The sequence below is a fragment of the Pelophylax lessonae genome, assembly GCF_965119305.1.
Source record: "Pelophylax lessonae genome assembly, chromosome: 2".
Lineage (NCBI taxonomy): Eukaryota > Metazoa > Chordata > Amphibia > Anura > Ranidae > Pelophylax > Pelophylax lessonae.
In genome coordinates this window covers 525,877,497-525,949,585 of record NC_138769.1, presented here as the reverse complement: position 1 = coordinate 525,949,585, position 72,089 = coordinate 525,877,497, and positions in this window count along the sequence as shown.

Below are 72,089 nucleotides of genomic sequence, written 5' to 3'. Positions count from 1 at the left end.
CTCCCTCCTGGGCTCTCAGGCCTTTTAACCTTCCCCATGGAGGCTGCGTGCTGCCAACCCACTCGCTCACCATGTGCAGATATTTTCCTGCACCTCGACCTCGCCACTGTTTGCTGCCGCGCCCCCGCCGCTATCAAACCTGCACACTTTATAGACTCTCTTGCGTGCCCACAGAGATGGCTCTGCATGCCAGCTGTGGTACGCGTGCCATGGGTTCGCCATCACTGCCCTAGAGGGACTGCTACAGTTTAAAAAACAGCCAACACAAGGCAAATAGCAAATCTTATACAAACAATAGTGTGCTGTCCCTCTCATTGGTTAATAAACATGTGTAAATAATCAAATTTTTTAGGCATATCACATGAACGAAAAATTGTACAAATCTAGTGCAAATGACACAGAAAAATTATATAAAATATTTAAACATAACATAAGTACTTTATAAAGTAAGTTGTACAATAATAATCCTAATAGATAAAAATGGTGAAACAAGGTGCTCGATGTGCAATCACTTTCCAAAAGTGCAGAGTGCTCAAAGGTGCTCTTTAAAGACAATTTGGCCACTTACCCCACAGAGTGGATCCCGATTACAGGAATCACATAAGCCTATATTCCATCCAGCACTGCGTATCACCAATATCAGTGGGTATCCACAATATTAAACTTCATGTTGATCCAATGGCTTTCGATCTCCTCTCAAATGCTCACCAACGATAGCCATACAAAGCAAGCATCTCATGGTGTAATACAGCAAACCTTTATTAAAAAACAATCTTGTTCACTTACTGCACATCAAAGTTAATGCAGGCGAGCTTCAAATTATTTGAAGATCGCCTGCATTCACTTTGATGTAAGTGAACAAGATTGTCTGCAGCAGTCATTATTGCACTTTATAAACTACTCATGTTATGTTTAAATTGTTTATATATATTTTTATATGTTTTTTTTTTCCTCTGACTAGTTCCACCTAAATGTAAGGAGGTTCCAGGTCAAGGGGGATAGCACACATGGTCAGTGATCAAATTGTAAATTCAAGATCAAACGAGGGGAGATTGTTAAGCAAATTGTAAATTCTGTATAAAATTGTATTCTATTTTGTATGTTAACCTATGTTTTGCATGTTGCACTCACTGTGCACATGGCACTAATAATGTTTTCATTACGTGTTGCATTCTTTCAAGTCCTAATTAGCATTTGGCCTGCTTATGAAATGCCCATTGTTAACATAAAAGTACAATTGTAATATTGATGCGTTATCTACGTAATCATGTGTATAAAAAAACTTTAATTACGCCGAATAAAAGGAACAGTTCTTTGGAATGATGCCGAGTGTATCTTTTGTGTCTGTTCGCTACTGCAATAGTTAGTAATTTGGAACCACTAATAAATACGATGATAGGGGTTGCCTATCTATAAAATTTGCAGAACACAGGAGAAGAATATTTATTATATCAATACACATAGATTATACATTTGTTTTTTAGGTCCATATATATATATGGAAAATTCACCTGAATATTCTATATAAAATTTCAAAAGGAATGGTCAATGTATGTAGGAACAGCAAGGAACCTTAAATTATAAATAACACTGTTTCTGGTGACCCTTTTGTAATATATCACTATAATCAACAGCCAAAAATACACAAATTGCAAATTTTAATGTGCATCACATTGAAATCAATTGGAGGTTAATCAATTTTCTTCAATTTTAATATTAATAGATACGGGATTGTCAAATAAAGAGCATGCTTTAGGGATGCCTTAAACCAGCACCTGATCTAATGAACCTGTACAATGTACTAAAACAAAAGTGACATTTGGAAAAAATAAATAAACTGAACTGCTTGGCACCTGGCCACAGTACATTTACTGTGGCAGGACGGCACAGGTAGGCTGGATCGCGTACATGTAAAGGATTCAGCCAATGGGTGGACACAAGCTCTCGGTACCTGCCCACTTTATGCAGCCAGGGGATCATGTGATTGCTGTGCTATCACATGATCACAATGTCAACAAAGTTGTTATGAATGGATTTTCATAAGAGTTGTGATTCCAATAGTGATACTGTGACTGGCTTACAACTATCATATGGTACCTGGAGCAATCACGGCACCCTGTACCATGTGATAGCTGTGGGCCAATCACAGTACACAATAGTAGTCACAGCTGTTATGAATGTAACCCATTAATGACAGTTCAAAATATTGCTGTTATGATGATCATCACTGTAACAGCAATCAAAGTGGAAAAAAAAAAAAAACAATCTCTGATAAACCCCACACCAGTTGACCTGAGAGTAGTATAGTTGACACTGGCCAGTGGTGAGTATAGTGACACTGAACTAATCTTATTAAAAATTGTAAAAAAAATACAAAAAGAAACAAAATGTTAAAAAAAGAAAAACAATGCTTGAAATATTTTTAAAAAATTTTCTTTTTTTTTAACATACTATCATCAGTCAGTATCCTTGATTACCCCCATACCAGTTATATGATGATGCTGTACTGCACTAGTGACAGTATGTAAAAAAAAAAAAAGTGCAAAAAAACAAATTTTATTCAATTTCTTCATTTTACAAAAAAGTTTGAGAAATAAATACGACTTAAAAAAACTCACCATGCTTTTTACTAAATACCTCAGCCTGTCTACTTTTCAAAAAGGGTTCATTTGGAGGTATTTGTACTGTTTAAGGACCTAAAAAAATTTGATGGGTCGTCAGTACATCAGGATTGATACATTTTGAAATATATACAGTATTAGTTTGTAGACGCTATAGTTTACACAAACCAATTAATATACATAGGACACACAAGCAATGCTCGCATCAGGAGCTGGAATTTTTCAGGTGCCAATAACCCACTTTCATAGATATTAAAACTCATACATATTATTGTATTAATTTTAAAAAGTATAAACATAACAAACTATACATATATGAAGACAACAAAAAAATCTGAAAATTACTTGATCAAGTCATTTTGGATGTTGACAAATATGCTCGATAGTTGAATTTATTGGCGAAACATGTCAGGATTATCTCCTTATAGTTACTATAAGGAGATAATCCTGACATGTTTCGCCAATAAATTCGGCTTCCTCAGGGGATATTTAATATCACACCTAAGTAAATGAATACTGTAAGTTAAAATATCGTCATCATTGTATACAAAAGGTATATGTTCATTTCAAATGATCTCAGATATACAAAGTGAAACATGTAAACATTCCAACAAAGTACACAAAATGAGTACAACTTATACATTGCAGCAATACATATAAAGATTGATGAAAGGCATCTTTCCACTCTACACCATTGATGCGTGTAATCCTCCAAAGTGGTCGGGAGATGTGAGATCCACGTATAGATGTTCAGCAAACAAACATAAAGAGACACACCAAAAGGCTGTGGGATAAGGCACTCATGTTCTGGCTGCAGGAGGGGGAAATCAAATCCTTGGCCACTATAAACAATATACCTTATGTTTACATTATGGAATAAGGAGATACATCAATCCCCATCCTAACCCAACAAAAAGGGAGTATAATTAATGGCGGTGAAACTAATGTAAGCTCATTATAAAGCGGAGTTCCACCCTGGGAATACTTTTTTTAATAAAAATACCCCCGGGACAGTCAGGGCTAGTACATTCCACAATGGCTAGCCTCTGATCTGTCCCGGGTTGCACTTACCTTTTAGGACAAATACTTACCTTGAAAAAGTATTGTCCAGCGCTGCCATCTCAGGTGTGGGGAGCTTGAAGCCAGCGCGATCCTCTTCTGCGCCCTCTTCCGTCTTCTTCGGTCCCACGATGCACTGCACCGGCCCCGCCGTCACTTCCAGTGCACGCGCGTCATCCCTCCACAGCTTCTTGGCATGCCCAGAAGCTGTTTAGAAGGGAATGACGTGCGCGCCCCGGAACTGACGTCGGGGCCGGTGCAGGCGCAATGATTCCTGGGAGCGATGACGTTCAGCTCCCAGGAATCATTGCAAAGCCAGGAAGTGACGACGGGCCGTGGCCGCCGAGGGGAGAAAGAAGGAAGTAAGGTAAGTATATTTTCTTTTATACGAGGTAAGTAAAAAAAAAAAATGTGATTATCCATTTGTTTTTCAGGTGACCCGGAGCGAGAAGATGGAGGTAAGTATAAATTTAGGGTGGAACTCCACTTTAAGTACTGGGTACCTGTGCAGCTATGGGGTGATGCAGGCACATTGGTGTGCATTGATTAGATTTAATTAGCAGAAAAATACCTGCTGAATAGTTGTTAACTCCCAACGGAGGGATCTTCAATCCCCAATCCACCCAAAGGGCTAGGGGAGAACAATTCCTCCAAGGGTCTAATGGGTAAATTAGAAGACATATGGATTACTTAGATTCAGTGAAGAAGAGGACAAACTGCTCGCAAGCAGTCTTCCATCATTAATGTCTCACCTTGCCTTGTTGTCAACCACCACGTATGTGTGTCCCAGCTTCCCTGTTGATCAATTGAACTGATGAGGGTGGCTCCTGATAAACCCCTCCTGCCACTCCAAGCATATTCACACTGTGGAGTGATGGGGACGCCAAGAAACCCGCCCAATTTAGCCCTGTGGACGTGGCGTCAGAGTCCAGTGTGGCAGGCGCATGCACACCACACATGGAGTCTGGTCCAGAACTTGTTAAATAAAGATATCAAAATTTTCACTAAAATAATAGCACACAGATTAAAGTCTTTATTGTCAAGATGGATCCATAATGATCAGGTAGGTTTTATGACTGGTCGGGAGGGGAGGAACAACTGCCCTAAGTCACTACTCTTGATCCACAAAGTGAAAAAGAAGGGGGCCCCTGTCGTATTACTGTCGATAGATGCCAAAAAAACCTTTGACAAGGTGGATTGGGGCTTTATGGTAGAAACTTTGAGACATCTAGGTATTGGTGATAGGATGGTGTGATGGCTCTCTGTCTTTTATTATCACCCAACGGTAAGGAATAAGAATGAATGGCAGTTTGTCCCTCTTAAACTATTCAACGGGACCAGGCTTTCCCCAATGTTGTTCGTTTTAGCCCTCTGTTTGCAGCAATATGCAAAATACAGATATTAGAGGGGTGAGAGTAGGGAACAGGGAGTACAAGGTAGCTGCATATGCGAATGATGTGCTATTTTCTCTAACCCTAGGCTAACATTACCGATAGTGTTGGAGGAACTGGGGAGATATGGAAAGTTGTCAAACTTTAAAATTAGTATAGCTAAATCGGAAATCTTGAATATTACAACACCAAAGAGAGAACAGCAGGCAATACAGCCTAAATTCCCCTTTGTATGGTGTAGAGAGGAATTGAGATACTTGGGAAAAAAATTAACTACATCTCTTGTGACTTTGTACAAGGCCAATTATGTTCCAATGCTTAAAAGAGTTAAGGAACAGTTGAATTCCCTGACACATGAACCCCTCTCATGTCTGGGTAGAATAAACGCGTTCAAAATGAATATTCTTCCCAAGCTTATATACAAAGTATATATATATATAGACATATATATAGAAATATATATATATATTACAAATGATTCAGATTACCCTTCCCCAGGTCTATTTCAGGAAATGGAGAGCTATGGTATTTTAATATATATGGGTACATAAATGTCCCAGAATTTCTTATGCAGTATTGGCAAAGGGAAAAAGAGTAGGGGGTTTGCTGTGCCTGATTTTAAAAAATACTATCAGGCAAAATATTTTTCCATTCAATAACTTTTATTGAGTGTTGTAGAAATCAGAAAGTAGGGAACAGCCTTTACGTCTGTATATACAAAGTACAAAAGAATGACCCTCAAAATAACTCAACACACGGCTATTAATGTCTAAACTACTGGCAACAAAAGTGAGTACACCCCTAAGTGCAAATTTCCAAATTGGGCCCAATTAGCCATTTTCCCTCCCCGGTGTCATGCGACTCAGTGTTACAAGGTCTCAGGTGTGAATGGGGAGCAGGTGTATTAAATTTGGTGTTATCGTTCTCACATTCTCATACTGGTCACTGGAAGTTCAACATGGCACCTCATGGCAAAGAACTCTCTTAAGATCTGAAAAAAAGATAAGTGTTTCTCTTCATAAAGATGGCCTAGGTTAGAAGAAGTTTGCCAAGACCCTGAAACTGAGCTGTAGCACAGTAGCCAAGACCATACAGTGGTTTACAGGACAGGTTCTACTCAGAACAGGCCTTGCCATGGTCGACCAAAGCAGTTGAGTGCACGTGCTCAGCATCATATCCAGAGGTTGTCTTTGGTGAATAGACATATGAGTGCTGCCAGCATTGCTGCAGAGGTTGAAGGGACTGGGAGTCATCCTGTCAGTGCTCAGACCATACGTTGCACACTGGATCAAATTGGTCTGCACTGCTGTCATCCCAGAAGGAAGCCTCTTCTAAAGATGATGTACAAGAACGCCCGCAAAACAGTTTGCTGAAGACAAGCAGACTAAGAACATGGATTACTTGAACCATGTCCTGTGGTCTTATGGGACCAAGATAAACGTATTTGATTCAGATGGTGTCAAGCGTGTGTGGCCGCAACCAGGTGAGGAGTACAAAGACAAGTGTGTCTTGCCTACAGTCATGCATGGTGGTGGGAGTTTCATAGTCTGGGGCTGCATGAGTACTTTCGGCACTGAGGAGCTACAGTTCATTGAGGGAACCATGAATGCCAACATGTACCGTGGCATACTGAAGAAGAGCATGATCCCCTCCCTTCAGAGACTGAGCCGCAGGGCAGTACCCCAACATGATAACAACCCCAAACTCACCTCCAAGATGACCAATGCCTTGCTAAAGAAGCTGAGGGTAAATGTGATGGACTGCCAAGCATGTCTCCAGACCTAAACCCTATTGAGCATCTGTGGGGCATCCTCAAATGGATGGTGGAGGAGCGCAAGGTCTCTAACATCCACCAGCTTCATGATGTCATCATGGAGGAGTGGAAGAGGAGTCCGGTGGAAGCTCTAGGAAAATCCATGCTCAAGATGGTTAAGGCAGTGCTGGAAAATAATGGTGGCCACAAAAAATATTGACACTTTTGGCCCAATTTGGGCATTTTCACTTAGGGATGTACTCACTTTTGTTGCCAGTGGTTTAAACTTTAATGGCTATGTGTTGAGTTATTTTGAGGGGACAGCAAATTTTCACTGTTATATAAGCTGTACACTCTCTACTTTACATTGTAGCAAAGTGTCATTTCTTCAGTGTTGTCACATGAAAAGATATAATAAAATATTTGCAAAAATGTGAGGGGTGTACTCACTTTTGTGAGATACTGTATATGTATGTATGTATATATATGTATATATATATTTATATACATCGTATATTATCAGTAAGATGCACCAATGGAATTATAGAAAAAAATGCACTATTTATAAAGGCCTCAAAATTTGCTATTTTTTGTACATGTCATGGTAATTTTGTTTGTTTTTTTTTTTGACTATCTATACTGATAACTAACGCACATTACTTTCATTTTGATGTTATAGCCTCTTTAATTGATCTTTGTTTGTGTTTTACTAAGATATTACTTTTAAATAAGTAAATGCATTTTATGAAAAGTTTGTAATTGACTGAATAAAACACATAGCTAAATGGCTTTATGTTATCCTTCTAGTGCCATATATCACTTACATTAATCAGAGCAGCAACCAATGTTCTTTTCTTTTTAATCATCTCTTATATCAGGTGTTGTGTCCTTGCCACTATGCAGTAAAGTTAGAAAAGGATGAGTACTATGACCTTAAACTGGCAAACAGCACTCACTTAGGATACTAGATATATGTCAGCAAATTTTTTTTGCAGAGATGGATTATGAAAAATGGCATAATAAGAAGCTGAAATTGCATATACTTTCTGCTAAAATGTGTTTTTACTTATTTTAAAATTTTTGAGCAAAATTTTTAGAGTCAAAATAACCAAGAATATGGCAAAAGATAAACTGCCATCATGATAAAAAAAAACACTAAAACACTTACATAAAGTTTAGTTCTTTTCTTTAATGTGTATTTCAGAAGATGTGCATAATAAAGGTTACCAATGAAAATATAATTATAGAACAGTATTTTTTGTCCAAGGGGGTGTATCCAAAAATAAATGTAAAAATAAATGCCAGGCACAACAAAATAGCTATGTATTTTGTGTATTTATGACTGATGCTTGCATTTTACCTTCAGTCTAATATAAAAAAAAAAAAAGTAAGAACAGTAATGAATTTATTGTCAGCCCGTGAAAACATGTGAAAAAATAAACAATTTTTTCACACCCTAAGCATATACAAAATATCAAATTTGCAATATCACCATTACTCATGCCAGTCCATTTACTATGGCGAACACCTAAATGCATTATTCTTTAAATAGAGGTAAATGTATGTACTGACTATCATTTACTTGTGCCACTGTCCATAAATATTGTAAAATAGGAAAACTGTATTTTTTTTCGGATTTAAAGTACTCCTGGAAACCAGGCACATACACAATTTAAATGCAATTTCAATGAAAACCTTCTTATTTGCAAAAACATTTGGTGTTCTATACAGCCACTTCTTCGATTCATGCAACTCTTCCAGACAAATCAGCCAGGAAGGTTAGATCGCTTTCTCTGATAGAGTTAAAGTGTATCTAAAAAAAATAATTATGTTACAGCTTATCAGCCCTTAGATGTGGGTCTTGCATTCATTTTTTTTCTTGAATTTCCTTTCATAATTTTTACCTACTAATCCCTTCAGTAGCACACCGAGCTGTCACCCTAGGACAAGACAACACAACCCCCTTTCTCTTCCCCATAAAATAAGGGGAGCGTTTTCTGTAGTTCACTGTGGTCCACAGAGGTAACCTAGCCAGAAAGAAAGACAGCTTTGAATTCATCAGGATCAACAGGCATGCACCCTTTTAAAAGATACTGTATAAGATGACAATTTCAATGGGATATTTAACACATCCAAAGAGTTTATACCTTATCAGCAAACCGATAAGCCAACATAGGAGGGCAAAGTTTTTAGGTCTGGAAACCCCCAATAAATACTGTATTATGGCTAACTATTATGGTAGCTGCATTAGATTTCAGTTTTCAAACTTGTTTTTAATGGTCTATTTCAGTGGTCCTCAACTCCGGTCCTAAGGGCCCACTAATGGCACTTTTCCACTGCAAGTACCAGCTAGTACCGGCTCGGCTCTACTCGGCCCTGCTTGGCCCGGTTTGCTTTTCCACTGCTGGTACCGCATGGTATAGGGTCGGAACGGTTTGGTACGGTACGGTATAGGTTTGCTTTTCCACTAAAGTAGTACTAAGTTTAAGTGGGTGGGATAACAATGGGGTGGGTGGGATTCTCTGACCAATCAGTGGCTAGTAGTGACTGCATGCAAAGGATTGTGGGATATGGCACCAGTTTGGTACCTGTTGGAACCACAATCGAGTAGGTACTGTTTTTTCAGAGCCGTACCGTACCGTACCGTTCGGTTCCATGCAGTGGAAAAGCAAACCTGTACCGTACCGTACCGAACCGTTCCGACCCTATAGCATGCGGTACCAGCAGTGGAAAAGCACAAAAGGGTGCCAAACCGGTACGGTTCCATGCAGTGGAAAAGCGCCTTAACAGGCAAGGTTTGCCAGATAACTAAATTACATCACAGGTGATCTCATTTGCTGCTCAGTGATTGCAGTATTCTAGTCTGCATCTCCCCAGGGTAATACTTAAAATCTGGCCTGTTAATGGGCCCCGAGGACCAGAGTTGAGGACCACTGGTCTATTTAACCAAAAGGGATAAAATAAGAGAAATTTCTTGCTAGGGTTTACACAGCTTTTACGAAATAGGCACATTATTTTCAAGAGCAATGAGGTGCACAACTTGTTTGCAAGAGTTTTTTAAAGAGGCAATCTACATCAAACTGGGACAACCATTGGAACAGGACTTATGACATAGTCTGTCACCCATATATTATGTTGTTTTAACATCTCATCCCCCTGCAATCTGACAGCAATTCTTACCTTTACTTATGAACAGTTAACACACCCAGACTTCACAGGCAACATGGTGAATAGACTATGTCATTAGAACAGGATGTTTTTATCAACTTTTTCATCAGGCATCATATTTTATAGTAAAATAAGCATTTAGCTTCATACATTCTATAGAGTGTGGATTAAGGTAATTGAGTTACCCATGTGGCTAAAAATCTTGCAATATGTTCCTGACATGGATAACTGATGATGCTACTTTGAAGAGCAGCAAAAGATTCCAACATTACAGAATCTAGTCGAATGTGACTAACTACTATAGCTATAACAAAAATAACTACATCTAGAAAAGTATACCCCGGTGGGCAGATCAGAATAAATACACTGAATCTTTTAGCTAATTCTATTAACAAATTTTTAACATTGTAATTTTTTACTTGATCTTAGCAAACCTACTGTGTTTTTTGGACATGAACGAATTGAAGAAAGCTGTTACACTGTGAGATATTTGTGTCTTTCATATTTATTAAATACTCAGCATGAACTATAAAGAATCTATAGAAATAGACTGCATTTTACATTTTCCTGTTAGAAATACTGTAAACTTCAGTAAAGGTCTTATGGCCTGATCATAACATCACTTGCTATGGTCTATTTATCTTTAAGCTAGTTAGGATAAACTGCTATTTCTATCTCTGCAAAAACAAGATTTTGTTTCAGGGGTATTATTGTTTCACTTTTTTGCCTTGTTTTGTTTATATTTTATGTTGATAGAGTTTTTTTTTTTTTTTTTTTAAATTCTGAGGTGCTTAAGTTACTTGTTACTGTCCTTCTGGTCTTTAACCACTTAAGCCCCGGAGGATTTGGCTGCTAAACGACCAGGGGTTATTTTGCGATTCGGCACTGCGTGATTTTAACGGACAATTGCGCGGTCGTGCGACGCTGTACCTAAACAAATTTGGTGTCCTTTTTTTCCCCACAAACAGAGCTTTCTTTTGGCGGTATTTGATCACCTGTGCGATTTTTTGATCACGCGCTATAAACAAAAAAAGAGCGTCAATTTTGCAAAAATAGCAATATTTTCCCCTTTTTTTTTTATGAAATTCCCCCCAAAAAAAATGTAAAAATCAAAATTTTTTAACATTTTCGGCCAATTTGTTTTATGCTACCTATGTTTGGTAAAAAAAATCACAAAAAGCGTATTTTGATTGGTTTGCGCAAAAGTTATTGCGTTTACTGACTAAGGGAAAGATTTTTGTCATTTTTGTTGTTTTTTTTTTAACGCGTAATGGCGGCCATCTGCGATTTTTTTTGCGGTACTGCGACATTGCGGCGGACAGATCGGACCCTTGACTGACATTTTTGACACTTTTGGGGTTACCAGTGACATTTCTACAGTAATCAGTGCTATATATATGCACTGTTACTGTAAAAATACACTGGTAGTGAAGGGGTTAAATTTATTTGAGAGGGAGGGGCTGTGTGTGTCCCTAGGGGCGTGATTCTAACTGTGATTGGCTGTGGCTTCAGCTGTATGCAGAGTGATCAATGGATCTACATAGTAGATCCATATGATCAGCTCTCATACAGAGGGGAGAATGACAGGCAGCTTGTTTACACAAGCTGCCTGACTTTCTCCCTCTCCCCCGCCGATCGCAGAGTGGCCGGCGGACATCGGGTCCGCCGGTCACACGCGCGGGGGGGTCTGTGACCACGCGGGAGCGCGCCTCCGGCGGCGCGCGCTCGCTCCCTAGACCCTCACAAGCTAGTGACGTAGCCCTACGTCACTTTGCCTGTGAGGGGCTGACCGCCGACGTAGATCGGCGTGCGGCGGTCGGCAAGTGGTTAAGCTATCTTTCGCTTTCAGCACACCATGATTTTCTTCAAAAAGGAAAACAAAAAACAAGTGCAAGAACAGTGTGCACCCAAATCACCTCACTTAAATCACTCCTATTTAACGCACCATTCTTCCCACATCAATAAAATAAAAGGTGGACATACACACGTTAAGCTTATTATAACTATTCTGCTGCTGGCCAATTCTACCTGCTGTATCTTTTGCAGTATCGTAATTCTTTTAGTAAAGCCCAGGCTGTGATCTTTGTCTCTAGTAAATTTGGGCCTAGCATTGCTATTTAAATCTGTCATTCTGTTGGCCAATTTTACACTACTATTTCATCAGTGTTCTCTTAATCCTTTACATAAAACATCTGCCTGTACTCTTTTTCTCTTGTACATTTTGTCCAATTCTCACTCAATGCAAATGTCATGCTGATGATTTATTTCACACTGACGTCATATACTGTATATTTTCAGGCAGTGTTAATTTTGGCAGCAAATTTTGATTTAGTTTTAGTCTTAAGCTGGATACACACTATCCAACTTTTGTTGGTAGATTTCCTTCAGATTTATCTTTTCTATGTAGTGCAAGGGCCTGCCAGATTGCATACAAATTGAAAGTGTTTAGGTTTGACCTTATATTAACTGGTTTTGGTAATGCTAAAGGAAAAAGTATTCAGAAAATCTTATAGTGTGTATGGCCCATTAGTCTTTTGACTAACATGCGATTTTAGTTTTAGTCCCATTTTAGTCATTTGCAATTGTTTTATTTTTAGTAGCATTTAGTCGACTAAATCTGCAGTACATTTTAGTCAACTAAAAATCATTTTAGTCGACTAAAATCAAAAGGGTTTAGTTGAATTGTAATGCATTATTTGACCATTTCTCTAGAATTTCTAAGCAAATTTTTTACGAGTGATACGATATGAGTAAAAATCTCTTATATGTTAATATTTTATGGTATTAAGGTTTGAACAAACTCACATATACAGATTTAGCCAGTCTGGATGGTGTAAGGAATAATGCACAGTGCTGTGATCTGGCTGCAGTGGCGGTGCACTCGCAGTTTTCCTGCATGTCACTCCTGGTTATAGCCACAGTCCCATAGGCTACTATTAGGTTGCATGTTTTTGTAGGACTTTCTGAAAGCGCACCAAAGATGCAGCATGCAGGACTTTTGGTGCTCTTTCAGAAAATGTGGCAAAAATGTGCAGCCTAATAGTAATCTATGGGACTGTGGCTATAACCAGGAGTAGCATGCAGGAAAAACTGTGAGTACACCACCACTGCAGCCAAACCACAGCATACCAGTGTGAACCCAAAGGGTTGTTCACACTTGCAGCAGGCACTTTCACTCCACTGAACCATCATGGTCCATGCTCAGGTCACTTTTCAGAGGCAATTCACAGGCAGTGAGGAGGTGATATCACATTTGCTCACTGCTTGTTTTAACCTCTTAAATGCCAATTCTTCAAGGTATTTGCATGTGAGCCCACTTAAATGCACATAGATTCAAGTACTATTATAGCCTGAAGAAAGAAAGCCCTATGCTTGTTTAGCACTGTCCCCTAGGGCTTGCTGTATGATGACTTCTTAGGCCTCCTCTGAATACCAGCACACAGTCACTTAGGGTACAGTTCACACATCCATCCTTACTCCCGATGGCTCGTCACTCAATAAACAATCCAGGAGTATTGGTTTTTAGTGTTTATTTTGGCACTTGGATGGGACAAGGGAATAGTGGGATGCTCCAACTGTGACTATACACAATGGATAAGTACTACCCTTACTTGGCTTCACCAGGTTGCTTGTGGAAGCAGCTGCACTGCTTAATCTTTACTTCCACGTGTATGGAAAGGGTTGAGTCTCCTTGCTATTTCTCTCCAGCAATAGACTTGGTTAACTACATTCTCTTTGGGACACTAGCATCCCCTTCACTGACACCTGTCCACTGACTCTTCTAGCTGCAGGGGTGGCCCCCCCCCCCTCAGGTCAAGCCCCTTGACACACATCTGTACTCACTGTACTGCAGAATCAGATCCTCCAGTTTCTCCCCTCTCAGTCAGCTTCACAGGATATTTGGGTTCAGTTCTTCACTAGCACTCTTCAGGCCCTCAGGCAGCCGAACCCTCCCTCAGGACTCCGCTATCCAGCCTAAGGACCCCAAGTACATGTGCTCCTGGCATTTATACAGCATCCCAGTATGCAACAAGGCACTTTCCTCTGCCAAATCACCAGGGCTGTATCAAACACCTGTGCACTAATTTGTCAGGTTTTCCCCCACTGTCCAACATGCCTCACTAATGGACCAGTGTGAAACACTCTGCAGACAGAATGAGTTGCACCTGAGCACATTGAGCAGACTTTACTAACAGATCCTGCTCTCTGGTAGGCAGAGAACCATATAGATGTACCTGGAATCCCTCTGGTAAACAGACAGGATTCAAAACTATAATTTCTTTCTCTAGCACCTACCTAGGAGGGTGCTACATCCACCCCCCACCAAACTGAGCCATGTTATCCCTGGCTCTGGGCATCCACCCTTACAAAAATACTTGTACAAAAACTTGGAAAGGGAAATAACATATGTACAAGGCCATGGGGCATACCCTATATGTGGCCAGTGAATACAAAAAGTTACGTGAAAAAATATATATATCTGCTGTTCAATATTTACACATAGAAATGTACTGTGTGCATTTGGACCAATGCATCCCCCGCCAAACAAAAATCTGTGACCTCCCAACTCCCTTCCTCCACTCGGATTGGCGGCCTACAGATGGCGACTACGCTCACAGCCCCAGACTAGCTGACTCTCTGGCAGTGGCTCGTCCTGCAAGGCAGATCTCTTGAGCGAGCGCTTTCCTGCACAGTGCAGTAACCCCTTCACCGCAGCCAAAACTCTGCCCAGCCTGCATGATTGGTACTGCAATGCGGATTGTGTTCCTTGCCACAGAGACACATACATCTGCTTCTTCTGTCTGTACTTGAGTTTCAGTTGCACTTCTCCATTCACAAGCCAACCAAACTCCCTCACTGCTGTTAGAAATGGTCCCGCTGTAACCGGCTGCACGGCAGACATTTTCTTTCACAGTAAAGGTACAGACACAACCCCTGATGCACCGATCCCCGCATCCTGGGTCACTGCTTTCTTGACCATAACTTGAAAGGACACTTGCACTGATTACCGGAAAGCAGGCAAAATGTCTTCTACAATACAGCACATTGTTTCTCCATCGACACTCCAGCACTTTACTTGAGAAGACATAATGTTTCTTTGGTAAATGTCCGGTCATTGCCGATAGCAACCACTGCCGTGACCATGACTTGGAAGCACACTTTCACAGGTCACTGTAGAGCAGACAACACTTCCTCCGCTAACACTCCAGTACTTTTCTTGAGAAGACATAGCGTTACTTGGGCAAATACTGCTGTAACTCAGAGGAAATCCTGGACGACGCCCCCAAATGCAGCACTGTCCCTGTAGGGCTTACTGTATGATGACTTCTTAGGCCTCCTCTGCTTACCAGCACACAGTCACTTAGGGTACAATTCACACATCCCTCCTTACTCCCGATGACTCGTCACTCAATAAACAATCCAGAAGTATTGGTTTTAGTGTTTGTTTTGGAACTTGGATGGGAGAAGGGAATAGTGGGATACTGCAACTGTAACTATTCACAATGGATAAGGACAACTCTCACTTGGCTTCACCAGGTTGCTTGTGGAAGCAGCTGCACTGCTTAATCCATAATGCCACACGTATGGAAAAGGTTAAGTATCCTTGCTCTTTCTCCCCAGCAATTGACTTGGAGAACTATATTCTCTTCGGGACACTCACTGGCATCCCCTTTACTGACACCCGTCCACCGACTCTTCTAGCTGCAGGGGTAGCCCCCTTCAGGTCAAGCCACTTGACACAGATCTGTACTCACTGTACTGCAGAATTAGATCCTCCAGTGTCTCCCCACCTCAGTCAGCTTCAAAAGGACATCTTGGTTCAGTTCCTCACTAGCACTTTCTAGGCCCTCCGGTCGACTACCCAAGGCCGCATGGCACCTCTACAGAGGAGGAGGCAGCCGCTCCCTCCCTCCGGGACTCCGATATCCAGCCAAAAGACTCCGAGCACATGTGCTTCTACATCCTAGCATGCAACAAGGCACTTTCCTCTGCCAAATCACAAGGGCTGTATCAAACACCTGTGCACTCATTTGTCAGATTTCCTCCCACTAACCAACATGCCTCCCTATTGGACCAGTGTGAAACACTCTGCAGTCAGAATGAGTTGCACCTGAGCACATTGAGCAGACCTCACTAACAGATCCTGCTCTCTGGTAGGCAGAGAACAATTTAGATTTACCTGCAATCCCTCTGGTAAGCAGACAGTATTCAAAACTATACTTTCTCTCTCTAGCACCTACCTAGGAGGGTGCTACATCTGCAGTTAAGGAAAGGTCCTGCTGGACATATACAGTATGTCCATATAGGTTTTTTTTACACATGCATAAAACCTCTACTTACAAAAAAAGCCAGTCACAATTTTTTTATTTTTCCCTTTTATATAACAAACATATAAAAATAAACAAAGCTACATTCACACCTGAGTGTAGCGCAGCGACAGCTGCTGCACTGCTTTTTTTAGCTATTCTGTGTTTTTTAGTGGAACGTTTTTAGAGTGGCACCATTCATTTGAATGGGCCTCCCTCCTCTCCAACAATGCTCCAAAGAAGCTCATGTATCAAATCTTGGCCAGTAGCTAGTAGCATTTGGCATTGCGATTTCTGACGCAATTGTAACATTTTTTGTCGCTCGACAAATGTGGCAAAATTGCACCACATCTGGGGTGCACGATTCCACCCTCAATTCCAGTACACTCAGGTGTGAATGGAGCCAAAGGGACCTTTCACACATGCTTTTAGCCCAGTGGACTCACTTTTGCTCAACGGGGGTCGATCCGCAGATCCCCGGTGAGCAGGCGGATGACAGCTCCGTCTCCGTTCTCTGTAAAGAGACAGACCTGTCAGATTCCCATTCTCCTGTATGGGCGATAGGATAAAAATGGACCGCCTGTGCGTTTTCATCCGATCCTATCCGATCCGATCCTCCAGACGAATGGAAAAATAGAGTTTCCAAACATCTGGATTTCATGGACAGGATCAGATTGGATAGCAGCGGGTTTCAGCGGACATGTCACCGCTGCAATCCGCTGCCCATTAGAGGACCATGGAGCATCCAATCAGGTCCACCTGACAAAACTGATGGGCGGACCTGAACGGAAAGCCCATGTGAAAGGGGCCTTACTGTTCAGTTAAGCTGATAAAACTTTAACAACAACACATTTATTTTATTACAGGGCAACCGATACACTGTGTATAAAGTTAAAAAAAAAACAGGCCAACCTGCTCTTCAAACATTACCTCTCTTTATTATGCATTCAGGCTGGAGCATGGAGCATCTATCCATTTTATCCATATTTTTTCGAATTTCAAGGAAGCATTTTATTGAGCATTGGTGTGTTTTTCAAACATAACATGTTTATCCATTTCCCGGATCCAGTCCCCCAGGGTAGGAGGGTTAGGCGGGACCCAATGAGAGGCTAGGAACTTACGGGCCATAAAAAGTGATCTTATGATGACCTCCACCTGATCATGTTGCAGATTGATGAGATTTAAATACCCTGATAGGCATAGAACGGGATCTGAAATTAGCGCAGTGTTATAAACAGAGTTTTTATTACATCCTGGCAATATAAGTGTCATTTTGGACATCTAGCCACAATGTTAAAATCAAAATGGTTCCTGCTCGAAAGAAACCAACCCCCAAATGAACGAGTGTAGGCCACAAGGCATTTTGCCAAAATAATATGTGGATTACACATGTGAGAATATATCATGCACTAGGATTAATCTCTTCATTTTTCAATTCCAGGCCCCCACCCCCCTCTATTGGCCAAATTTTAGATAAGTTAAAAAGATTATTATCATTTTTTATAACATTATGGATTTACATCATCGTATGTTAGGGGAATGCAGCCTATGCTCCATCATCAGGGGTTAACATCTGCGCAGCAGGAACCATTTCATTTTTAATATTGTGACTGGCTGTTTTTTGTAAGTAGAGATTGTATGCATGTGCAAATGGACCTGTATGGCCATACATCAACATATGCATGTGGAAAGGTAATCATGTAATAAACAGGCAGTCCGCTGATTACCAACAAGGTTCTGTAGGTTTGTTCTTAAGTTGAATTTGTACGTAAGTTGGAACTGGTACATTTTGTAAGTGTAACTCCAGCCATTTTTTAAATGTAACATTTTAAGTTGTTTTGGATAGTATAGGGAAAGATTAATACTCCTGTAACGTTTGTTTTGCTGTCTATGCTTCTGTTCAAAAATATTTTACCTCACTTTCTGTCCCTGTGTCAATTGCATTGTATTTGGAAAATTTTGGGTTGTGGAAACAAGGATTGGTGATAAAGTTTCAGTGGAGACACCTTTTTCCCATAGTAACTCTTACAGGAGTGAATTTACCTTCCTAGTGGTAGATTTCCTTCCACTTCCTATTGTCTCCCTCCATTTGTGAGTATGAGCAGGACCGGTGCTACCTATAGGCAAGGTAGGCGCCAGCCTAGAGTGCACATCAGTAGGGGGCACTGGAGGTGCCCCTGACTGGTGCCCACCCAGCTGTGCAAGTTAGGGATAGTCAAAAGGAAAGGGAAATTCCTGTCGGACCATACAGCACAGTGCACCGGCTTAAGTGGCTGCTGGAGGAAAGATTTTGCTCCCCCCTTTCTCCAGCTGCAGCACTCTGAGTACTGTGTCAGCTCTTGTTGTGTGGCCTGGATGAGGATGGGGCCAGCTTTGGAGGCCCCATCCACCTGAACACCCTGCCGCCTGCTTGCCGGCCCTCCTGTCTGCCTGCTCACCCATCTGGCCACCTGTCTGTCTGTCCAGCCGGCCCCCGCTGGCAATTGGAGGGAGTGGCCAACCAGGAGCAAGTGTGTGAGGTAAGTTCAGCTGTACCTAATTGCCAGAGCACCAGGGGAATGGTATTGCAGTAGACTGGAAGTGAGTAAGGGGCTAACATTGCTGTGTTTACCGATGCAGGTTGGGGATAGGGGGAGTCAGTGGCAGTGAAAGCTACTCTCCCCCTCATCCCCCACCTTGCATTGTCCTCAAAACAGTGATATTTAAACCCACCTTCCGCCTTCGGCATTTGTGGGGATGTCAGTATTATTAACCCCTCCCCCCACATTGGTGGTCATGGAAGGGGTTACATTTCAATGCCGCCACCAATGTGGGGGAGGGGGTAATAATACTGACACCTTTGCTGGGGGTTATTAATGCAGCCTCTGACACCAATGCTGGGGGTTTTAACGCATCCACTGACGTCAATGCTGGGGGTTATGAATGCGTCCACTAACACCAATGCTGGGGTTTTAATGCATCCACTGACACCAATGCTGGGGGTTTTATTGCATCCACTGACATCAATGCTGGGGTTTTAATGTGTCCACTGACATCAATGCTGGGGGTTATTAATGTGTCCATTGACACTAATGATGGGGGCTAATAATGCGTCCACTGACATCAATGCTGGGGGTCTTTAATGCGTCCACTGACATCAATGCTGGGGGTCTTTAATGTGTCCACTGACACCTATGTTGGAGATACAACAACTTTAAGCTTAGTCTATTGCAGTTCATAAATAGGACAGTAGATGTCGCTAATGCTAAGTGATATGCTATGCATTTTCTATGATGTGCATTTCCTGTACACTGTACTGAACTTGTTGGTTATCTCTTCCTGTCTGTGTCCTTCTCACCATGAGAAAGTGACATCTTTTGTTATCTGTGTTATGTTCCAATAAAGAAGCCAGTTCCTGTTTACTCCACAATGTCTGATCTGAATGGACTCCGCTACACCCAATAATCGCACTCTGCAACAGGTTATGGGCCCAGGATCCGGATAAAGATCGCCATAAGGAAGCTTTCCAGAGACATCTCCAAAGACAAGTAAGACTGTTTATATATAAAGGAGGGAAAAATGTCTGGAAACTCAGAACTTAAACTCTCAGTGGCAAAGCTGAACAATGACAATTATCAGCTATGGAAGTTTAAAGTGGAAATGCTATTATCTAGAGATGACTTGTGGGAGGTTACCACTACAGAGAGGCCACAGGACAGTAATCAGGACTGGGACAAGAAAAACAGACAGGCACGGGCCACCATAAGCTTACTAGTGGAGGATGATCAGTTCATTCATATACGCCATGAGGACACAGCGAAAGGCATGTGGGAAGTGCTAAAAAGAATGCATGAAAGATCCAGTTTAAACAGCAAGCTGTTTCTACTGCGGGAACTTTACAAAATGAGACTTAGCAGAGAACAGGACATGCAGGCGCATATAAATGCAATGTTGGAAGTGATTGCGCAACTCAGATCAATCGGGGAGAATATAACAGACAGCCACGCAGCAGCCATGTTGTTATGCAGTTTGCCCGATACATATACTGCACTGATCAATGCACTGGAGATACGACCTGAGACAGATCTGATGCTAGCATTTGTAAAAACCAGGCTCATAGATGATTATCAGAGAAGAAAGGAATTAGTGCATGACTCCACAGAAACCGACACCAGAACCGCTCTTAAAGCTACAGACGCAAGGTTACACAGGAAAGAGACCAGAGTGTGTTTCAGGGGGGAGTGGCTTGGAGAGGGCGTGAGATGAGGATGTCTGAGTGAAGCTCCCCGTTTACCACGCTCCCGGACCGGCCCGACAAGGTATCGTCAATGCGGCATGCAAGCAAGTAAACTGGCCAAGTCTCGCCTGGTGACCCGCTCAATCAGCGAACGCTCACGAGTGGAGAGGCGCCACTCGCAGAGGAGATCTGGAGATATACAGCAGTATTTCTATCATCAACTGCCTGATACCTCTGAAATTAAAATGGCGGCGCCACGTGCAGGCACACAAACAAAGCTAAGCATACAAGGAATTCAGCATACAGAGAGAGGGGAAAAGCTGCCGGAAGAGACTATAGGCTCGGGGGTGAACATAGTGAAGGAAGCGGGACTAGACCTCACTAAACAACAAGACCTGGCGGGCCCTGATATCAAGGATTTATTAAAAGCACTTCCCACAAAAGCTGAAATCGAGGCGCCGATCATGCGGATCGAAGAAACACATCGGGCAGACATGCAAGAACTTCGCAAGGACATGCTACATCTAGCAAACAGAGCCGCCGCAAATGAAGCGAAGACCACTGAAGTTAAAGAACAAGTGGATGATCTAGGTAAAACCACAAAAGCGCTATATGAAACCTCCATTAATATGCAATTGCAGATGGAAGATTTAGAAGACCGGAGCCGGAGGGGGAATTTGAAACTGAGAGGTGTCCCTGAGGAGGAAGGGGAAAACCTACATGAGAAGGTGAGAGACATTCTTCAGAAACTTTTAGCCCCCACCGTCCATCCAATGTCCCCCATGGAAATAGACAGGGCCCACAGAACTTCGGGGTATAGAAGTAAAGACCCCAACAGGCCCCGGGATATTGTGTGTAAATTACACTATTATACACAGAAGGAGGAAATCCTCCGCAAAGCATGAGACATGGGTTCTGTTGAATTTGCAGGGGCCAAAATAAAGATACTCCCGGATCTTTCTAAAGCCACTTTGTACCGCAGAGCCCTACTACGGCCAGTGTTGGAAAGAGCAAAACAGCTAGGTTTCGGGTATAGATGGGGGTACCCTTTTGCAGTGACCTTCTTTAAGGAACGTAATTTTTTTGTTCTACGCACCCCAGAAGAACTACGTAATTTATTTGATTTTCTTGGTACGGAACCGGTGGAGGTACAGGACTGGCTTGTAACCCCTCTAAGAACAAGGAGGTACCCAAGTGGGGGGCCTTGGGAAAGGGGGAGAAATGGAAATAAAGTGGCCCACGCCTAAGGTACCTGGATAAAATAATGAAAAGGATGGACTTTTTTTTGGGTCTTTTTCTTTTTCTTTTTTTTTTTTCTCTCCCTTTTTGAGGGGGCCCCTAAATCCCTTTTTCAGAAGGGGAAGAGGGTAGTTGAACAAATATATACATATACAAATAGACTGATGCTTGGCCCTTCTGGTAACCCTTTTCTCTTTTTTTTTGCTGTGTTGTTTTGAGAAAATTCCTTCATCCCCTCCCCCCCCCCTTTCCTTTCTTCCTTTTTTTTAAGGAGAGGATAGTATGAGGAGGTCTGTCCCCTAATTTTTGAAGACAGATACACACCACCTCCACCCCCACCTTGCTTTTTCCTATTTTTTTTTTTTTAAGGAAAAGAGGAGAAGAAAAGTGAGGAATTTTCGAGTCCCTCGGATAGACGGCGGACATTTATGTGATTATATAAGCCGAAAGAGGGTTGCCTTTTTTTTTTTTTTTTTTAGGCCTTGAATTAGGATGTTTAATTTGACTGTCTTTTTTTGTGTTGTTTGGTTTGGTTTTATTTCTGTAGTGTGGTTTGTGGTTTTTTTTTTTTTGTTTTTTTTTTTTTTTTTGAGTTTTATTGAAGGGTTTTTTTTTTTCTTTCACGGGGTAATGAATAAATGTGTGGATATCTGCCTAGTAAATGGCGGGTAAATGGGCAGATAAGAAAGGGGAATGGGATATTCACAATTCACAAACAACAATATAATATAAAATTTAATGCGTATCTTAATTTACTGATATTATTTTAATTTTTTTTACGTAAAGACACAAAATTATTTAGATTAAACACTTAACGGTTTAATAGGACCGCATTAAGAGGTTCTAAAGAGGGTGTTAGAACACAGGAATAGAAGGGGGTTTGTAGGGGTTTTTTTTTTTTTTCCAAAACTAAAACACTAAATTATTTAATAGGACCGAAGTAAGAGGTCCCTTAAGAGGGTGAGAGAACACGGTGACAAGGGAGGTCTTTCCCTTTTTTTTTTTTTGGGAGGTGTAGGGGTTGGAGGAAGAATTGATTAATAAACGATAGATCAAGGTATCAATAAGGGAGGGGGGAAATAGTAGAAGAGGTTCTGGATATGCCCTGCTCCATCTCTTTCCTTTACTTTTTCTTTTTTTTTTTTCCCTCTATTTTTTGCCGTATGGTTTGAGATGGGGGACATGAGGGGGAGGGAGAGGGATCAGTGGAGGAAGCGGAGGCGTATGAAGAAATGCCATTAGACTTTGGAAAATACCTGGGTCGGGACCCGGGAGTGTGAGGGGAGAGTTCCTCTTGTAGATATTTGTGTTTTTATCTCTCTTTCTGGATATTCTCTAGCCTGATCCATCTATAACCCCATTTAGGAAATTGCTCAAAGAGCCAATAGAAACTGGAAGAGCAACTCAGCGTAAAGCTACATTAGCGACCCCTTATAATTAAGGGGCCAAGCAGGTACCTTCCCCCCCCTTCCCCTAAGCCCCCGGGGGGTGGGTTTTTTTTTTTTTTTTTTTCTTTTTCTCTTCTCTTCTCTCTTTTTAAAATGGAAAATATACAAATTTTATCTATTAATGCAAAAGGTCTTAATGTGCCGGAAAAAAGGAAAATTCTGATAGACGACCTGAAAAGATCAAAGGTCGACATTGCTATGATACAGGAGACACATTTTAGAGAGGATAAATGCCCAAGGCTAGGTAATAATTCTTTCCCTATAGTTTACCATGCAACTAACTTAGAGGCAAAATCAAAAGGGGTGTCCATCCTGATATCAAGGAATCTACCTTGGAAATGTAAGCAAATATTGAATGACCCAAATGGCCGTTACTTATTTATAAAAGGGACGATACGGGAGACCGTAGTTACATTAGCTAATTTGTATGTACCAAATATAAAACAAGATGGATTCCTTGGTAGAGTGATGAACATATTAAATGAGTTTAGAGAAGGACAACTTATAATAGGAGGAGATTTGAATATTCCCCTGATCCCAGCAGAGGATACATCACGGGGAATATCTTCAATCCCCGTAAGGGTACAAAAAAAGTTCTCCAAAATATTACAAGAAGGTCAATTAATAGACGCATGGCGTCTTAAACACCCAGGAGAAAGAGATTACTCATTTTATTCCCCCTTACATAAACAATATTCCCGTTTAGATTATTTTTTAATCCCCCATAGTCAATTACATGCTATAAAAGATATAAAGATGGGGGTAGTGACTTGGTCCGACCACGCCCCAATTACAATAACTTATGAGCTACCAAATAAAAGAGAAAGGAGAGAAACAACCTGGAGACTGAACGAAAGTCTTCTACAGGACCAAGAGACTATGGCAGAGGTTGAATCAGAGATTGAATTTTTTTTCCGGACTAACATTACAGAAGATTCAGACCCAGGTATAATATGGGAAACCCATAAAGCAGTCATACGAGGGATATTAATCAAACACGGGTCCAGGATCAAAAAACAACGAAATAAACAATTAAATTATCTACTCCAATCCCTATATATAGCAGAAGCAAAACATAAGCACGCGCCGACAACAGAGGGCAAGGAGGAACTCCTAAGAATAAGAAAGGAAATTAATGAACTTTTAACCTATAAGGCTAAAGCAACAATTCAGAAAACTAAAAAGAATATCTATGAATCAGGTGATAAATGCGGAAGGTTATTGGCAAGATCACTTAGAGATCAAAAATCATCGTCATATATACCACATATAGTAAATGACGCAGGACAGAAATTTAGTTACCCCAAACAGATAACCCAAGAATTTAAAAAATATTACGAAACATTATATAATTTAAAAACCCCGAAAGTCTCACAGACGCAGATGGAGGACTATGTACAATCCTCACAAATACCACAATTGTCAGAAGAGGAGAGTAAGATCCTAGATTCTCCAATCACAGTAGTAGAGATAATGGAAATTATAAAAAATATTAAAACAGGGAAAGCACCCGGCCCCGATGGATTTACTATACATTACTACAAGAAATTAATACCATATCTGAAAGAATTTATGAGAGACATGTTCAATACATGGGGTGCAGGGAATAGTATTCCCAAAGAAACCATATATGCACATATAACGGTGATCCCCAAAGAAGGGAAAGACCCTTCCTCCTGTAAAAGTTACAGACCAATTTCGCTACTGAACACCGATTTTAAAATTTTTACAAAGATTATAGCAGTAAGATTACAGAAATACCTAACAAAATTGATCCATCTAGATCAGGTTGGTTTTGTTCCAACCCGAGAGGCAAGGGACAACACGACTAAGTTACTAAATTTAATACACATAACACACCAGAATAAGATACCAACGATCCTACTCAATACCGACGCAGAGAAAGCGTTCGACAGGGTTAGGTGGGAATATATGTTTGCTGTCCTGCGCCATATAGGACTAGGAGAGAAAATGCAAAAGTGGATAAGACAGAGTTATTCAACCCCATCGGCTAGAGTGAAGGTAAATGGAGTCCTCTCTTCAGAATTCTCAATTGTAAATGGAACAAGACAGGGATGCCCCCTGTCACCACTTTTGTTTGTATTGTCATTGGAACCCTTTCTCTGCAAGATACGCAGAAATTCTGACATATCAGGGATCAAAGTGGGGAAGGCCCAATATAAAATATCCGCGTTTGCGGATGATGTCCTATTCACGATTACAAACCCAAAAATATCACTTCCCAATTTGCTACGTGAATTGGAGAATTATAGTATACAATCAAACATGAAGATAAACTTCACTAAGTCCGAAACAATGGGATTAGAATTATCAGAAGCACTTCAACAACAATTATGTGTAAATTTTAAGTTGAATTGGACAAAGAAGGCCCTAAAATATCTAGGGATACGGATTACACCAAAAATATCACAATTATTTAGCGCAAATTTTAAACCCCTATTACAATCAATAAATATACTACTGCAAAAATGGAAAGGGGGAATGCAATCATGGATAGGTAGGTGTAATATAATCAAAATGAGTATCCTACCAAAATTTCTATACATGGCCCAGGCACTCCCTATCCATATCCCACCTCGTTTTCTATCTCAGATCGAAACTAAGATAATGAATTATATCTGGAAATCAAAACGTCCAAGAATAGGAAAAAAATACCTTTTTAAATTTAAGAGAGAGGGGGGACTGGCAGTTCCGAACTTGAGAAAATATTACCAAGCTATTCAACTAGGAAGAGTGATAGACTGGTGCCGCCATGGGGAACATAAGATTTGGCCAAACTTAGAGCAGGCACAATGCGAGATTTTACTGAAAAGAGCCCCATGGTGCTATAAGAATTTACCAGCAGTAATTAAGAACCACCCAACCATAGGAAATACGTTAAAAACTTGTGTGAAAATATTCCAACAAGAAAAACTTATACGAGAAAATTCTATTCTGTATCCAGTATTAGGGAACCCCCACTTTGAAATAGGATGTCAGGACAAGAAATTCAAGATATTAGCAGAGAAAGGAATATTCCAGATATCAGATTTTGTCTCAGAGACAGGATGGGTAACTATGGAGGAATTAACAGATGCCTCTGGCGATTTTTGTTTAGATTTTTGGAGATCAATTCAATTACGTCACTTTTTAGGGACATTGCAGGTACCATCTCAGGAGGATAAAACTGTTTCACCATTTGAAAAATTATGTATCCAGAAGGGGATTCTGGAACATACAATATCTAAATTATACTCCTTGATAATGTTACCAGTAGAAAGGCGCAAATTACCGTTTCTGAAGGAATGGGAGAGGGAAATGGGCATCACATTCTCAACAGAACAAGAAAATCAAATAATACGGTCAGTATTTTCAACCTCAATGTGCGTTAAAATTCAAGAACTAAATTACAAGATCTTTACCAGATGGTATTATACCCCAGTTAAATTAAACAAAATTTCTGTATCAAATACTGACCGCTGTTGGAGATGTGGGACAGAGAAAGGGACAATGTTTCACATATTCTGGACATGTTCGAAACTAGAGGGGTTTTGGGAACAGATTTGGAGGATAACACAGAAGATTATGAAAGATAACTTCCCCAAAGAACCGTCCCTCTTCCTGCTACACGCCCCTAGTAAACCGGTGCAAAACTATAGGAACTCGATTATGCCCCATCTAGTAAATGCAGCAAAGTTATGTATATCCCTCAGATGGAGAGATATCGAGCCTCCTAACATAAACATGTGGGCGAGGAAAGTGGATGAGATAAGCAATTTGGAGAAATTAGTATTATACTCGCGTCAACAAAATGATAAATATGAGGAGAAATGGAAACAATGGAAAAATTATACCAAATCAGAGGAAGGTCAACCGGAACTTATAGAACAAGAAACAGTTCAGTAGTCTGTAGAAAATAGATAAACAAAAACAATAGAAGGAGAGGGGAGGGGAGGAGGAGAGGGGAAGAAGAGAAAAAATTTTTACTTTTTTATTATTATCAATATTATTAATTTTTTTTTTTTTTTTTTTTTTCTTTTTCGGTGTATTGTTTGTACCCCGGGGGACTGGGGAAGGGGAGAAGGAGGGAAAAGATAATGAAAATGGGAGATTTGGGTTTGGTTACAGAATAATAGGAAGAAATTAGTCCCGTATATGGGAAACAGTTGTCGTGTATATTATGATTTTGGTTATTAAGATGTAAAAAGGTATTGATCATATATTCTTGTAACTGAATTTAAAGAAATAAAGATATAATTGGAAAAAAAAAAAGAGTGTGTTTCAGATGCCATAAACAGGGACGCATAAAGAAAGACTGTACTATATGGAAAGCAGAGCAAATAAGACCATGTCCCTCTTATGCTAAACAAAAGGTCAAAGCCATAATCAATGATCCATGGGAAGGAAACTGGAATGCCACATTTTAAGCGACAGGCAACAATAAATGTCAAGGCTGGTGCATCGATTCGGGGGCAACCAGTCACATGACGAGTGATAGAAGTTTTTTCACAGAACTTGATCTGAACAACAAAGAAACTATTTATCTTGCAGATGGAAGCAAAATACATGCATTAGGATATAGGCATGGAACCCTTGTATGCCCTGATGATGCAGGACACAATCTAGCCATACCAGTGAAAGATGTGCTTTATGTTCCTAATCTAGAAGGAGGACTCTTATCTGTGAAGCGTCTAACAGCCAGAGGACTCACTGTAAAATTCCAAGGTGACAAGTGTTCAATCCTAAACGGCAACCAGACAGTAGCAAGTGCCAAGCTGGATGATCATCTATATCACCTCGACACAGTGAAGGAAAAGGTGAGACTATGTACACACAAGCACAATGACTGTATACATATATGGCACAGACGTCTAGGTCACAGACACCCATAATGCATACAGGAACTACAGAGGAGAAATCTGACAACGGATCTAACAATATCCCCTTGTCCAGTTACTGTTAAGTGTGAATGTTGCATTAAATCCAAAGCTACAAGAGCAACACTTCCCAAAGTCAGTCAGAAGAGAGCTTCAAGACCACTTGACTTAGTTCACAGTGACGTGTGTGGTCCCCTAAACCCACCTACACCTGGAGGCAAAAGGTACATAGTGACTTTCATAGACGACTATTCAAGATACACAATCACCTACCTAATGCAACACAAGAGTGAAGTTTTTGACAAATTACAAGACTACATAATAAAGACCAGTAACAAGTTTCAGAGGAAGCCTCTCATACTTCGGAGTGACAATGGAGGTGAATTCACAGGATATAAGATACAAGAGTACTTAAAACAGAATGGAATAGAACATCAAAAGACAGTCCCATTTACACCAGAACAAAATGGAGTAGCTGAAAGAAAGAACAGAACTCTGAGTGAAATGATCAGATGTATGCTGACAGACTCTGGACTACCACAAAAATACTGGGGGGAAGCAGCTATGACAGCTACATATTTGCAGAACAGACTTCTTTCCAGAACAATAGAGAAAACTCCATATGAACTTTGGCACAATGAGAAGCCAAATGTAAAACACCTAAGAGTATTTGGATGCAAAGCATTCATCTACATACCTGAAGAAAAACGCACCAAACTCCAAAACAGAGCATTTGAAGGTATCTTCGTTGGATACAGTGACAATGTCAAAGGTTACAGAATCCTTAATCCCAAAACAGACAAGGTTACCATTAGCAACAGCATAACTTTTGTTGAAGATTTCAGAGACAATGTAATGACAACAGTAGAAGCAAGAATAGAAGAGAAAACTGACATTGACCAGCCCATTTCTGTAACTTCTGAACAAACAGTTGAAGTGAGTGCAGACTCCACCAGTACTGAAGAGCAGACACAAGAAGGCTCAGACACAAAACCGAGACGTTCAACAAGAGAAAACAAAGGTAAACCACCTGTACGTCTCTCATACAAAGCAAGTACTGCCAGTATCAACGAACCTGCAACCTGGGAAGAAATATCTCCGCTTTCAGAACAAGAAGCAAGTAAATGGATAAAGGCTGCTGATGAAGAGATAAAATCCATGCATGACACTAAAACATGGACACTAACAGAACTACCACCCGGAAGGAAAGCCATAGGCTGTAAATGGACTTTTAAAGTGAAATACAATGCAGATGGCACAATTGAACAATACAAAGCAAGGCTAGTAGCCAAGGGCTATTCTCAAAAATACGGAGAGGACTGTGACGAGACATTTACACCAGTAGTCAAGCACACTACAATAAGGACTTTACTGACAGTAGCCGTCACAAGGAAAATGCAAGAGAAACATTTTGATGTGAAAACCGCGTTTCTACATGGCGAGCTAACAGAAGAGATTTACATGGAACAGCCACCAGGGTTCAAAGATGAACAAAGGCCAGACCTAGTATGCAAACTTCGCAGGAGTATATATGGACTAAAGCAAGCAGCCAGATTGTGGAATATAAAAATAAATGAAGTGCTTACACATCAAAACTTTCTGAGGAGTAAAGCAGACCCCTGCTTATACACAAAGAAATTGGCAGACAGATGGGTCTATATGCTTATTTATGTGGATGATATCCTGATTTGCTTTGAGCAAGAAGGGGATGAAGCAGAAATCCTAGAAAAATTAAATCAGAACTTCAGCACCAAAGATCTTGGCAACATAAAGAATTACCTCGGCATCCAGATCGAGAGAGAGGAAGATGGCAGATTTCTTCTGAACCAAAGACACAAAATACAAGAAACATTTGGAATGGAAGACGCCAGACCAGTAAAGTCTCCTATGGAAACCAACTACCTAAAGGAGATGAATTGCCAAGATAACCCATTACCTACTAATACTCAATACAGGAAGGCAATAGGGAAATTGCTATATCTTACCACTGCTACAAGGCCGGACATTGCAGCAACTGTTGGAATCCTATGCAGAAAGGTTTCAATGCCAAGTCAAAAGGAATGGAATGCTGTAAAGCGAATCATTCGCTATCTTAAAGGGACTTCGCACTACAAGCTAAAGTTACCAGCAAGCGATGAAAGCACCTTAACAGGATATGTGGATGCTGATTGGGCAGGAGACACCAGCGACAGGAAATCTACCAGTGGATACTTATTTTTTCTGTCAGGAGGTGCCATCAGTTGGACTAGTAAAAAGCAACTCTCTGTTTCACTGTCGTCTACTGAAGCAGAATATGTTGCTGCAGCGCAAGCAAGTCAAGAAGTTATATGGCTGAGACAGCTATTAACAGATTTGGGTCTACCACAGTTGGGACCAACAGAAATCTATGAGGACAATCAAGGATGCCTCGCACTTGCGCGCATGGAAGGAGTTAATTCAAGAACCAAGCACATTGATGTGAAGTTCCACTTTCTTAGGGATCTTCAAGAACAAGGTCTTCTTGAGTTACTTTATTGCCCAACCGAGGATATGACAGCAGATATCCTTACAAAGCCTCTGACCGCTGAAAGACACTCAAGGCTTACAAAGAAGATGGGTTTAATAGACTAAGCCTTAGCTGTTGAGAAGGAGTGTTGGAGATACAACAACTTTAAGCTTAGTCTATTGCAGTTCATAAATAGGACAGTAGATGTCGCTAATGCTAAGTGATATGCTATGCATTTTCTATGATGTGCATTTTCTGTACACTGTACTAAATTTGTTGGTTATCTCTTCCTGTCTGTGTCCTTCTCACCATGAGAAAGTGACATCTTTTGTTATCTGTGTTATGTTCCAATGAAGAAGCCAGTTCCTGTTTACTCCACAATGTCTGATCTGAATGGACTCCGCTGCACCCAATGATCGCACTCTGCAACAACCTATGCTGTGAGGTCTTTAATGCGTCCACTGGCATCAATGCTAGGGGTCTTAAATGCGTCCACTGACATCAATGCTGGATGGTTTTAATGCGTCCACTGACACCAATGCTGGGGGGGTTTTATGCGTCCACTGGCACCAATGCTGGGGGTTTAATGCATCCACTGACGTCAATGCTGGGGGGGTTTAATGTTTCTACTGACACCAATGTTGGGGCTTATTAATACATTCACTGACATCAATGCTGGGGGTTATTAATGCGTTCACTGACATCAATGGTGGGGGTTATTAATGTGTCCACTGAAACATGGGCGAGGCAAAGGAGGTAGAGTCAAGGGTCACCAGACCTAAACCCTATTAGGCATCTGTGGGGCATCCTCAAATGGAAGGTGGAGGAGCACAAGTTCTCTAACATCCACCAGCTCCATGATGTCATCATGGAGGAGTGGAAGAGGACACCAGTGGCAACCTGTGAAGCTCTGGGGAACTCCATACCCAAGAGGGTTAAGGCAGTGCTGGAAAATAATGGTGGCCACACAAAATATTGACACTTTGGCCCCATTGTTGACATTTTCATTTAGGGGTGTACTCACTTTTGTTGCCAGAGGTTTAGACATTAATGGCTGTGTATTGAGTTATTTTGAGAGGACGGCAAATTTACACTGTTATACAAGCTGTACACTCATTACTTTACATTGTAGCAAAGTTTAATTTCTTCAGTGCTGTCACATGAAAAGGTATAATAAAATATTTACAAAAATGTGAGGGGTGTACTCACTTTTGTGAGATACTGTATATATTCTAGATTTCTACCATATATTTGTACACTCCTGAAGAAGCGAACATTTATGAAATGCATAGAAAGTTGCTAAACTTCAACTGAAGAAATACGTAAAATTCGTAATGTGGAAATACTTTAAATATGGTAAATAGAAAAAGATTGATGAAATATGTATAGGGCATATTTACTGCGACAAACATTACCAGCCTCATAATGTATTTATGCTTTTATAAGGTTGACTTTCTAGCCAACTAAATTTGTGTACCTTCAAAGTCGCACTTATTCTTTTTTTTGTATAGGTCTGAAACTCCTGTCAGGATTTCATTGTTGTTCCCGTTAGGGAGATCTGTCGTCTATATTTGTTATTTTATCACTAAGAATCAAAATAAAAGAAAATTCCAAATGTTGGCTTGTCACCACAACATAAATTAAAGGGAAGTTTTCCAATGGGGACACTAGTTCTTGCGACACTGGTGACAGCCAGGGATTCTCTGACTTCAGAGGGATTTCCCCCCACTTTGTGTTGTGGCTATGGGACAGAAGGTGAAAGAAAATCTCCCCAATATGATGAAGATGGCAAAAAAATCTGACAGTGGTTATAACCCTCCCTTAAGCCTAGTACACACGCAACGATTATCGGCCGACGATCGTCCGTCTTTTGTCCAGAGTGGTGTTTTGTTGGTTGGAATGTGCCTAGACTGCACACGAATTTTCTCGCCCAACAAAAATCTACTTCAGAAGTGATGTGATGTGTTGGTTTGCTTTCTTTGTGTTCTTTCTTCTCTGAGCATGCCCAGTCTTGCTCATAAGATTTTTCCCAGTCAAAATCTGTACTGACTGCTAGGGATGATCGAACGGTTCGGGTCGACCATCGGTTCGGCCCGAACATTGGGTGTTCGAGGTTCGGCTGAATTTAGAACTTTTTGCCCAAAAAGTTCGGAATTCGGCAACCAGAACCGCCCAAAATGCAATGCTTCAGGAAATGGGCTTTAAAAGCCCGTGATTGGACCAGAACCATTAGCAAAAGCCAATTGAGGGGGCAGGAGAATGCTAGGAATGTGATTGGAGTGACTAGGGGGTCCATAGACCAATCATTAGTGAATACGCCCCCCAGTATATAAGATCGCCCCCGCCATATTCCTAGCATTGTTATAGTGGACATGGAAGAGAGTGGAATGCTGTTCTGTTAATTTTACTTTAAAAGTGTCATTTAGCTATTTTTAGTGTGAGGAAAGGGATATCTAGTGTAGTTAGAGTGCTCCTTTACACTTAAGTTAGCTTCAAAAATTGAGTTTCTGTAGGGAAAGTGTTAAGTGTAAGGGGACCGTAGTGTAGTGTAGGGTTAACTGGCAGTGACTGCTATGGAAGGGTGACAATACCCTTCCATAGCAGGGTGACCGCTATAGAGAAATGATCATTTCTCTGAATAGCTTCAGCACACCCATATGGCTTCTCACCAGCCAAGCATTTTTTATGCTGCAGGGGCTGCCACTGCCAGTGCTTTTTTGAGGACATGTTTGATGTCAGACATGACATCTGAACATGTGTATAGGGGGTATATATAGACATATATGTCTGAATATATACCCCTAGACATATATAGGTGTGATAGTAGCAGAAATAAATGCTTGCGCTAATGAAATCATTTACAGTAATATATTTCTGCTACTATCACACCTATATATGTCTAGGGGTATATATTCAGACATATATGTGTATATATACCCCCTATACACATGTTCAGATGTTTTGCCTGCCTCAAAAGAACCCAAAAAAATGCCAAAAAAACGCTAGCGTCAAAAAAAAATGCCCAGGTGTGTTTTTGCTGGCATTTTTCGGGGGGTTTTGGAGGCAGGCAAAACATCTGAACTTGTGTATAGTGGTGTATATACACACATCCATATATTTATATACACACCTAGACATATATAGGTGTGATAGTAGCAGAAATATATGCTTGCGCTAATGAAATCATTTACAGTAATATATTTCTGCTACTATCACACCTATATATGTCTAGGTGTGTATATAAATATATGGATGTGTGTATATACACCACTATACACAAGTTCAGATGTTTTGCCTGCCTCAAAAGAACCCCAAAAAATGCCAAAAAAAACGCTAGCGTAAAAAAAATGCCAAAAAAACGCTAGCGTCAAAAAAAAAAAACAAATGCCCAGGTGTGTGTTTGCTGGCATTTTTTGGGGGTTTTTGGAGGCAGGCAAAACATCAGAACTTGTGCACAGTACCACTATACACAAGTTCAGATGTTTTTCCTGACTGCAAAGAACCCAAAAAAATGCCTGCTTTGAAACCGGCAAGGTGTGGAGAGAAGCTAACCCCCTGAGCTGAAAGTTTTCTAATACATACAATCCTTTTTTTTTCTGGTTCTGGACATGCTACAGAGCTGAAACTTCACAGGTACACCTTTTAGACCCCCCAGGCACAAAATCACACAAAAAAAGGTCTTAAAAATTGTCATTTTTGATAAAAAAGCCAATTATTTAAAAAAAAAAAAAAAAAAAAAAAAAAGAGATTTTTTGATTTTTACTTTAGATTTCAGATCTGGGGGGTCTAAAAAGTGTACATGTGAATTTTCAGCTCTGTAGCATGTCCAGAACCATAAAAAAAAAAAGATTGTTTGTATTAGAAAACTTTCTGACAGGGGGTTGGCGTCGCTGCTGTAACACCTTGCCGGTTTAATAGAAGGCATTTTTTTGGGTTCTTTGCAGTCAGGAAAAACATCTGAACTTGTGTATAGTGGTACTGTGCACAAGTTCTGATGTTTTGCCTGCCTCCAAAAACCCCCAAAAAATGCCAGCAAAAACACACCTGGGCATTTTTTTTTTTGACGCTAGTGTTTTTTTTCCCATTTTTTGGGGTTCTTTTGAGGCAGGCAAAACATCTGAACTTGTGTATAGTGGTGTATATACACACATCCATATATTTATATACACACCTAGACATATATAGGTGTGATAGTAGCAGAAATATATGCTTGCGCTAATGAAATCATTTACAGTAATATATTTCTGCTACTATCACACCTATATATGTCTAGGTGTGTATATAAATCTCTTTTTTTTTTTCAATAATTGGCTTTTTTATCAAAAATGACAATTTTTAAGAACTTTTTTGTGTGATTAATAGTTAATGGGGCATGACCCAGAACCCTAGGCACTTTTTAGGGTTTATTGGGTTTTAGGGCTTAAAAATTGTGTTTTTTGATTACCGAAGTTCGGGTCCCATTGATTTCAATGGGGTTCTGAAATCCGAACCGAACTTTTGGGAAATTCGGGTGTTCTGGTTGAACCGAACTTTTCAAAAGTTCGATCATCCTTACTGACTGCACGAAAATCGGCCGTGTTTTGACGGCGGACAAAATTTTTATAGCCTGCACACCAGATTTTTTTCGGCCGAAAAGTCAGAGTCTGTTTTCGGAAGCATCATACTAACAAGCCGAAAATCGGCAGATCGGTCGTTGGATGAAAATTCCCTGCCCATTTTCGAACGCGTGTGTACGAGGCTTTACTCTATCCAAAATAGAAAAAAAAATGCCTTTAGCTCTGCCTTAACTACTGAATCTTTAAACATATCCCAGCAGGCTTTAAGCTATAAAGAAGTTGAAATTTCCTTCACCTCGGCATTGACCAAAGCTTCTCATTACATTTTGGAGACATCCAGGGGAAATAGCATAATACATTATAGTTGATTATGTGTAATTTTGTAGTGCTGTTAGTGGAATTGAGAACACTACACTGCATAGTAAGGGAATTGAATGTAAAATGCCACAAAGCAGGTAATTTCTTCAGTTCAGATTTAAAATATGCTATTGAACCAAGACTACATTTGTTTGGAATTAGCTTTAAAAAAAACGCAATTAAGCATTTAAAGTGTAATGCATGGTCTCCTCCCTGTCGATCTGATAGCATATTATCAGCTGCATAGGTTTTTTTAACACTGTATTTCACATGCCATGAATGAAACATGTTCAGAGAATTTCCTCAGTGCTATCACAATACAGCCTGAATGACCACGGAAAAATGTGAACAATAAATAAAGGGAAACTGTAAGCTGGGCACATTTTTTTATTTAATTTTTTTTGTAATTAAAAAATGGGCTGAACAAAAAAACAAAAAACAAAAAAAGAATCACGGATTCCTGCATCCACACAAGTGATGTAAATGCAGGGATCTTACCTGCTGCACTATTGTATTCTTACAGTAGGGACCCCCCCACCTCAGAATACACTGATCAGGGCATCAGTGCTGCAGCCATTGGCTATAGCAGCAGATTAGATGCTGTTGTTTTTAAGCAGGACAGAGAGGGCTACATACAGAATTAAATGTGGCCAGTTTTCAACTGAATTGGGTGAATTTTGATTCATGAGTACCCAGCTTAAGAAAACAAAGTGGGAGTGTTGAAGTCCTCCTGTGTTCGCAATTCTGTGACTCAGCACATCATGGATCGGGTCCAAAGGCTAAGCGATCACTTTGATAACCAACCGGCATCATGTCTGGTTTAACTCTCTCCTCTCTTTAATCGATAAATCGTGTGAGAAGAGGAGAGAGACTGCAGCAGCATGAGTGGGCTTAATTTGCAGAGCCCACAGTGCTTATCCATGCCTCATCAGTTCCTCATCCATGCCACATGACTGCTCATCTGTGCCTCATCCATGCCACATCAGTGCTCATTCATGGCACATTTATGCCACATCAGTGCTCACTCGTGCCACATCCATGCCACATCAGTGCTCATCCTTGCTACATCCATGCCACATCAGTGCTCATCCAGGCCACATCAGTGCCCATCCGTGCCACATCAATACCACATTAGTGCTCATATGTGCCACATCCATGCCACATCAGTGCTCATCCATGCCACATCCAAGCCACATCAGTGCTCATCTGTGCCACATCCATGCCACATCAGTGCTCATCCATGCTACATCCATGCCACATAAGTGCTAATCAATGCCACATCAGTGCTCACCTATGCCTCATCCATGTCACATCTTTGCTCATCCGTGCTTTATCCATGCCATATCAGTGCTCATCCATGCCACATCAGTGCTTATTTGTGCCTCATGCATGCCACATCAGTGTTCATCAGTGCCATATCCATGCCACATCAGTGCTCATCCTTGCCTCATCCATGCCACATCAGTGCTCATCTGTGCCATATCAGTGCTCATCCATGCCACATCAGTGCTTATCTGTGCCTCATGCATGCCACATCAGTGTTCATCAGTGCCATATCCATGCCACATCAGTGCTCATCCTTGCCTCATCCATGCCACATCAGTGCTCATCTGTGCCACAACAGTGCTCATCCATGTTGCATCAGTGCTCATCCATGCCAGATCAGCACTCATCTGTGCCTTATCCTTGCCACATCAGTGCAAATTGGTGCCAAATCAGTGCTCACCCATGCCATATCAATGCTCATCCGTGCCACATCAGTGCTCATCTGTGCCACAATAGTGCCATCACAGTGCTCATCCATGCCACATCAGCGCCAACTCAGTGTTCATCAGTGTCGCATCAGTGCCATCACAGTGCTCATAAGGACCATTACAGTGCCCATCAGTAACCCATCAGTGCCATCACATTGCTCATCTGTGCCACATTAGTGCCATCACAGTGCTCATCAGTGCCCTACAGTGCCATCAGTGCTGCTACAGTGCCTCACAAAAGTGTAATAGGTAGTCAGGAAATTAGATGTGTAATTTATGTCCTTAGAACATCTGACAGTCCTCCTTGCATGTTTGGCCTCTGTATGTGGCCAGGCTCACACATGTGGTGTCGCCATACTTAGTAGGAGTAGCAGAATGTATTTTAACCACTTAAGCCCCGGAGGATTTGGCTGCTAAAGGACCAGGGGTTTTTTTGCGATTTTTTACTGCGTGACTTTAACGGACAATTGCGCGGTCGTGCGACGCTGTACCTAAACGAATTTGACGTCCTTTTTTTCCCACAAACAGAGCTTTCTTTTGGTGGTATTTGATCACCTGTGCGATTTTTTGATCACGCGCTATAAACAAAAAAAGAGCGTAAATTTTGCAAAAATAACAATATTTTTCACATTTTTTTATATGAAATTCCCCAAAAAAAAAGTAAAAATCAAAATTTTTTAACATTTTTCGGCCAATTTGTTTTATGCTACCTATGTTTGGTAAAAAAAATCGCAAAAAGCGTATTTTGATTGGTTTGCGCAAAAGTTTACTAACAAAGGGAAAGATTTTTGTCATTTTTGGTGTTTTTTTTTTAACGCGTAATGGCGGCGATCTGCGATTTTTTTTCGGTACTGCGACATTGCGGCGGACAGATCGGACCCTTGACTGACATTTATGACACTTTTGGGGTTACCAGTGACATTACTGCAGTAATCAGTGCTATACATATGCACTGTTACTGCAAAAATGACACTGGCAGGGAAGGGGTTAACTTTATTGGACAGGGAGGGGTTAAGTGTGTCCTAGGGGCGTGATTCTAACTGTGTAGGGACATTCCTATTGGTGTAAAAGCAAAGATCAACCATTCTACATAGTAGAACGGACAGATCTTCACTTTTACACAGGGAGAACTGACAGGCAGCTTGTTTACACAAGCTGCTCTGTCTTTCTCCCTTCACAGGAGCGATCGCAGTGTGACTGGCGGACATCGAGTCCGCCGGTCACACGCACTGACTTGCCTGTGAACGAGCCGCGGCGGGCGCGCGCCTCGGCGGGCGCGCGCCCGCCCGCGATAGGCTCGCAAGTCAGTGACAGGCGAGTGACGTACCGATACGTCACTCTGCCTGGCCGGGGCTGACCGCCGCAGTATATAGTCGTGCGGCGGTCGGCAACCGGTTAAGGTGTAATTTTTGCTATATAGATGCTGTGTGTTAGAAATATCGTATAAATTGACAACCTTATGTAAAAAAAAAAAAAAACATTTTCAATTTCTTTCCACATTTTCCAAAAACTTGTGGAAAAACTGACATGTTCAAAAGACTCATTATGCCTTGTAAAATATGTTGGGGTGTTTTCTTTACAGAATTGGCTCATTTTATGGGCGTTTCCATTGTCCTGGTGCTCCAGGGACTTCAAAAGTGCGATAGGTTGTCAGGAAATTTATGCTTCTAGAATGCCTGACGGAGCTCCCTGCATGTTGGGCCTCTGTATGTGGCCAGGCTGTGTAAAAGTCTCACATATGTGGTATCCCCATACTCAAAAAGGAGTAACAGAATGTGTTTTGGGGTGTATTTGCAAGTATACATATGCCATGCGAGAGAAATAACCTGTTAATATGACAATTTTGTGGAAAAGTGGGAAAAATTTACAACTTCAAAAAACTCACCATGCCTCTTACTTAATTCCTTGGAATGTCTGCTTTCCAAAAAGGGGTAATTTGGGGGGTATTTGTACTGTCCTGGCTTGTTAGTGTCTCAAGAAATGAGTAAAGCCCCCTTTCACATGGGCTTTCTGATCAGGTCCGCCTGTCAGTTTTTCAGGCGGACTTGATCGGATGCTCCATGCACCCCTTGGGAGCAGTGGATGTCAGTGGTGACATGTCCGCAGACACCCACTGCTATCTGATCCAATCCTGTCTGCCAAATCCAGATGGAAGATGACCCTATTTTCCATCTGTCTAGAGGATCGGATGAAAACAGACAGGCTGTCCATTTTCATCCGATCTCCCATAGAGGAGCACGGGGCTCTGACAGGTCCATCTCAGTACAGTGAGCGAAGATGGACCTGTGATCCACCAGTAGATCAGATATGATCAGGTGTGATTAAATTTCAATGATTGGCACCATAGCTTGTAGACTCTATAACCTTCACAAAGACCAAATAATATATACTAATTTGGGTTATTTTTACCAAAGAAATGTAGCAGTATAACTTTTGAATCAAAATTTATGAAGAAAAATTACTTATGTGCTAAATTTTATGTCAGAAACGAAGAAAAATGCATTTGTTTTACAACATATTCAGTATTTTTTTTTATTTATAGCACAAAAAAAGAAAAACCAGTGGTGATAAAAAAACTTACCAAAAGAAAGCTCTATTTGTGTGAAAAAAGGACACAAATTCAATATGGGTACAGTTTTGCATGACCAGAGATGTATAGTAACGAAGTAGAACTACTTAAGTACTATACTTAAGTACCGAAATGCGGTATCTGTACTTTCCTAGAGTAGAATTTTTTTCTCCTACTTCTACTTTTACTTCACTACATTTTTTCGATGATTTCGATACTTCTACTCAAGTATTTTTTTTTGTGCTGCATAGTTACTCGTTACTTTTAAAAAAATTACCACTGCGAGAACAGTAGATGGCAGGTTGCATAAAGCTCAAAAAAATGTGTATAATGTCATTTGTAAATCAGTGCATACGAAAATAAAGGCTGTGTATAATAAAAGCTGCTATACCAAATCTTTCCAATAAAAAGAAAATATGAAACAAACAAATAAATGGTGCTACAGCGCTTAAAGTGCATCAAGAAACTACTAACAAACACAGGTTAATCATTTGAATAAATCATTTGAAATAATAAAAAACAATATGATGTTCAAACTTTTGACTTCTTTCTTTAATAACTACATAACACAGTACTTGTACTTCTACTTTCAGTACTTGAGTAGAAATTTTTTTTCAAAACTACTGGTACTTTTTACTTTTAGTACTTAAGTAGCAAATTTTTTGAAAAAAATACTTGCAATACTTAAGTAAAAAAAATGTTGAATACTTTAGTACTTCTACTTAAGTAACTTTTTCTGCGAGCACTTCCACTTCTACTCAAGTCATTTTTTGATCGAGCACTTGTACTTTTACTCAAGTAGAAATTTCGAGTACTTTATACAAGTCTGTGCATGACTGACTAATTGTCATTCAAACTGTGAGAGCACATATTGGCCTGATTAGGAAGGGGGTATAAGTGCCCAGTGGGCAAGCCGTTAAGTGGTAAAGGTTCATTGATAGAGATGTCGCGAACATAAAATTTTATGTTCGCGAACAGCGAACGCGAACTTCCGCAAATGTGTGCAAACGGGCGAACCGGGCGAACCGCCATAGACTTCAATAGGCAGGCGAATTTTGAAACCCACAGGGACTCTTTCTGGCCACAATAGTGATGGAAAAGTTGTTTCAAGGGGACTAACACCTGGACTGTGGCATGCCGGAAGGGGATCCATGGCAAAACTCCCATGGAAAATTACGTAGTTGATGCAGAGTCGGGTTTTAATCCATAAAGGGCATAAATCCCCTAACATTCCTAAATTGTTTGGAATAACGTGCTTTAAAACATCCAGTGTGTGAATACAATCAGGTATGATGTTGTATTGATCAGGTAGTGTAAGGGTTACGCCCGCTTCACAGTGACAGACCAAACTCTGACAGACCAAACTCCCTGTTTAATGCACCGCAAACAACCGCAAACAGTCCATTTGCAGTGGGCACAGTACAGTCTGTGGTCCTGACACTCACTGGCAGGCAACTGCAATTATATTACAGAGGAAAAATTCAATTACTTTTTTATCTGCAAGGTGCTGTGCCACCCTATATGAGTGGTGGGCAGTGGGCATAGTACAGTCTGTGGGCCTGACACGCACTGGCATGCAACTGCAATTATATTACAGAGGAAAAATTAAATTACTTTTTTATCTGCAAGGTGCTGTGCCACCCTATATGAGTGGTGGGCAGTGGGCACAGTACGGTCTGTGGACCAGACACTCACTGGCAGGCAACTGCAATTATATTACAGAGGAAAAATTAAATGAATTTTTTATCTGCAAGGTGCTGTGCCACCCTATATGAGTGGTGGGCACTGGCAGTGGGCACAGTTCAGTCAGTGGGCCTGACACACACTGGCAGGCAACTGCAATTATATTAAAGGGTAAAAATTAAATGACTTTTTTATCTGCAAGGTACTGTGCCACCCGATATGAGTGGTGTGCACACAGTACAGTCTGTATATATATATAGACAAAAATAAATAAAAGCAGACTGATATATCAGCCCTAAAAAGGGCTTTTTGGGTGCTGTCAGGACGCTGTCCCTACAGCAGGAGTGGACACAGAACACTGGCCTAGCTAATGATTTCCCTATTAATTCAGCAGCAGCAGCAGCACTCTCCCTGCTCTAACTAACTCTGCAGCTTCAGAATGAATCTAAGATGGATGCTGTCCTTGCTTTTTTTATAGGATGTGGGAGGGTCTGGGAGGGAGGGTATGCTGATTGGCTGGAATGTGTCTGCTGACTGTGAGGTACAGGGTCAAAGTTTGCTCAATGATGATGTATAGGGGGCGGACCGAACATCGCATATGTTCGCCCGCCGAGGCAAACGCGAACAAGCGATGTTCGCCGGGAACTGTTCGCCGGCGAATAGTTCGGGACATCTCTATTCATTGATAGCCCTGCATAACAACCATTTGACCATTAGTAGGGCATTTTCTAAAAGCTTATCTAAAAGGGCAAGCCTGATCTTTATTTAGCTCTGACCCCTGGCAAATGTGTATTGTAGCATGCTATTTTTCAGCAGCTTATATGCAGGAAATAAGTGACTCTTTTAGCTTACCACTTAGGATTGCAGTATGATTTAATCCTAACAATACTTCCAAGGCCATATTTTTTTGTAAATTGTTGTCTGTATGTTCCATCTTTTGTATTAGGATTTTATAATATAAAATTATATTTTAAAGGAGTTTATTTGTAAAAACATTAGCTGTATGAAGGTCACAAGCATTTGCCCAGCTGTCACAATTTCTGACCGTATTTACTTAAAGCAAAACTTTATCCGTACCAACTTGATAAAACATAATGTTCTTTAGCAAGGAACATACATTCCTCATTAATACTTATGCTACCAAAATTAGTATGTGCTGTAAATTCCCTCTGGCTTTGCCCGTTTCTTCATGCAGGAGGCAGACAATTTGCTGAAGCCTGGAGCCCATGAACAGCAGTACATCTTTAGCTTTCAGCAGATCAGCTTCTACTGGCTCTGATTTTTGGCACAATGCCAAAATTGGAGAGCAACTGAGCATGTGTAGAGCTGGGTGAGACAGTGTATTACGAGATTTTACACAGCATATGCACTTATTTTTCATGTTTTGCATAACTATAGGTACCATAGGGGCCAGCCTGACATGGACTTCATTTTTTTGACTAAAGTTCCACTTTAATAAGTTGATTTCCTATAATCATTGGCCCTATCAATTGGCCATAATTTAGTATATTTCTTGAAATATCTTATTCAGGAAGATAGCACTTTATGTCCTCTAGATGGAGCTGATGATCATAGGAAATCAATGTATTAAGCAAAATACAGTCGGAATTTGTTATTGTTGGCCAAATGCTTGTGACATTCATCCAGCTAATTTTTGATAAATAGGCCCAAAGTAAAGAGGAAAAACCTACACATGTAAAATACCAAACAGACCCATGGGATACTTTATCTTTTATCTTTTCTAGTCATCATTTAGGAAGGCAGCATTTATGCATACAACTATTATTATAAACTAAACAAAGGCCAATTCAATCTTTTCTACCAGAGATAATTTTTTAGAAAGGGTCCCACCCCATAAATATTTTTTTGGAAATGTAGTCAAAAATCAAGACCACAATATAAATGTATTAGATCTAATATTTTGCCTCATTTCAGAGTGTATTGACCTATATAAATCATATAAGTTGATAAGGTCAATAACCCGTGGCATCTGCCTGAAAGAATAACCTTTTTTGACAGCTGCTAAGGTTAAAAATCTCTTCTTATTTGATCACCAATTTTTGCACATACTACCATGTCTAATGAAAAAAGATAATGTTTAATGTAGTAAAGGTATTTATATTTTTCTAGGAATCTTTCAGAACTTGTGAAACTATAAAATAGAAATGCAAATTTATTTATTTGAGCATGTGTTCGTTGTTTTTGTAAAAAACTTAAAGCCCCACCACAGGATAAAATTTTCCACCTTCCCAACCTTTCTGCCCACCAGCCTCAAATAAATCGCTATTTTAAAAATCTATGTGCCCTTTTTACTTACCTGTAGCCAAAGTCATATGATGCCCCTGCCATAAGTCGTCTCCTTTTAGGTTAACCTCCTGGTTTAGGTCCTACTTTGGGTGTCCACATCAGTCCCTGCCTGATGTGGACACTTCCTATTGGATGGACTGTGGCAGGGGCTTCTCAGGATTGAGGTAAAAATAGACATAATTGAAAGGTAGTGGAGGGTACTCAATCTCAGGGAGGAATCATAGTACTGGATCAATGGTCCCACCACCTGTAAACAGCGGTGCGGATGGGGGATCTAGATGAGTATATCTGGTTTCATAAAGTAAGGGAAAAAATAAAAGAATGGATTAGAAGTGGGTGGGAGGGAAATATATATATATGTGTGTGTGTGCATATATATATATATATATATATATATATATATATATATATATATGCATATATATATATACCGGTATATATATATATATATATATATATATATATATATATATATATATATATGCATATATATATATATATATATATATATATATATATATATATAAAATATAAAATGTGTTATGTGTTTGTGTTTTGTGCAACGTTTTTTTTTTTTTTAATTTCCCTCCCTAGTTCCGCTCCCGTGCAGCATTGCTGCTGCAGGGAACGGAACTAGGAAGTCATCATACCGACGGAGGATGGAGGAGCGGCGGGACTCTTGGCTGGCGGTCAAAGCAATGAGAGATCATCGCTGGATCGCCAGGAGAAGGTAAGAGACACCACTGCGCTCTCTGCACATCTACCCCGAGCGTGACTCGGGGGTTACCGCTCCTGATAGAAAAAATCAACCCCGAGTCACGCTCGGGATCACCGCCAGGGAGGTTAAAATCGGCGCCATTGGCAGCTGAGTAAACCGGAAGTGACGTGGTGAGGCCACTTCCAGGTTACTTTAATGGAGACCTGTCAAAGCCAAATCTGGCTTCATTCAGGACTCTGACCTGACTCTCCTGGTGGGTCTGGAGATCTGGGCAGATCGGCGGAAGGTGGCGGGAGGGGTAATGCTCCTTGTGATAACGGCCGAGCGGCTGCTGAGCCACATCATTTGTTTTCTTTAGAAACCTGACCGCCGACTCTAAAAAATCTATCTGGGGTGATGCCTCTAGCTGCAGGCATCACCCCGGTACAACCACTTCTATAAGCCGGTAAGTCGGTTTGAGGGAAGTGGTTAAATCAATTTTAATTATGAAATCTACATTAAAGACTTTAATACCAAACATAACCGTTGTTAACCATTACCAGAATAAAATGCTTAGTCACTTAGACTCAAGCAGCAGTTTCTAACACCAAGCAACTAATAGTCTACCAACCACTGTCCACCCACAAAATGGGCAACAAAAGCCAGCCAATCTGGCACCACCCAACAAATGCGGCCTTATCAATCATTCTTTAAAATCCAGCATTGAAAAAGCTGTTACCAATATCTGAGAAAATGGGCTGAAACCTTGCAAACCTTCCAAACTTCTGAAATTTTAAAGAGGGACACCCCTTAGCAAAAGACAAATTCCCAGGCTCAAAGATCTAATATGCAGAAAATAATTGGCTGACAACACTATTGCATCATTATTACATCTACTTTGCTTTTACAGTATATCAGCTTTTCAAAATAACAAATGCAGTATCTCAGCGTAGCACTTTTGGCAGTAAAATAGTACATTTTGTGTAGAGATGTACACATTAGACCAAAGAAAAAAGGAGAAATTAGACCTCTGATGAAGCTCTCCAGTTCACAAAGAAGAAAAAGTGAAGTCACCAATACTAAGTATAGAGCAGAACATCAATCAATTCACATTTTATTGTAACTTTACCATGAACTGAAGCCCAGGCCTAGAAAAACCATGACTTGTGGACAGAATAGTCACCATGTTATTTAGAATGTCTAAAATTTGAAATCCACCCAAATCATTTCCTTCTAGTAAACGACAAGGATATCTGGCACAGCTCACAGCAACAGCAACAACTAGGGAAAATGATCAACCAGCCATGCCAAATACAAACCCCATATATCCAGTAAAGACTCAACGGGAAGAAAAAAAATTCCTCCAAACCAGAAAACATACAGTATGAATGGCCGCCGATTAATTTTTTATTTTCTAAATTTTTATAAAAGGTGGGGGGGCGGGGTGTAGTAAATGCAAAGAGCAGAACAAATATAAAGATTGAATCTTGCAGGTGCCCATCTACACAAACACTGAATGCAGGTCTGATGCAATTCCAATGTAGCAGCTGCATATCCTGCATCATCCCATGTTATACTTTTCTGCTCTGTGCAGGTGGTTTTGTAAAGAGCAGCCCAGATCCTCCTATTCTCAGGTCCCTGGCTGGAGCTCCTGACCCCTCCCTCATATCGAGTGCCCCCAGAGAAGGCAGCTTGCTATGGGACACCCAAGACGAACGGCAGCTCTGTGTATCCATTCAGATTTGCCCCCTCTCTTTCCTCATTGGCTAAATGAGTTTGATTGAAAGCAGTGAGAGCCTATGGCCTGCTGCTGTGTCTCGAGCATTCAGCAGGGAGACAACCAAGGTATTTGTGGACATCGTGTAACGCTCCTGCGTTTTTGTTATAGGCTGGATTTGCAGCTGCAAAATCTCCACTCAGTAGTCATGTAGAGATGTGTTGAATACCAGATCCAACTCTCCAGGACTCATCACCGTGGGCCTGTCAGCTTCAACATACAGATATATACACACTCAATGAGATGTTCCTGGAGTGTTAGGATGTATATGATAGTATGAAGGTGATGTGCTGAAGGGACAGGTGTGAACAGTGACAAGGATGGTAAGCACTTGATAGGTTTGTACAGGAGAGTTCAAGATGGTATTTAGGAATGCAGATAGGTTAGTATCGAGTATGCTAACAGGTGGTGAGGACAGCAGATGACAAATACAGGATAGACTAACCCAGTGCAAGGATAGATAGTAGTAGACAGGAGAGCTAGCAATCTATGCAGCAGTGCAGATGATAGATGGTAGTAGACAGGAGAGCTAGCAATCTATGCAGCAGTGCAGATGATAGATGGTAGTAGTCTCAAGAGCTAGCAATCTATGTAACAGTGCAGATGATAGGATAGTATGGATAGGTAGTAACAGTCCTTAATGCAATAGTAGTAGTGTAAGTTATGGAGGTTTCCCCTGCGGGGTACTTATCACTATAGTATAGTAGTAGAAGGGTCCGGTGATGAGGAAGTGATCCAGTAGCGAGATACAGGGATCAGTAGCGAGGTTCGGGTCTAAGGAAGTGATCCTGGTAGCGAGATACAGGGATCTGTAGCGAGGTTCCACAGCGAGACACGCTTGTAAGCATAGATGCAAGGCAGGTTGAACGAACATGTGAGTGAGAACGCCGGCGGTTTGAAATAGCTGCTCTGCGGCGCTCAGTGATGACAGCATCGGTCTTAAAGGTGTATGCGCACCTACCAGAAGAGAATGGTGGGACGCATACACGGAATGGAAAGTGGAATAAGGGTACCAGAGGTACCAGAACATTACACATCGCTGGATGGAGAGGGGGCTTAGGTAAGTGTTAGAGGGTGGCTGCTGCACACAGAAGGCTTTTTATCTTAATGCATAGAATGCATTAAAGTGATTGTAAAGTTTCGTTTTTTTTTCTATAAAAACAACAAACATGTTATACCTACCTTCTCTTTAACAGAATAAATGGAAAAAGAGTAGCGCACGAGATCAACTATAAGTGACTCAAGATGTTGTAAGCAAGCTATGAAGAATATTGCTAAACAAACATTTCAAAAAAGTAATCAAAAAAGAAGAAGAACTAATGTCCATTTAGTCCATGAAATCCAAGGGTAAGTGAAATGAGATGGATTGCTAGGTCACCATCCACCACCAGGTGTCACACCACAAAATAGTAGGATTGGCCACTCACCAGAACTCAATGCTCAGGTGTTCTCACACAAGAGCAGACTGCGCGGAAATGTTAGATGGATATAGAGCCAGAACCTGTTATATCCATCTAACATTTCCGCGCAGTCTGCTCTTGTGTGAGAACACCTGAGCATTGAGTTCTGGTGAGTGGCCAATCCTACTATTTTGTGGTGTGACACCTGGTGGTGGATGGTGACCTAGCAATCCAACTCATTTCACTTACCCTTGGATTTCATGGACTAAATGGACATTAGTTCTTCTTCTTTTTTGATTACTTTTTTGAAATGTTTGTTTAGCAATATTCTTCATAGCTTGCTTACAACATCTTGAGTCACTTATAGTTGATCTCGTGCGCTACTCTTTTTCCATTTATGCATTTACAAATATCTTCCATTATTTGTTTAAGTAGCAGCAATATTTATCTGTTATAATAGTCAAGAGATTGACTCCTCCTCAAGCGCAAAGATATATTTTCCTTGACCATTTGTGTCCAAGTTTATATACATTTATCTATTCTCTTTAACAGAGCTGCTCAGATCCTCCTCTTCTCGGGTCCCTCTTCTGTGATCCTGGCCCCTCCTTCCTGTTGAGTGTCCCCACGGCAAATAGCTTGCTTTGGGGGCTCTTTAACCGCGTCACAGCTCCCTGTGTCCATTCAGACACAGAGTCCAGACCCCGCCCTGCCCCCTCTCTCCCCTGATTGGTTAGAGGACTTTAACTTACAGCAGCGGCAGCCAATGGTGCCAGACAGAGAGGGACCTCAGGTAAGTATTAGGGAGGCTGGGGGCGCTGCTGCACACAGAAGGTCTTTTATTTTAATGCATTGAATGCATTAAGATAAATAACCTTCTGACTTTGCATTTCCTTTAAGATAAAAACCTTCTGCCTTTACAACCACCTTAGGGCATGAAATGATACCCACCTATCCTTGCCTTGCCAATCTGCTTCTGCGAAACTTTCTTTCCAGCAAGTTAACAACTTACCTCAGGTGACCAGACTGAACTAAGTGAGAAGTTAGTTCTAAAGTGTTTTATATGCAGAAGAACAGATTGATTCCATAGCAGTAATAATATCACATGACAAGTTGAATGCAGTTGGTGATCCAACATCAGCATGTAAACACCGCTTCTAAAGTCCATTAAAGTAAAGTTTGCTATAAAGAAAAAATAAAATGGTCCCATGTAGGTTAATTATATAATGTGCCAGTATGCACAACATACTAGCACATTATGACAGACGTATCTGTGAAAAAGATCCCTCCAGTGGTGCGCTGTCTCCACTGCCAGGGCTTCCATCTTCTCCTTGGTCATAAAGCGGATCTTCACTGCATCTGAGCACCACAAACCAAAAAAACAGTTTGAGTAATTTTTAATATTTAAAGCAAATTCCCCCATCTATCCATTTCTCCATGCTTTATTTTGTTGAGAAATCACTTTGAAAAACAACCTCCTAGCATTTCTGGCCATGGCCATCTTGAGTAAGAGCACATTATTCATGTAGCATTTACTTCCTGGAGAACCCAACTGCTCTTAGCTCAAGCGTGCACGCATGAGAGTGTGCTGAGAAAACCCTTCCTGCTCTCCTCTCCTCTTTAGGACTCCTGGGATGTATGACATCATTTGTCTAGGCAAGAAACCAGGAAGTAACTGAAAAAATGTACAAAAAAAAAATGTTTAAAACAAGTAAATATGATACACCTTCATATCTATTTACTAATACTAGCAGCATGAGGATTAAAAATAATCAATGTTGATTGGGAGAGTAAATTTTCACTGGTGTCCTGAAACAGTTATTTAATGTTTTGCTACCTTGAAAATGTCTTACTTTTACCTAAATATTAAATGAAGACAGGGAGCAACAAAAATATCTTAGCTAAGACAGCTACGTGCATAAAAACCCTATTGCAACGCTCAGCAATAAGAGTCTTCTGCAGCTGAACTGCTTGCTTCAACTTGTCACATCCACAACAACAGTAAGTAGCTCCAAGCGAACAATATTCTTAGTGATACCAGTGTAAATACAATAAACTGCCCAAAACTCTGAGCACATTTTCCAGACTTGGAATGACCAATTCCAGTAGATTTCTTTGCATCTGTAAGCAACTTGAAAATGCCCATCTAGAACAAATTTCACCTGCCAAATAGAGCTAACATTTTAAATAGAAATATTTTTGAACGAAAACCAAAAGATCCTCTTTTACCTCCATACAAAGCCAATGTACCAATAAGGAAATGTAGGGCACGACGTGAGAAGCGCTCAGCCTATTAGTAAAATTCTGCTCATAGGCAATAAGTGTAATACTAGACACCAAATAACAACATAATGTCATGAACAGGATACTAGTTATAAGTATTAAACAGAAGTTGCTTCTTAACCACTTAACGACCGCCCACCGCAGATACACTGCGGCAGGCAGCCGCTGCTGGGCAAAGTGACGTATGGGTACGTCACTCGCTCAGCCACCCCCGCTCATTCACAGGCATCCCTGCGCGAGTGACCGGCGGCTCCGATGTCCGCCGGCCACTCGCGATCTCCCGCTGGAGAGGGAGAAAGGCAGACGGCTGATGTAAACACAGCCGTCTGTCATTCTCCCTGGTGTAACTGCAGAGACTATACGATCCTGCTATGTAGGATCGTATGTCTCTGTGGTTATATCACAAGCCACGCCCCCACCCACTGTTAGAATCACGCCCCCTAGGGATACATTTAACCCACTGTTTACCAATAGAGTTAACCCCTTCCCTGCCAGTGTTATTTTTACAGTAACAGTGCATATGTATAGCACTGATTACTGTAGTAATGTCACTGGTACCCCCAAAAGTGTCAAAAATGTCAGTCAAGGGTCCGATCTGTCCGCCGCAATTTCGCAGTCCCGCAAAAAAAATTGCAGATCGCCGCCATTACTAGTTAAAAAAAAACAATAAAAATGACAAAAATCTTTCCCGTAGTTAGTAAACGCAATAACTTTTGTGCAAACCAATCAAAATACGCTTATTGCGATTTTTTTTACCAAAAATATGTAGCAGAAAACAAATTGGCCTAAAATGTTAAAAAAATTAGATTTGTACATTTTTTGGGGGGAATTTCATATAAAAAATTTGAAAAATATTGTTATTTTTTCAAAATTGTCGCTCTTTTTTTGTTTATAGCGCAAAAAGTAAAAATTGCACAGGTGATCAAATACCACCAAAAGAAAGCTCTTTTGGTGGGAAAAAAAGGACGTCAATTTCATTTGGGTACAGCGTTGCACGACCGCGCAATTGTCCGTTAAAGTCACACAGTGCCGAATCGCAAAATAGGCCCTGGTCTTTGAGCAGCCAAATCCTCCGGGGCTTAAAGAGATTGTAAACTCGTTTCAAATTTTTTTTTTTACAACCGGCAAGAGAAACACATAATGAGCTAGTATGCATCGCATACTAGCTCATTATGAAATACTTACCTTACAAGGAGCCCCCGCCCTGCCGCTCACTCACCTGTATGACGGGCGACATGTTCAGTCGCCCGTCTTCCGGGATCGCGGCATCCGCCCATCTGATTGGCCGGAGCCGCGGTGACGTCACTCCCGCGCACGTGTGTGGGAGCCGACGGTCACGGCACGGGACTCTGAAGGAACGGCACGAGCGGCCGGTCCTTCAGAGCGCATGCGCCAGTGACGTCACTGGCTGCATGAAAGGTAAATATCTCCTAAACATTGTATGTTTAGGAGATATTTACAGTACCTATAGGTAAGCCTTAATATAGGCTTACCTATAGGTACAACTTGACGAGGAGGGTTTACTTCCTCTTTAAGTGGTTAGTTAAAAGATACATTGCTATTTGCAAGAGCCGAATACTCCTTCCTGGCAGAATCTGTAAAAATGCCCAGAAAATTTAATGTGGTGCAAAGCAGAACTGTGATTCGGCAGCCAAAGAGATATGATGCATTAACCATCAAACTAGAAGACCAAGGACTTACAAGCTCCTAGACAAAGATAGAAAACAGACAAAAAGCAGAATGATGTCAGATTTGACTCACAGGTCCAAACAATCTAATCACAAAAACAGCTTGCTATGAATTTAGGTATATCAATGAAAATAGGACATTATTAATTAGAGCAATAAAGAACAAGAACCGTAAGGAACTGATAAATGATGGATTAAATTAATTGGATTCTTCTGTGATCACAGCTAGATGTGATAACGTCAATAAACAAAAGGAGAAACTATAAAAGGGGGAACCTTCCCTTCATAAATTTCTTTTGAAAATTTTAACATAAGGCAATTCATTCACAGATTTAAAACTGACAACCCTTACACAGCCTAATTCCTGATAAAGGAAGTCAATAAAACCCTCAGAAAAGCCAATGATAAACCGACTGATTAGCCTGTTAAGCACATATTTAACCAGGGGATCGCTTTTCCCATGCTCCCTGGACTCAGTGGTTTGTGCACATTCTGTGTACTATCCTAGTCTGCGATGACAGTGAGGGTCCTGTTGGAGAAATGTCAGACTGTTAGGCCATGGTAGGGGCTTCAGATCTGCTGCCTACCTGGCTCACATTGGCAGGAACACTGACATTGTGGGCCTCTAAAAAAGGATATGGCTTCCTCTGCCTGCGTTTTCTTGCATTGCAGCTCCTCCCCTTTCAGCTTGCAGGCTGACAAGTCCTAATGGCCTCCCGGTTCCAGTGGTGATGTGATCAGGGCCGGTGCTTCCACTAGGCAAACTAAGCAGCCGCCTAGGGCGCATTGCCACTTAGGGGCGCAGCCACGAGTCAGCAATCTCTCTCCATCATGAATGATCCTTGGGAGCTGAGGGAAGGTGCGGCAGTGGGGGAGGAAGAAGGGACAGAGGAAGATGCCAGGTGTCTGGGGCAATGGCGGAACTACCAGGCCCTGGATATCCACCATTGTTGGGGGGGCCCCCAAGAGGCAGGAAGGGAGCCCACCGGAGTGCTGCCTGCATAATGATCCTCTTCATCTGGAGCTGAGCGGCCTAAACCCTGGGCAGGAAGTGATTCTCTACACTTAGCTGGTGGGCAGCTGTTCATTTCCCTGGGTCAGTATTAAGCAGGGAGCGGAGGAGAGCTGAACCTGAGCCGGAGCTCGGCACTGGAGGGTGGAACCTTTACTGGAGCAGAAGCGACGAGGTACCGGAATGGTCTTAAGATGTTGGTAATGAAGGAGATGCGGAGCTCTCTGACTGCTGCTTCTCCCTCCACCAGGAGCCAGTTGGAGCTGAGGTTAGCACTGTGGTCCAGGAGAAGAGCGTCCTGGGAGAAGGAATTTAGCAGGATCACAGTGAAGGAGGGCAGAGTGCGGGCCACTCTCTTCATACTGCCCAGTGAGTGTCCCCAGAACAGGGGATCAGGGTCCCTGGGTGTGACATGGAGGATCCCTGGTGTGAAAGAGAATTGGGGTCACCAGGTGTGCCATGTGGAATCGGAGTCATAAAGGTATGACATGGGGGATAGGGGTCACGAGTGTAACAGGGGTTCAGGGTCACCAGGTGTGCAATGAGGAATTGTGACCCCTTGGTATGCCATGGGGGATTGAGGTCCCCAGGTGTGACATGGAGGAACATCATGGTCCCCTGGGGTGACATGGAGGAACATCAGGATCCCCAGGTGTGACATGGAAAAACATCAGGGTCTCCAGGTATGACATGGAGAAGCATCAGGGGCCCCTGGTGTGACATAGAGGAACATTGGGGTCACTGGGTATGACAGCACGACATGGAGGAACACAGGGGTCCCTGGGTGTGACATGGAGGAACAACGTGGTGAGTGGGTATGACAGTATGACGTGGAGGAATATTGGGGTCCCAGAATGTGACATGGGAAAACATTAGGGTCCCTGGGTGTGACATAGGGGGACATCAGGGTCCCCGGGTGTGACATGGAGGAATATGGGGGTCACTGGGTATGAAAGAATTACATGGAGGAACCATCAGATCAGGGTCACTGAATATGACATAGAGGAGTTTTTAAACCCTTCCCTTTTTTGTTTTATTTTTGGGGGTGCAAGTAGCTGGTCTTGCCTAGGGCGTAAAATAGTCTAGCATCGGCCCTGGATGTGATGCTCAGACTCTTCTTGTCCAGTCTCACAATCTTCCACATTAGCTAGGTGGTTCCATGGAAAGCGATGTGCTGATGCAATATAGACATCTTGACCAAGCAGAACTGCAATGCCTCGATACCTGCCGGACACACACGATGGTCCTGAAGCTGCTCCTGAAGGTCCTGCCACAGGACCTAATCTGCCTACAGGTAGATGAAAATTTATCTGGCTAACTTCAGAACTTCAGGTAGGCTACTACCATCAGTATACAAGGTAGTCCTGGTACTTCAGGAATGAGAGGAAAAACACAGGCACAGAGCCCACAGATGAAAATTATAATGCAGCTATCACCAGTGAAAGCTGGGGGGGGGGGGGGAATTAAAAATGAATTATTAAAATGTCTGAGCCAGTCCTTCCTCCAAGGGAATTAGTCCTTTGAGGTAGTTCATGACTTAGATTATCTTTTCTTGGCTGGGAGCAGGTCAAAATATCCAAATAGAAGGCTGGACATAATCTGGAGGTGAGTCCAGTTTACAAGCCTAAGGTAAATTCTGACAGAGGTTTTCTTCCAAAAGATTTGTCACCAATCTAGTGCTCAGCAGCTGAGGTAAATATACCTGGCAACAGCAGGCAGCATGTCACCTAAAACACAAAACAAAAAGAACCAGAAAAGCAGCCATAGAAAGACTTGCAAATAGCAATCATTGTAGCACTCTATTAAGATTAAAATGTATAAAAAAAATAAACAAACAAAAAACAAATGGGTGGTAGGGGGTGACAATCCCATGGGGCCACATTTTTTTTCTTCTGTGGCCCTAGCATTCCATTAGTAAACAAAGCAATATTTAAGGCTAATGGGAAAGGTATCGTTAAACAAAAGACATAGGGAGATAGGCACCCCAATTGGGAGCCAATACCAGTGCAAAACATTTTTTTTTTTTTAAATGCCAGCTAGCAGAGAGCAGCTCTTCTTTTAACCAGTTCTGGACCGGAAGGATTCGCCCCCATAATGACCAAGCCATTTTTTGCAATTCAGCACTGTGTTACTTTAACAGACAATTGTGCGGTCATGCGACTCTGTACCCAAATAAAATTGATGTCCATTTTTTTCCCATAAATAGAGCTTTCTTTTGGTGGTATTTGATCACCTGTGCGATTTTTATTTTTTGCTCTATAAACAAAAAAAGAGCAACAATTCTGAAAGAAATCCCAATATTTTTTACTTTCTGCTATATAACATTCCCAAAAAAAATTTAAAAATCAAATTTTTTCATCCTTTTAGGCCAATTTGTATTCTGCTAAATATCTTTGGTAAAAAAAATCCCAATAAGCGTATTTTGATTGGTTTGCGCAAAAGTTATCATGTCTACAAACTAGGGAAAAGATTTATGTCATTTTTATTTATTTATTTTTTGCTAGTAATGGCGACAATCTGCTATTTTTAGCGGGACTGCGACATTGCGGTGGACAGATCTGACCCCTAACTGACAATTATTACAATTTTGGGGGGACCAGTGACATTACTACAGTAATCAGTGTACTAATGACACTGGCAGGGAAGGGGTTAACCCAGGGGCGATCAAAGGGTTAAGTGTGAGCCTAGGGGAGTATTTTTTAACTGTGTGGGGGAGGGACTTGTGCAATGAACACAGAGACTTGTGATCCTAAATAGGAGGATCACAGGGGCTCTGTGATCATTTCAGAGAGAACAACGGTCTGCTGTGTTTACAACAGCAGACCGTCGTTCTCTCTCAGCTGGGAGTGATCGCGGGTGCCAGCAGCAATCACGGCTGGCGGCCCTGTGGATCGGCATCCCCATGCCTAGTGGGGGTGGGTGCGTGCCTCATGCACAGGACAGGGATCAGCTCCTATCACAATTTGTAGCCTGTATTGAGGCGGACCCAAGTGCAGGGATGCTGGAGGTGATGCAGTCTCTCTGTCTTCCCTCCGGGGAGAGAATGGGGGACAGTTGAGGATCCCTGATCTCAAGGTAATTTTCCTCGCAAGAAAGAGGCTTAATGTGCAGTTGGAGCCAGAGAGGCTAGGTTTAATGTTATTTTGCTGTGACAAGATGCCTAAATTGTTGAATGCTGGAAATGTTTTTTTTTTATTTTATTGATGCAGCCAATGTGTCACTGCAGCAAATTTGAAACTTAATCTACTGTGTGGACTTACCTGTATAAAACTCCCATTTGAGGCTGTATACAACATTGCTGTCTTAACAATGGATTGTTGTAGACCTCTTATAATATACTAACATCCAGCTTCATTATCTTACAATAACCATACCCAACTATGCTTTATCTCCCATTATGCTTGTTCTTGTTTAATTAACTATTTAAATAATAGGAAGATTATTTTGATATGATTTTGTTGACAGTATTGAGAAGTTTTTTTTAACAGGTAAATTGGAGGAATATCCCCACTTCTTGTACTGATGTCAAAGTAACAGGAAATTATCCTCAATGGGGTCACTTGCCGACCGGCCGCAATGTATTTATTGAGGCAGTGTGGCGTTTTTTTGCAAAACTATGTACCTTTACGTCATTTCATTCAATAGCCACTAGATGTCGCCATCGTGCCGTGATTGGCTAGCGGGGATGTCAATCAGCCTGTCCAGTGGACCCAATGTCCGCCAGCCACCTGCAATCATCCCCAGGAGAGGCAGAATGTAAACAAAGATTTGCCATTCTGCAAGGGGACACAACGGATATCTTGTGTTCCTGCTAAGCAGGAATCCGGATCTCTGTCTTTCCCCAATATGTGCACCCCCCCACAATTAGTAAGCACCCCCTAAGGACACAATTAACCCTTTGGTCGCCCCTGATGTTAACCCCTTCCCTGCCAGTGTCATTAGTGCATTGACAGTGCATTTTTTTTAGCACTGGTCACTGTATTAGTGTCACTGGTTCCCAAAAAGTGTCAAAAGTGTCAGTTAGATGTCCAATTTGTCCGCCACAATGTCGCAGTCCCACTAAAAATCGCTGATCGCTGCCATTACTAGTAAAAAATATAAATAAATAAATAAAAATTCCATAAAAATATCGCATCAATTGTAGATGCTATACCTTTTGTGCAAACCAATCAAAATACACTTATTGGGATTTTTTTTTTTACCGACAATATGTAGCAGAATACAAATTGGCCTAAATTAATGAAACTAATAGATGTTTTAAATTTTTTATTGACTGTGATTTATAGCAGAAAGTAAAAAATTTTGTTTTTTTTCCAAATTGTCGGGGTTTTTTTGTTTATAGCGCAAAAAATAAAAACCGCAGAGATGATCAAATGCCACCAAAAGAAAACTCTATTTGTGGGGACAAAAAAAGGACATCAATTTTATTTGAGTACAGTGTCGTAGGACTGTGCAATCGTCAGTTAAAATAATGCAGTGCCGTATCAAACAAAATGCCAGGTCATTAAGTGGGTAAAACCTTCTGGTCCAGAAGTGGTTAATAAAAACCTGAGGAAAAGGTTGGCTGTTCCACACTCTTTCAAAAAGAATGATATCTTTTTTTCATAAGCTCACAAATAGAATTGAAATGGTCTGAAGCATTTTGTTAATTTTCTCAACAAGCAGCTGAAATAGAAATGTCTAAAAAGCAAATCATTCCTAGTGTCAATAGTCAATAAATAATAATATATTTTCATGAAACAAAAGCATACTCATTGTTAAAAGGCTGTTGTACTCTCAAACTATCTATTTTACAGGCTAAATAATTAAAGGCTAGGTCCACCTTCAGGAGCATGCTACATGTTATACCTATATTTACGGTGTAACATGCTCCTATTAACCCACCCCCCACTGCCAGAGCCCCCCCCCCCTCCATGACAGTGGGTGAGGAATGCTCTCCTTGTACCTGCTGTCACATTTTGAAAAAGACATGGCTGTGTGGGTGTGGGGCCCCATTCGTGTCATTCATTCACAGCAATTTGTGAATGAGAAAGCAATAAGTCCCATTTGCCAAAGCGGCAGATGGCTTGTAATTTCCCATGGACAGCACAGGCACTGATGAGTTACATAGTTTCATAGTTAGTGAGGTTGAAAAAAGACATCAGTCCATCCAGTTCAACCTATGATGTGTGTGTGTGTTTGCTGCTAACCATACATTGTATACCCCTGTATGTTGTGGTCTTTAGGGGGCCATCTAATAGTTTTTTGAAACTATCAATGCTCCCTGCTGATACCACTGCTTGTGGAAGAGAATTCCACATCCTTACTGCTCTTACAGTGAAGAACCCCCTGCGTATTTTAAGGTTAGGCTTTCCTCTAGTCTTAGTGAGTGGCACGTGTCTTATTGTATTTCCTTTCTCTGAATAGGTTTTTCCATATGCTAGGGTTGCTAGTACAATATTTGTACATTGATATCATATCCCCCCTCAATCGTCTCTTCTCCAGAGAGAATAAATTTAGTGCTTGTAGTCTTTCCTCATAGCTAATGTCCTCCATTCCCCTAATTATTTTTGTTGCCCTTCTCTGGACTTTCTCCAGTTCTAGCACATTCTTCCTGAGGACCGGTGCCCAGAACTGGACAGCATACTCCAGATGTGGCCGGACCAGAGTCTTGTAGAGTGGTAGAATAATCTCGAGAGCCCTCGCAGTTCACTTACAAGCCTTGCAGCCATAAAACTGAGGGTCCATTTGCAGAAAGCTGTAGGTCTTGTCTGCAGGGCCTGATATTGCACCTGCAATCTACTGATTTTGAATGCAATGCTCTGTGGGCTCCTAAGAAAAAATAATAAATGCACACTTTTTTCCAGCAAACATCTATTCCGTTTTTTTTTTTTTTTCACAAAGATAAACTTAGCTTTTTAATAAAACAACATAGGGTTTCTATTCTTCTTCCACTCATTAATTTACTAATAAGGGACTGGAGCAGTCATTCATTTATCCTTAAAGTGGAACTCTACCCAAAAGGGGAAGTTCCCCTTTAAGGACTTTAAGGTCCCCCGCTCCTCTTGCACAATTGGAACTTTGATGAGCGGGGGGAAGCAGGTATCCGATTTTGACAGGTACCTGCTCCCACTTCTGTTCTGAGTGCCGCGGCGCTCAGCAACGGAAGTTCTCCTCCCTCCCTCCCTCCCTCCCCCCTGCAGTCTTCTAGGACACTGACAGATACCAAAAGACTGCATCCACCAGTCAGGATGCGCAGCATGACTCGCGCAAGCTGTCACAGCCGGGTGCCAATAGTGGAGATGCCGGCGCCACCGAGGGAGGACGGAGGATGAAGACGGTTGGAGTGAGCTCACTGGTGGACACGTGGGACAGGTGAGTAGCTGCTTTTTAAAAGTCAGGATCTACACTTTTTATAGCTGCTGACTTTGATTTATTTGATAGGTGCCTGGAACTCCTCTTTAAATACCTAATTCATTTTGTACATCAAAATTTGATTTTTTTTTTTTTTGTAAAAATTTTATTAGCATTAGGGACGTAGATGCTATATTACCAATCAAATGTTTTAGCAAAAAAATAAAAAAAAAAACATAGTAGGAAATGCCCTTTTTCTTCTTACCCACATATCTATGAAGAATGCTGAATTGGTAAATCATTGTTGGTTTGGAGCTGCAACTCCACCCATCCTTCTAAGCCTGAAGTGAAGAAGCAGTATGCCACCCACAAACAATATTGGGATGATAGTTTCTTGGATAAACACCAATGTTACATTTAAGGAGTCCAAATATAATAAATGCACATTTTTGCAAGTCTGGAAATAAAACTGTTCTTCGGTATCATATAATAACAGACTACAGAAAAAAGTGCATTAATTATTGTAGCAAAGGATAAACCAAAAGGTAGACAATCGATGAAGTTTTGTAAATGCATTCCTTAAATATATTGTAGCTTTTATTTTTAATTATGTGATACTTTGGGCCCCTGGGACTTGTTTTTTAAATACATTTAAATTAATACTTTAACTGCCTATACTATACCGGGCACTTTCACCATCTTCCTGGCAAGGCCAATTTTTTTTCTTTCAGTGCTGTCACACTTTGAAGGAAAATTGCGTGGTCATGCAACGCTGTACCCAAATGAAATTGTTGTCCTTTTTTTCACACAAATAGCGCTTTCTTTTGGTGGTATTTATTCACCACTGGGTTTTTTATTTTTTGCTAAAAAAAAATAAAAAAAGACCAAAAATTTTGAAAAAAAAAATAGTTTAAAACAGTAATTTTTTTTACTTTGCTGATGTGCGCTGATGAGGCGGCACCGATGGGCGCTAATATGCTGCACTGACAGGCACTAATGAGGTGGCACTGATGGGCACTGATAAGGGGGCACTGATGAGGTGGCACTAATGGGCAACGATTGGACGGCACTGATGAGGAGGCACTAATATGCTGCACTGATAGGCAGCACTGATAGGAGGCACTGCTGGGCATTGATAGGTGGCACTGATTAGTGGCACTGATGGCCACTGATAGGTGGCACTGATGGATGGAACTGATGGGCAGCACTGATGAGCAGGCACTGATTGCCACTGGAAGGCAGCACTGATTGGTGTCACTGATGGGCACTGATTGGTGTCACTGATGGGCAAAGACTGGAATCACTTGCTGGGCACTGTTGGGGCTGCACTGTAATCAGGGCACTGATGATCAGTGATTGGACACGGCTACTTAATTCAATTATTAAAGGGATGGCTCTATCCTCCCACTTACCTGGCTACCATTTGATCTCTGGAAATTGAACGGGCCACTCACTCTGGGCTCCATTGAGCCCCTGTTTTCTGTGGGACTAGGTAGGTTTTGGATTAAGATTCTGCCTTGCAAAGTTACTTTTCCCTCCCCCTGACACCTTTTTCAATTGATGGGATCTTTTGATCCATTCATATTATTTTTGTTTTTCAGCTTCCTGGGCGCCTCCCTATTTTTGCCTTACCCCATGGTGGGTGATCCTTAGGGGATGTTTTTCCTACCTACCACAGACCCCCCTTTCTAGCATCACACTAAAACACCATGTTTTGAGGACCTACTCCCTCTTTGCTCCTGGATACTTCAGGCTTGGTGCTTTTTATTGGACCCCAAAACCACCTCTTCCCTTGAAGAAGAAATCACAAACAGATTTCGAAATATGTCGGGATCATCTGTTCCGAATAACTATCCACAGGCCACAGGATTAGTTGATTTGGTAATTGTATCACGGCACGGATGATTGTACCATGTTTATCCTCTGCATTACTCTGTATGTTTTTTTGTTCTTTTATGTACACAATAAACTTTTGACCTTTTATACAATTTTTCTCTATCCTTTTGTGCATGCGGTATTAAACCCCATTTTGGGACCAATGTCTTCCATGTTACAAACACATTCATGTACCCTCTACCACCAACTGTTTAGCCTTGTCCATTTTTTAATCTGTTGCAGTATCTAAGTCTTATTTTAATTCCTTTATTTATTATAACAAAAGAAAAGTGAAAATGACCTTGCATTAAATTGCACATATTGTAACAAATGATATATTGTCTAAAGCTACCTATATGCACTTACTGATTAAAATAAAATCCTAAAGGTTTGCTCTAGATTTTAAAGCTACAGCTGTTTCTGAATAAAGTATAGTAAACATTATTCCATTATTTTCTTGAAAGAAGATGTATTACTATAATTGGTGTACAATCCACCATGAGACCTAGTGCTCCTAGAATTTTTAATTAGGTGTGACTGACAGAGAGGCGGTGGGGAGCAGTTTTGTGTTATAAAGCCCCTATGGGAACACATACAAATTGGGCTTCAGCCTGGGGTGGAACTACAACCAGCATAAACAGAAAGAAAATGTCAAACTTTTGTAGTAAGTGCTCCATACATTGGTCCATTTGGGAATACCACAATGATCTAAAAACGATGGTGATATTTTGTCTTTAACTGCTTCCTGCCCCCCGCCTATTGTCAAATTAGGGCTCGAGTGGGAGCTCTCCTATCCTGGGTGGACATCATATGACATCCTCCCTGTCACATGCCTCACATATGCCCTGGGGAACCTGCTGTGGTATGATCTGTCACCAACTGTGTCCACTGGACAAAGCAGATAACAGATCATTGTACTGGGCTGGTGTTGGTACCATGTGATTGCTTTGACCAACCACAGCGATCACATGACAGTTGAACACAATGAATGGCTTTCATTCCCAGGCATTCATTGTGTACTATCGTGTTGATCTCTGTGATTGGTCACATGGTACAGACAGGGCCAATCACAGTATATCTGTACCATGTGAAAACTGTGGCCAATCACAGCTTCACAATAGTACCCAATTAATTAATGCTTATAACAGTGATAATCACTGTTCCTGTTTTAAAAATAAATTCCTGATAACTTCCCCAGAGTAATACAGTGTCATTCTGGTAACACTACTGCTCTGGTCAAACGTAACAAAACAAAAAAAATGTAGAAAAAGAAAAAATGTTGAAACATTGAAAATTTTGAAAGATAATAACACCACAGTGGAATGTGCATATAGTTGTGTTACAAAGAAATATATATGATGGTTTATAAATACAAATATTGAACTTTACTTTCTTTGGCATAACTTATTGACAACTTTATGGGTTTATAAATTGTGTGTAACAACTAGTCAGCTAGTGGCACACCACCTGAGAAGAGTAATTTGTTTTTTTGTGGGCTTTTTACATGACACATAAATACCACTTTTTTATTGTACGTATACAGGTGCATTTCATAAAATTAGAATATCATCAAACAGTTATCTTATTTCACAATTTAAATCAAAAAGTGAAACTCATATATTTTATATAGATGCTTTACACACAGAGTGATATGTTTCAAACATATCTTTCTTTTAATTTTGATGGTCATGGCTTACAGCTAGTGAAAACTCAAAATTCAGTATCTCAGAAAATTAGAATATTACATAAGACCAATATAAAAAAGGATTTTTAATACAGGAATGTTGGCTTACTGAAAAGTATGTCCATGTACAGTGTAGTATGCACCTAATACTTCTTCGGGGCTCCTTTTGCATGATTTACTGCATCAATGTGGCGTGGCAAGGAAGCGATCAGCCTGTGGCACAGCTGAGGTGTTGTCAGAAGCCCAGGTTTCATTGATAGTGGCTTTCAACTCATCTGCATTGCTGGATCTGGTGTCTCTCATCTTTCTCTTGACAATACCCCACAGATTCTCTATGGGGTTTAGGTCAGGCGAGTTTGTTGGCTAATCAAGCACCTTGATACCATGATCATTAAATCCAGGTATTGGTACTTTCGGCAGTGTGGGCAGGTGCCAAGTCCTTCTGGAAAATGAAATCAGCATCTCCATAAGCTGTTCAGTAGAGGAAGCATGAAGTGCTCTAAAATTTCCTGTGCACACCATAATCACCCCTGGTGCCAGTGTATCATCCAGTGCACACAACCCGATGGAAGGGGGGCCCACTGTGGCTGTGCCTTGTCATTACTGCGCATCGTAAGTAATCAATTATATTTTACCAGCGGCACTGGAACCCGCTGCACCATTTCCTCACCTGCCTTTGCTGGCCTGGGTGAGTGTGGGGGCCTGTGAGTGGGGGGGGGGTGAGGGCACTGTACTGTGCCACTGTGCCTATCCAATTGGCAGTGCTCAGTACAGTGTGCTGTATAAACAAAATGGAGGAGGCTGAATCTGCTCTGCCTCTCATCCTCCTCTCTCTCTCTCTCTCTCTCTCTCTCCCTCCCCATCCTTCTTTCACCCCCTCTTTCTCTCTCATCCTCCTCTCTCTCGCCCCCTGTCTCTCACCTTCACCCCCGCTCTCTTTCAACCTCTTCTCTCTCTCTCTCTCGCTCCCCTTTATCTCTTCCCCCCTCACACTCTCTCTCTTTTACCCCCCTATCTCACCCCTCCTCTCTCTCCCCCTCTTTCTCTCTCTCTCCTCTCTCCCCTCCTCTCTCTCCCTCTCTGCCCCTCTCTCACCCTCCCCTCCCTCTCGCTTACCCTCCTCTCTCTCCCATCCCTCTTATCTCAACCCCTCTTTCTCACCTTCATCTCTTCTCTCTCTCACCCCCTCTCACTCACCCCCTCTCACCCCCTCTCACCCCCTCTTTCTCACCTTCACCCCTCTCTCTCTCTCTCTCGCTTCTCCTCTCTCTTGCCTCCCTCTCCCTCTCCCCCCTTTTCGATCCCCTCACCCCCCTGTCTCACCCTCACCCCCTCTCCCCCCTTTTTCTCTCACCCCCCTCTCTCTCACCCCCCATGTCTCTCACTTTTACCCACCTCTCTCTCTCACCCCCTCTCTCTCTCTCTCACCCCCTCTCTCACCCCCTCTCTCACCCTCCTCTTTCTCACTCCCACCCTCCTCTCTCTCTCTCACCCCCTCTCTCTCTAAACACCTCTCCCTCTTACCCCCCCTTCCTCTCACTCCCTTCTTTCCCTCACTCATCCCCCTCTCTCTCCCTCTGACCCGCTCTGCCATAAGATATAAACTGTATTAAAACATTACATTTGTTTTTACTAGTAATGGAAGTAATCAGCATTTTTTTAGCTGGACTGCAACATTGCGGCGGACAAATCGGACACCTAACTGACACTTTTGGCACTTTTTTTGTGGGACCAGTGACACTAATACATGGAACTGCAGATGTGGATGGGAGGGAACTCCTGGAGGGGGAGGGCAAGTTCAGGGTGTGTGTTAATGACGTCAGCTGCTGAACTACTACCTTAGTTTACAAACAGTTTTCAGTTCCCAAATACCAGGACAAATACCGGGATGGAGCAGGAAGTAATGGAGGAGTTTTCTATAGGAGACATTGGAAGCTGAAGTAAACCCTTTCTTAGAATATAAAGAAAGCTTTTTTTTTCTGCAGCCTACTGTAGGTACATTAATGGTATATTGGTACATAGGGATGCTGAAATTTAGAAAAAAAGTCTTTACGCTCATTCCTACTTTCCACATTTGTCTGATCCACATTTAACCTATTATAACTATAGTAAATAGGGGCCTAACATAAACTAGAATGTGTATTATGATCAGAAGGGAAAATCTCTCTCTAAGATTACCCAGCAAATTTGTTGTGAATCTTTATAATTATACCTCTAAGTGTCCCATTCAAGGTGCTAGTCAGTTATGCCACATGATACAAAGGCAAAACTGATGATGCTCTGTCACTTGTTGGGCTACAGGATACAAGAATCCCAGTAATAGCAGGACACGACTGAAAGTTGAAAGCCAGCTGTCAATCAGGCAGCTGGGTGGATCCCAGAAATATTGTCAAGATCCCTGATGAATTTGGTGCGTCTACATATTCCTGTCAACTGACAGTCCTAACCCACTATCAGCTAACTCTGTGTCACAGAAGTACATTACTAAATGTACTCCTGTGACCCAAAAAAGAAGCATAGCCATGAAAAGTTTAATCCATATCACAATTTTAAAGAGGTCAAATTGGCGTAAACAACTACTAAATAAAATTGCTGAGGATATGAGCAGACAATATTACATTTCACATTAAAATAAAGGGATCATGCCTAGTGAAACAGATAAACACATAGGCAATGTAAATATATTTTAAAGTGCCAAGTAAACATAAACACACTATAATCACTTGTTATAAAATAATCTAAATACATGTAATAAAATTTGACATAAAAACTTTTTTTAAGTTTGCACTTCAAAATTCAGAAATTACCAGAGTAAATATAGAAATATAAAGCAGTTACCAGAATAAATAAATGGAAATTGCTGTTTGGGGAGAAATCTGCAATGATAAATGATGGTGTTCAAATCTCTTGGGATGGAAATCTGTGTATTCAAAATGATTCCCGGTGCAATAATAATCGTTCTGTGTGATCTTCTGTGTATGGTTTATGTATCTGTTTTAAAAGTATGCCTCTTACTACATTAACCAGATGTCCTATTATTGAGAATAAATGGTTACTGGTTTTTCAACATTAACAGAAAAATTTAAGGCACAATATTGAACAGCAAGTTTAATGCCACTATGCATCGAAAATTAACACTTATAAGGTTAAATTATTTTTTGAACGCAAAGAAAGCACCCTCCTAGTTATACTAATAAGGACTCCAAATGGATTAGTAAAGAATAGAGAATATAAAGGAACCCAACAAATGGCTGCACAACCAAAATTTATGTAAATGTTAAACAATTCTATTTATTTAAAATATAAAATACTGTACTGTAATATGAACTCTTGAATCCTAATAACTTGAAACAGGATCAGAAGAACAAAAACAGGTTCCCTGATCTATATCCACTTATAACAATCGTGTTCGTATTAAGATTTTTGCAGTCTCCTGTGTAAACATAAACTGGGATACGATCCTATACTCCTAGACAAGTTATTTTGTTAATAACGATGTATTAAGCTTGGTTTCAAAATAAGATGATTTATTTATGGTACTTATATAGCGCTGTCAATTTACACATTGCTTAACACATATATCATACATTCACATTAGTCCTTGCTTTCAAGGAGCTTACAATCTAAGATCCCTAACTCACATTTATACATGCACATACTAGGGCCAATTTAGACAGGAGCCAATTAACCTACCAGCATGTCTTTGGAGTGTGGGAGGAAAAAGAAGTACCTGGAGGACACCTGCGCAGGCACAGGAAGAACATGCAAACTCCAGGTAGGGAGTGTCGTGGTTGAGATTCAAGAAAAGCGACTCTAGTGCTGCAAGGCGGATGTGCTAACCATTTAGACCCCATTCACACTAGCGCGACTTGTCAGGCGACTGGCAGGCGTCGGTCGCCTGCCATTGATTAGCACAGGACCCGTTCTAATAGGAGCGACACAAGTTGCTCCGACTTAGAAAAAGGGTCCTGTACTACTTTTGGGCGACCTGGAGGTGACTTGCATTGACTTCAATTATATGAAGTCCGTGCAAGTCACGCCGAGGTCGCGGTGCACGCTGTGCACCGCGACTTCACAGGTCGCACCAGCAAGTAGTGTCACCCCTGTCTGAACGGGGTCTTAGCCACTGTGCTTTAATCAAGTGGTATAACAATAAACAAATTTAAACCAATAACATAACAAGCATTAATAAAATAAGGCCAAATATGTGATTAAATTGGTAATAAAGGCTTGGCTTAAAAAAAAAAAAAACAAAAACAAACAAACATGTTATACTTACCTGCTCTTTGCAGTGGTTTTGCACTGAGCAGCCCCAATCCTCTTCTTCTCAGGTCCCCCGCCAAAGCTCCTGGCTCCTCCCTCTTGACCAGTTCCCCAATAGCAAGCCACTTGCTATGAAAGCACTGTTGTATCCTCGCTCCTGAGCCCTGCTCTATGCATCCATAAGACACATAGAGCTGTGGGTGGCTCCGCCCACACTCTCTTCTCATTGACTCAATGGTCAGCCAATGAGGAGAGGAAGTCCTGGGACAGCCGAGGCTCTTGTGCACATCACTGGATTGACAGGTGAGTATTATGGGGGCTGAGGGGGGAGCAGCACACAGAAGGTTTTTGACCTCCATGCATAGGAATAAGCACATGTAGCTAGAACCCAGGTGCATACTTGGCCAGAAGGACCCCCCCCCCACAGCATTTTATCATATCAACAATTTACTGGATTAGTAAGCCTGTAAATAACATACCAGATCAATGCCGATCCAAGCTTTACCACCTTACACTGGAGTTGAACACAGTGTGCTATAGTACCTGCTTGCTATGTTAACAATCCTGCAGCCACAGATTCTCTCTACATCTCAAAACTCTTTTTGGAACCCAACTCACATTCAGTTACAGCCATTGATTAGGTTAGACTTACTTGCTCCTCGCTCAGACTTTATTTAAGAGATTTCATGAAGGTTTTTATTCCTTAGGGACTTCATTTGCAATTCTCTATATTAGGTCATATGAAGTCTGGTGGGTGGCCTGCTCTGCAAGAGATCAACAGCAACCCATCACTTTTCTGTCCAGACAGGCTAACTTTGTAGTATTTGTAAAAATCATGTTCTACTAGTACGTCCTTGTTGGGCATATATTGTAATGTTAGTTTTTTTCATGCAGCCTGTGGGCTGAACAAAAAAAGAGAACCTAACAGATTCCTCCATTCACATCGATCGATGTGGATGAAGAAATCTCCGCCAGAAAGTGTGTGGTATGCCCACCATTAGATTTCCCAACATCCACCCACTTCTAATTATGGGCATAAATGCAATGTTCTATTTTTCATGCAGCCCATTGGCTGACAGAAAAAAATAACTTAATAGATTCCTTAATTCACATCGATAGATGTGGATGAAAAAATCTCTGCCAAGAAAAATGCAAAAAAATATATGGTGAAGCATATTGAGGCTGATTCTGACATGCTCCTTATCGTGTAGGCCTCTTCACTATTTTACCTTTGTTTGGACACTTTGGCCAATAAATTTATAGGTACCTAGTGTGACTTACAGGTAAAAAAAGCACCTGGTTGTCAGGGACTGTTTTAACCGCTAATAAAAAATTGAACTGCTAGCGCTAGCAGAGATCAGACCTAACTCTGCTAAGGCTGTGGATTTGTGTGCTTTCCATTTTCGGATGATTGATTGAACAGTGCTCCGTCAGATGTTTAAAGTTTAGGATATTTTTTAATAATCTAACCCGGCTTGAAACTTCTCCACAACTTTATCGCTGACCTGTCTGATGTGTTCCTTGGCCTTCATGATGCTATTTGTTCACTAAGGTTCTCCAACAAGGGCTTCACAGAACAGCTTTATTTACACTGAGATTAAATTACACACAGGTGGACTCTATTTAATAATAGATGACTTCTGAAGGCAATTGGTTCTACTAGATTTAGTTAAGGGTATCAGAGAAAAGGGGGACTGAATACAAATTTTTTTACCGCCGATACCGATATTTTGGTCATCGGATATCGGTATCGGCCGATATCTGCCGATATTTTCGGACATTACATTTTTTTTTTTTTTAATGTTTACAGGTACTGTGGTGGAGGAATATGGGGGTCTAAAATACTCCAAACCCCTCCTCTGCACTTAAAAGCATTTAAAACGCCAACTTTGTCTGTTTTGAATGCTGTAAGTTTTTTTAATTCGGCGTCACCTGTACCCAGAAGTGATGTCATCTCATGACATCACTTCCAGGTACTCGGCGGGGCCGAATTCAAAGAAATGGAGACCCGGTCAGACGGCGGCGGTGAAGGTAGGATGCCCGGGTCTCCCGGTGGGACAGGAGACCCGGGCAAGCTGCGGAAGGTGGTGGGAGGGGGGGGATGTCCCCTCCCGCTCCTTGGAATGACAGCCGAGTGGCTTCTCAGCCGCATCGGTTGTCATTACAAGACAGCCGACTGTCGGCTATGGACACCGGTACTGGGGTGATACCTCTAGCTGCAGGCATCACCCCGGTACAAACACTTTCCCGAAATTGTAAGCAATATCGGTAAATCAAAAGGCCGATTCCGATATATCGGGCAAAGTGTATATCAGCCCTCGATATATCGGCTTTGCCGATAATCGGTCGATCCCTACTTTTCAGGTATTTATTTGTAAACAATTTTGAAAACCATTTCTTATTTTCCTTCCGCTTCACAATGATGTGCCACTTTGTGTTGGTCTAGCACATAAAATAAATTTACGTTTTTGGTTGTAACATGACAAAATTTGGAAAATGTCAATGGGTATGAATACTTTTTTCAAGGCACTGTATATACACTGTATATAAAACATAGACATGTTTTTAAAAATGTAAACACACGTTATTGCAACCTTAGGTTGACTGATTTCACATACATGTCTAAAAAACATTAAAAAGTCCATAGCTTGTCTTTAAAATATAATCTAAGTTTGGATTAATGTTATAAGCCTAGCTTGTTCGCTTCAGGCTTCCTAGGTTTTAGCACAGGCTGGCTGTCAAAATCTGCTACAGAATGCATTTTGAATAACTTGTCCACTACCTCAATTTTTTATTTTGTTACACCAGCAGCCTATCTGGATTCTAGCGAGAACTTTGACACTGTACTGCACAGAAATCTGATTAGCAATTTCCAGCCTCTCGTATTGTTCTCTAAAGTAATTGAACAGATATATTGCTCCCACTTTGTGAAATTGACCATTTTTATATAATAAAATAGTGTGCAACTGGTTGGTGCAGTTTGACATGTGCATTAAATTTCTTTCTAATTCTTATAAAAGAGGTCATTTTCACAATGGGAAATGTGACACTTTTTTTTTTCCATGTTATGCATTGACAGCCAGTAAAAGTCCTATACATTGCTATGATTTTGGGTTATATTTCTGTTTTAATTATTTATTATTATTATTATTTGTATTTTTGTAGATTCTGGAAATTTAAAAGGAAGCATAGTTTAATTTCAGCAAACACATGTTTTTACCTTAAATAATGTTTTGTATGACTTTTACATTTTTACAAGATTTCTTGTTTCCTTTTTTGTTATTTCATTTATGGATTAGTTACTAGAATGACTTTTCTAAAAACTGCTGAGCTAATATAACAGCCACACAGGGAGTGTATTGTTTTGAATAAGTGAGTCACCTCATAGGACCTGATTTACTAAATGTTATGAGCATGGAAATAATTGTAATGATAAATATTAATACTTACACTGCCTTGTTGTCGTTGCGAATGGGTTTTTCAGAACAGTTGCTTTGTTTGGTAGATTCAGCTTTTAAAATCATAGTGAGCAATGGTGTTGCTTGTCACCTTAACATTTTTTGGTGGAAGATTTTCAGTGCACATTTTAGATGGGTGCAAAATAGTCATGCTTCATCCAGATAAGGCTGTTTTTTGCACCTTATATACAGATATATCACATTAAAGTGTATGTTGTCCTGACATTTTGTCAGGATTATTGGGGAGATTAAATAAAAGAAAAATTGAATTTTTTAAAAGCCATGTATATTCAGTTCTATATAGAGATTTTGAGCAGTGGAGCATCCATTTTGTTAGGGGTGACCATCAGTTCATGTTCTTTTGCAAGATGCCTTTACAGAGAGTCTTGAAATTTCAACAAGACGATTTCTGTCTTTCTTTGGTCGTAAATAATGAGGCCCTATTTACATCTTATCAGATAAGAGATGATGTAGTGCCAGTCCAGATGTTTGTCTGTCTGTATTTTACAATGAACAATAAGTTCAGTATATTTTTTTTAAAGGTTCACTTAAAAATACGTTTAAGAAAGCATCATCATGTGTAAGGACTTATGTGTCTTGAAACTAATTACTTAATTTTTAAGTAGGTGGAGGAGAGGTTTTCTAAAGCATAAAAGTTTATTTACATCTTGGCTAAGTCGTATAAATCCTACAAGCCAGACACCATACCAGTCACTGATGGCCAGTCCAGCTTATAATATTATCTGTGTATAACAATGAACAATAGTTGAGTGTATTCTATTAGATTTATTTACGCTAAGTTTTAAAGGTACATTATATCATGTGTAAGAAAATATTAGCAATAATTATGCGTGTGTGTGTAACATATGTATACATGCATATTTAGGAATGCTTTGTATGCCACATTTTGGTTTTATATTTTCACATAATAATCTTACTTGGATGAAGCTAATTACTTCATTTTAGAAACGTTTGTGTAGGTCTTGTTTAAGTTTTATGACCGCTATAGATCTTCCAATCTAGCCTATGAGTCTGGCAGCATATGACATGGTAAAGTGATTTAATTACTTTTGCCCAGCCAGGTCATAAGGTTATCAGTGTAATAATAATGCTATTATATGCTATATACTGAATCTAATAAGTAATACAATACTGCCCTCTTTGTTGACTGCTACTAAATGTAGTCTCTGGGTAAATCAGTAATTTCCAATCTATATATATATTAATTATTAATAATATATCCTTATTAAATGGCGTTACCAGGTTCAATCCTTACCAAGATACATGATGGAGATATTAGATGGACATGTATATACCATGAGAGTATGGATAGATTCTTATGTTGTTTTTATGATTATTCTTAAATGAAGAACTTATCATACAATTCTAATATCCAATATACTGTTTGACTAGTAGAGGTGTCACCCAATGACCTCACCAGTTAATGGATAAGTAATTCCAACCAATGAGGATAAAGTTCCTCCTTCTGGGTTCGGATTATGGTACTTTTACTGCCATTTTGTTCAATGCAATATAAAAAGGAAAACCCAGATGTAATAGGACACATACATTGCAACAACATTCATTACACTTTCAACACATGTGCTACTTACATCCATACATATACTCATCTATACATACTCCATTTTGCTCCATCCCTTATCTGAAACTTCGAAGGACGCCAGATGAAACTCCTCCCTAACCGGCCACCATTTTGGGAAGGCAGCCATCTTAAGGACTCTGGTAACGACCATTTTAAGCTAGCAGCCATTTTAAATGTGGTAAATATACCTTGCTGTTTATCCCATTATTATTTACTATTGTTTATTTC